Here is a 72089-nt window from a genome sequence, read left to right on the forward strand (position 1 = left end):
GCACAACATCGCGGTACAGTGGACTGGCGGCGGCCCCCCACCTCCTCCCCCAGAATTTACAACATGGGAGGAGCAAGTCTTGAACATCCTGCATCCTGAGGGCCTCGCAGGAGTCGGTGGAGGAATGGACTCTGGTAAGTCTCATCTTCATTACTTCATCCCCCACACCCCACCTGCATGCCAACTCATACCCCCACCCTCACCCTCACCCCCATCACAACTACCCCTTGCAAATGTCTCACCATCACAACCCACCCATCCCAAAACTTAGCCCTGCATGTGGCCCCAAAGCATGGACACCCATCACCAAAGCATGCCCAATGCACATACCCATCACCCCCCCCCAAAACACCGTCACAACAGCCCCCACAAAGGAATGCCAGCACTGGGGTACACGGGCACCAACCCATTGCACGCCATTGGCACACACAGAAGCAATAACCATACTTTTATACCTCTGCAGGACCCGAACGGCAGGTCACCGCGCAGGAGGGTCCACAAATGTCCACTCCACCCCAGGAAGAGGCCCACAGTGATGACAGCAGCTCTGTCTCCCTGGATCTAGGTGACCAGCCCGGTCCATCGGGGACCTCGGGACAGTCGGTTCCCCTCAGACAGTCACAGGCCATAGCAGACCTTCCCCCCTCTGGGAACACCAGCACAGCACCCACCCAGCGGGCCCATACCTCTGTCCCCAGGACACGTCAATCAGCGGTGTGTCCACCACTACAGGGAACCCAGGATAACCCACCACCCCAACAACAACAGGGACCTGGGGGCAGTGGTAGTGGGCACACAGTCCAGGGGACGGAGGCCCAGGGAAACAGGGGAACTGGGAGGGCTGCTGTGCGACAGGGGGGGGACAGGCCAAGGGAACCCACTCTCCACAAGGCCCTCTCCTCCATCATGGGAGCATACCACCGCTCCCAGGAGACGATGGTGACGGTCCTGGCCAGGTTTCAGGAAATCCAGCTTCTGCAGGAGCAACAGTATATGGGGTTCAGGGAGGAACTAAGAAACATCAGTTCCGCCATGGGTACCATCGTAGTGGCCCTGAATGAGTTAATCACCACATTGCGGAACACTGTGGCACCTCAAAGGGCCCCTGTCACTAGCATGGACCAAGAACTGGCTACCACCTCCGCCGGCGCTAGTGGACAGGAGGCCCCGACACAAGACCAACAAGCCACCAGAACCCCACCCCCTGCAGAAGGAGAACCACCCCGCAAGCGGGCCCTGAGATCCAGGAAGAAGACAGAGTAACATGTCAAGACCCCTGCCAGCAAAGGATACCGCCCTGATTGTCATCCCACTGTCCCACATTGTCACCCTGTCCAACCTTAAACTGCCCCTGCTCCACTTCCCACAGGCATTTGGACAATGCACCTGTGAAACTGATAGTCTGGACTCTGCCATGGACAATCCTCCACCATCACCCCTCATCGATTTGCAACCACCCATCCAAATTAGAGCACTTGAATAAACACACTTATTGCACATAAACAATCTGGAGTCTGTCTGTGATTTTAACAAATGTATTAGACATGACAGTGCCAAAATTGTTATTCACATTGTGATGCCAACAAACCGCTGTCACACAGCTGTAGTCCATGGGGAAACAAAGCAGATGTCACGCAGTGGGGCCCACATCTCTGAAAACGGAAGTGAAAGTCACAACACAGTTACCATACACTGGGGGAAAAAGTCAGACAGTAGAGAGGTAGGAGTCTTTAAGTAAATGTAATATGCCGGTGTGTACTCTTACCTGTGTGTCACTGAAAATATTGCTCTATTACTGTGTTCCTGTTGTCTATGTCGTCCTCTTCGGCTTCCTCTTCTTCACTCTCCACAGGCTCCACAGCTGCTACAACACCACCATCTGGACCATCCTCCTGCAGAAAAGGCACCTGGCGGCGCAAAGCCAGGTTGTGAAGCATACAGCAGGCCACGATGATCTGGCACACCTTCTTTGGTGAGTACATTAGGGATCCACCTGTCATATGGAGGCACCTGAACCTGGCCTTCTGGAGGCCAAAGGTGCGTTCGATCACCCTCCTAGTCCGCCCATGGGCCTCATTGTAGCGTTCCTCTGCCCTGGTCCTGGGATTCCTCACTGGGGTCAGTAGCCAGGGCAGGTTGGGGTAACCAGAGTCCCCTAATAGCCACACCTGGTGCCTCTGGAGTTGACCCATCACATAAGGGATGCTGCTATTCCACAGGATGTAGGCGTCATGCACTGAGCCAGGGAACTTGGCATTAACATGGGAGATGTACTGGTCTGCCAAACACACCATCTGTACATTCATCGAATGATAAGTTTTCCTGTTCCTGTACACCTGTTCACTCCTGCTGGGGGGTACCAAAGCCACATGTGTCCCATCAATGGCACCTATGATGTTGGTGATATGTCCAAGGGCATAGAAATCACCCTTCACTCTAGGCAAATCCCCCACCTCAGGGAAAACGATGTAGCTCCGCATGTGTTTCAGCAGGGCAGACAACACTCTGGACAACACCTTGGAAAACATAGGTTGAGACATCCCTGATGATATTGCCACTGTTGTTTGAAATGACCCACTTGATAAGAAATGGAGTACTGACAGCACCTGCACTAGAGGGGGGATCCCTGTGGGTTGGCGGATGGGTGACATCAGGTCTGCCTCCAGCTGGGCACACAGTTCATGTATAGTGGCTCGGTCAAGCCTGTATGTCAGAATGACATGTCGTTCCTCCATTGTCGACAGGTCCACCAGCGGTCTGTACACGGGAAGATTCCTCCATCTCCTCGCATTGCCCAGCGGACAGTGCCTAGGAAGGACAACAGCGAGCACAGAGTCAATCAACGCACAGGTACGTTCCCACAGCTTGCACACAACACGATTCACTATGCATTGAATGGTTTGTATGAGTGTTGAGGAAAGGCCTAGGTATGTGTGACGCAGTAGAAATTAATCCATGTGGGCCCTTGAAATGGCGGCTGCCTGACCTGTGAAGTGTGACAATGGGATGTGAGGTCAATGCGCTGGCGTGGCACACCGTGGCGGTAGGCGGTCGAAGACCGCGGCGCAAAGCCGCATTGGTTAACATAGAACCCTATGGGTTTCACGAGCCAATGACGATGTGCCCTGGCGGTCACGGTACGCACCGCCGCGGTACCTACCGCCGCGGGCGTGACCGCCATTTTCTATCTACTTAATCACTCGATACCTGATCTTCCACAGGAGAGGACCTACACTGCAAGTGCTGCTGTGACCTCGGTCTGGAAGAGACAATGGCTGCTGCGACTGGGGAAAGGGCCCCTGCCTTCACTTCTGAAGAATTGGAGAAACTCGTGGATGGGGTACTCCCCCAGTATGCGCTACTCTACGGTCCTCCAGACCAACAGGTAAGTACACTGGGACCATGCTTTGTGGGCAATGCCTGGGTTGAGTCGGGTGGATGAAAGATGGTGGGGAGGGGAGCGATTGAGGCATGCATCAGATGACAGATGAGAGCATTGGCCACATGGCAAGGGTGGGGATGGGGGGCCACTCACATCAAGCATGCAGAAGGTGATGTTTTTTTTCTCCCCCTGTACATGTCACATAGGTCAGCGCCCACCAGAAAGTCGCTATTTGGCGTGCCATCGCCAAGGACGTCCGGACCCTGGGGGTCCACAACAGACGGGGCACCCACTGCCAGAAGAGGTGGGAGGACATCCGACACGGGAGCAGGAAGGTAGCGTAGGCTCTGCTGGGGATGGCCTCCCAACGTGGGAGGGGTGCCAGTCATCAATTGACCCCCCTGATGTCCCGGATCCTGGCGGTGGCCTACCCCGATTTGGATGGGCGCGTGAGGACATCACAGCAGACACAAGGGGGTGAGTACACTCTCATTCTGGTGACTTTGCGCGCAGTGGAGGTATCTGGGTGGGGGAGGTGGGCTGGGGTATCCCTAGGCCAGGGCGATTTCTGTAGGTTAGGCCCCTCCGTAAGGCATGGCCTGTGCCCCCGCCCCCCACCTCTGTAGGGTGCCAAGTACAGCTATTCATGGCCCTGTGTCATCTATGTGTGCAGTTGTTGTCCATAGTCTTGTAGGCCATGTCCCACTGATTGAGTAGTGGACCCCAAGTGCGCAGCGTAGTGCAGGGGACTTCTGTGTCTGTCCTCTCTGCCAATGGTGTCGCCTATGCATGCACTCAACATGTCTTTCTTTCTCCCCCCCCCTTTTTTGTGGTCTTCCTGTTCATGTGTGCATTAGCATCATCAGGCGGAGGAGAAGTGGCATCGGAGCACGAGGGAGCTGCATCCCACATGGCCCTGGAGGGCCATGCAACGGACTCTGAGTACACCAGTGGGACGGAGGGCGAGGGGAGCTCCACAGCGGGGACTCGTGCTGATGTCAGTGGCAGCGACTCGTCCTCTGAAGGGAGCTCCCTTGCGGTGGTGGCAACATCCGTGCCCCCGTAAACAACAGGTACAGCCGCCACCCAGCGCACCACCACCGCCCTCCCAGCAGCCCCTCAGCGTTTGCCCCGTGCCCGCTCACCCAGGAAGGGGGCCATCTCCTTCGCCCCAGGCACCTCAGGCCCTGCCCCTGTCACCCCTGCTGCCCTCAGTGAGGAGGTCATTGACCTCCTGAGGACCATCATTGTTGGGCAGTCTACCCTTTTGAATGCCATCCAGGGTGTAGAAAGGGAGGTGCACCGGAGTAATGCATACCTGGAGGGCATTCATTCGGGTCAGGCTGCCCATCAGCGATCATTCAACGCTCTGGCCTCAGCACTGACGGCAGCAATTGTCCCTGTCTCTAACCTCCCCCCTCCAACTTCCTCCACCCAGACCCAATCCCCTGTACCTTTGCCTATCCCAGACACACCTACAGACCAGCCTGCACACACCTCAACACCCAAGGGAAGCTCATCCAGACATAAGCACCACAAATCACACAAGCATTCACACAAGCAACATCCACATGCAAACACACCAACACCCACTGCCTCCACTGTGTCCGCCTCCTCCTCGTCTTCCTCCTCCCTCCCTGTGACGTCTCCACTCCCACTTGCATGCACAACATCTTCAGCCACTACGTCCATCACCAGCACACCCACCAGAACACTCCGCATACGTGCAGTCACCACCCCCACTACCATTTACACGTCCCCTGTGTCCTCTCCCAGTGTGTCTGTCACCCCCTCTTCCAAACCACACAAACGCAGGCAGCCACCCACCCAACAGCCATCCACCTCACGACAGCCTCCAGCCCAAGCACCTGCACCCAAAGACACCAGACTTCACACTCCTACAACCACATCCTCTTCCTCCACTCCCATACCCACTACACCTAGCCGTCCCTCTCTTTCCAAATTGATTTTCCTTTCCAAACTTGACCTCTTTCCAACAACTCCCCCACCCCGTCCATCGAATAAGACTGCAATCAGCACCTCAGCCACCACCAAACCAGGACCTATCAAGACTGTTGTCCAAGGACTGTGGAGTCCCCCACCCTCAAGGGCAACTAGTTCTGCTAGGAGCCAAGGCACGGCCAGCCCACCCCCGGAAAAACACCCAAAAATTACCAGTGCCCTGCGCGAGAGGCCAAGGACACCAGGGACCAAGATCCCTACCCTGGCTCCGGCTGGAAGTGGGGTGCCACCTGGCACACCGCCAAAGGTGGGAAAGGGCCACACATGACCAGGGAAGGGTGGGAAGGGCAGCACGCCCGACAAGTCCGGCAGCAGGCCTGCTGCCCAGGAGGGCCCCACCAGCCCCATCCCAGGTGTGCAGGAGGACACCCAGAGGCCCGGAACGGCAGGCCAGGAGGGCCCCGCAAGCCAACAGACAGATGGGCAGGAAGGCCCCGCCAGCCACATGTCAGGTGGCGAGTGACATCCATGCCTGGGCCGGAACCGCTGCACTGGACACTCATCTCAAGCACCGCTGAACTGGGACCTTTCACTCAAACACCGCTCTGCTGGGCACCGCCGTCTCAAGCAGCGCTGAACAGGGCACCGCCGTCTCAAGCACCGCTCCGCTGGGCACCGCCGTCTCAAGCACCGCTGAACAGGGCCCTTCATCTCAATCACCGCTCCGCTGGACCCTTCATCTCAAGCACCGCTGCACTGGGCCCTTCATCTCAAGCACCGCTGAACTGGGCCCTTCATCTCAAGCACCGCTCCGCTGGGCCCTTCATCTCAAGCACCGCTGCACCTGGCCCTTCATCTCTAGCACAGCTGCACTGGGCCCTTCATCTCAAGCACCACTGCACTGGGCCCTTCATCTCAAGCACCGCTCCGCTGGGCACCGCCGTCTCAAGCACCGCTGAACAGGGCACCGCCGTCTCAAGCACCGCTCCGATGGGCACCTCCGTCTCAAGCACCGCTGAACAGGGCCCTTCATCTCAAGCACCGCTGCACTGGGCCCTTCATCTCAAGCACCGCTCCGCTGGGCACCGCTGTCTCAAGCACCGCTGAACAGGGCACCACCGTCTCAAGCACCGCTCCGCTGGGCACCGCCGTCTCAAGCACCGCTGAACAGGGCCCTTCATCTCAAGCACAGCTGAACAGGGCCCTTCATCTCAAGCACCGCTCCGTTGGGCACCGCCGTCTCAAGCACCGCTGCACTGGGCCCTTCATCTCAAGCACCGCTGCACTGGGCCCTTCATCTCAAGCACCGCTGCACTGGGCCCTTAATCTCAAGCACCGCTGGGCACCGCCGTCTCAAGCACCGCTGCACTGGGCCCTTCATCTCAAGCACCGATGCACTGGGCCCTTCATCTCAAGCACCGCTGCACTGGGCCCTTCATCTCAAGCACCGCTCCGCTGGGCCCTTCATCTCAAGCACCGCTGCACTGGGCCCTTCATCTCAAGCACCGCTCCGCTGGGCACCGCCGTCTCAAGCACCGCTGAACAGGGCACTGCCGTCTCAAGCACCGCTCCGCTGGGCACCGCCGTCTCAAGCACCGCTGAACAGGGCCCTTCATCTCAAGCACCGCTCCGCTGGGCACCGCCGTCTCAAGCACCGCTGCACTGGGCCCTTCATCTCAAGCACCGCTCCACTGGGCCCTTCATCTCAAGCACCGCTGCACTGGGCCCTTCATCTCAAGCACCGCTCCGCTGGGCACCGCCGTCTCAAGCACCGCTGAACTGGGCCCTTCATCTCGAGCACCGCTGGCCCATTGGCGGAAGGGGCAGTGCCGCATCTGTGTCGGGCAGGGCTGCACGAAGCACTCTGGGCACCAGTCCCCCTCCAGAACCAGTGGACACTGTCATCCACTTGAGAGACTGTGGCTTTGCACTCCCCAGGATGGTACAGTGGGCAAGCCACCCACTGTATGGACTTGAGAGACTGTGGCTTTGCACTCCCCAGGATGGGACAGTGGCCATGGAGGCCCCTCATGGATCTGGCGTCGCTGACTCATGTGGCTGAGGTGCCCCCCCTTCCCCCTGAGGTGCCTGTAGTTTTTCTATCTGATGCCCCTGCAGTGTTCTCTCCATTGGTGTCAGGTATCCTGTGTGGGCCTTGCCCATGTGATTTGGGCCCAGTGGTCCACGGACAATGACTGCTAAAAGTATCGGACTTTTAATATTTATGTATATATTAGTTTTAAATGTGTGATATTTTTATATGCCAATAATACAATTTATTCGACTGTTTATGATCATTTCATTTTGTCTTTGCATTCTTCCGGGGGATTTGGGGGTTGTAACAGTTATGTATTGCTATGCATTGATGTGTGTGTTGTAGTGGGTGAGGGTGGTGGTGGGTGTGGAGCGTATGTGTGCCCGTAATATTTTCTCCTCCCCCCTCCCCTGTGTCGTAGGTGCAGTAATCACCGTTGTCTTCTTCGCCGGCGTTCGTGCTCCTGGTAGAGGAGCAGGAATACAATAGCTGGTAGGATGTGTAGTTCGGGTTCCATGCTGTCCAGATTCCTCGTGGGGTGTATGGAGGTGAGCGTTTTCCGTTTGAAATGTCTGTTTCCGCCGTGTTTTTATCGACGGGGCTACCGCCCCCGAAAAGGTGGCGGATTGGTGGGTTGTGATAGGGTGGGTGGTACATTGACTCCCGCCTGTCTGTTGGCGGTGACCGCCGCGCTGTTTGTTTGTCCCGCCGTGGCGGGCGGAGTGTTAATGTGGCGGTCTCTGTTGGCGGTTTCCGCCAGGGTCAAAATTCCATTTTTTAAACCGCCAGCCTGTTGGCGGGTTAGCCGCCGCTTTAACTCCGACCGCCAGGGTTGGAATGACCCCCATTGTCTCCCGCCTGTCTGTTGGCGGTGACCACCGTGCTGTTTGTGTGTACCGCCGTGGCGGTCGGAGTGTTAAAGTGGCTGTCTTTGTTGGAGGTTTCCGCCACGGTCGTAATTCCATTTTTTTTCCCGCCGGCCTGTTGGCGGTCTTACTGCTGCTTTAACACCGACCGGCAGGATTGTAATGACCACCTATGTGTATTTTATGTTCTCTGTAGGGCTTTCAAAGATTTGGAGATGCCAGCGAAACAACTGAAGAAAAGAAAAATACATCAACAGGACTACAAACAAGTGTCATCGACTCCCGTCATAGTAACAAGACTGCTGCACTTTATGAAACAGCACCACCGAGTGTGGGGGACTGAGTCGGATCTCACATTGCTTGACAACTGCAGGCCTAACCCTTCTGGCTAGCTAGCAGTACCTCACTGAACTTGAAAGAAAAGTTGATTTGGGGAAGACTGAACATGACACTCAGTGACATTTGAGAGGAAGTCATGGTTGACAAGGCCTTCCCCTTTCTCTCATTAGCAAAAAGACTCATACACATACATGCAGGCAAAGACGGAGCTGCGGGATGGTTTTTAATACATTAATTGAAAATACTGCAATCTATAATAAAATATATGTGATGCAATCATTACAGCAATGAGGAATAACAATATTAAAATAGTGGTGCCCAGCGAGAAGAAAATAACAGTCCCAACATGTTGGAATAATATGCAGAAGTGAATCCTACCTAGCCCTTAACACCTAAGTGGGAGCATAGCAGAGATAGACCAATCTGTCCATGCTTAGTCCATGAGAGGAGCACCAAACCAATTACATGAAGGAAAGAGGTTGGCCTGAAGTCTCCTGGGTTGGCTGTAGAGACAATGCTGAGGAAAGCAATTAAATGGCATGTAGCATGGATGGTATCCTGGCTGGAATGACCTCCCTGTTTTCCCTTGGGCTACACATTGTTTTTATAAGACAACATATTTTCATTCCATGAGAAAAGGCCTGACGTGGATAGGCGCCTAAGTGTCGGACTGATTACAAACTCTTGTGGCGACAATTTGGCACAGTGCCACAATTGCATAGTCACAGTGACTCTCCCACACCTTATACTAGGTTCCATACTGTGAGATACATATGATAGGCCCTATCACATGTATCTCACAGTATGGAACCTAGGATAAGCTGTGGCAACCTGAAGGGCAGTGTGACTCATGATATGCCTTCCACACAACAGTTTAGCAAGACCAGATCTGTGTTTAAAGATCTATGGCATGATACACATTGCTCGAATGACTCTCACCTGACTCATACAGCATGCATACACAGCTCATGCTGTCATGCACATACATGTTGTCTGATATCTACAGCAATCCTGAGGAAAGAGATGTTAGTGGATGGCAATAATGTCTCATTAGTTAGTTGTGTGCATCCAACACAAGGATGATCTAGGACCTTCACAAGAGACTTCACAAAACACAATGTGACTGAACTTAACATATGGCACTGGCCACCAATAACGTATCATATGCCACTGGCCACCATTACCTGCACACTATCCATGTCATTGATGCCACACAGGCTGCAATAACAGGTGCATCAGTGGTCTAACTGGCACACATGGGCACATCCTAACTTGTGAGGAGAGAAAAGGTGGTGAAGTACGGAGACAATTGTGCACAGGAGGTCCTCACCTGCTCCTTTTGCGAGCCAAAGAGCTGTCCATCCAGGGGTAGGAGCTCATTCACTAGCCTCTCCAGATCCTCTGGTGAGAAGGCAAGGGCCCTATCATCTGCTGGACTTTGCATGATTGCTCCCGGAGTCAGCACACAGCAGCTCATGTCATGGAGGTTTTGCTAGCAACAGTGTCAGGAGTCAAGTGAGTGAATCTGCAGAACATGCCTGTCACGTCTGCCACTTACGCCGTCATCACTGCCAGTGAAAACACAGCCATTGGCCCATGACACCACTGGCAACAATGTTAGCCTATGGCTGTGTCCACTGTGGTTACAACCACCTACCACCTTGACGACTTCCGCAGGTGGTCGCAACAAGTTACTAATATCCAGTGGAGTAGGTCCAGCAGCCGCCATTGTGGTGGCCTGAAATGCTGTATTGGGCTATATAAACTGCATCACACCTGCAAAAAGTATTTTTTTTACGTAACGAACATGCTTACCCTGCGTTGTCATGTAGGTTCTACTTATCAAACACCATTGTAGTATGTTACAGGGCACATATAGCATTTAACAGTGGGTACGGGTTCATCACCACAGATGGTCATTTAATGGGTAGGGATATCCAGTCACATTTTGAGGGACAATTGTGTTGCACATCTTGAGTTTGGTCCATGTACATGCTGTGGCCATATGTGTGGAAAACCATGGTGGGCACATGTGACCATTGTGTCCTTTGCAGCTGTGCTGTGTACTGGTTCCCATGTCTATCCATTCAAAAATGCCTTGTCACATGATATAATTGACATGCATCATGTATATTGCTGCAGACAAACTGACTAATGTTAAAAAGCATGTCTTGTCATACATAGGTACCCAGGGAGAACGAGGATGGGACAACCTCCTGTCTACCGTCCACTCCAAGACTTTCTGACTACGGAAGAAGGACACATCATCCTGCTCTACCTTCAGAATATGCAAACAATAGTGAACTTACGTTGTCATTTGGAGCCTGATCTGATGCCACCTATTAGTTATCCAACCAGCATACCAACCATTGAACAAGTCATGTCAAAATTGCAATTGTTAGCCACAGGGTCCTTCCAACATACAGTGACCCTATCTGCTGGTATGTCTCAACCTATGTTCAGTCAGACTTTGAAAGGAAGTCCTCTCAGCAATGTTGAAACACCTGGACAGCTATATCCAGTACGCCCCGACCTGAGGATTTAGCCCATGTGAAGGCTGACTTTTTTGGATTTGCACATATCTCACATGTGGTGGAGGCAATTGATAGCACATATGTTGGCTTGGTGCCACCGCAGGCCAATGAACAAGTATACTGCAACAGAAAGAACTTCCATACCATCAATGTGTAAGTTGTCTGTTTGGCGGATATCTGCATTTCACATGTCTGTGCCTGTTATTCGGGTTCAGCCCATGATTTCTTCATAATGCAGAACAGCACCATACCCCAGCTGATTTCACAACTGTACTCAGAGAAAACCTGGCTGGTTGGTAAGTCACATCTGCCCTGTATGTGTGTGTGCAATATCTGGTGCCGCAATTATTCAGTGAGTGAATCATTGTTGAATATATGTCCTATTTCTTAGCAGGAGACCCCCCATATTCAAACCATCCTTGGTTGTTGATGCACTAAGAAATCCAACTATGCCAGGGGAAGTCTTTGCCTCTATATTCCACAATAAACAATGTGTTGAACTTGACCTATGACACTGCCTAAGTGGGTTTCTCACCATTTCATAGTACAGTATTTCTTCATGAGGAGGGCTAGGGCCCAGGCCCTTCGGTGACAAGTTCCCACAGCCTTATAAAACGGCATTCTCTACAGGAAGTTCCCCGCTTGGACCCTTGTACCTTTTATGTAACAAAACGATGAACAGCCCTCCACCTCTGCAGGCGCTAGTGCACAGGAGGCTCCGCCACAGGACCAACAGGCCACCAGCACCCCACCCCCTGCAGAAGGAGAACCACCCCGCAAATGGTCCCTGCGATCCAGGCAGAAGCCAGAGAACATTACCAAGATCCCTGCCAGGAAATAGGACTCTCCTGATTGTCACCCTTCTGTCCCACTCTGTCACCCTGTCCACCTTGAACTTCCATTGCTCCACTTCCTATGCCCCTATGGACAATGCACCTGTGATAGAAATAGAAAGGACACTACCCTGGACTTTCCTCCATCAGCAACCCAGCCATTGCAATACCCCCTCCACCTATTGGCACATAAATAAACACCCTTTGAACAAATTCAAGTATGGAGTCTGTTAATTCTATGACAAATTTATTAGTTTCACAAACTGATAACATTACAATTCAAATGTACTGTAATATTAACATAGGTATGACCTGTAGTGGGCAGCAGTAAACACACCAGGAGCCATAGTGGGGCACAGAGATCTGAAAATAGAGATGCCAAAGGGTACAGCAAGTGGCCATAGAAATGTCAAACACAATACTGCAATGGAAGGTGAAGTTACAGTGTCTTACCTGTGTGTCACTGGAAGTACTGTTGAATGAGTGTACTTCTGTTGTCCACATCTTCTTCCTCTGCCTCCTCTTCGTCAATGTCCCCAGGCTCCACTGCTGCCACACAACCATCTCCAGGCTCATCCTCCTGCAGAAAAGGCACCTGGCGTCTCAAGGCCAGGTTGTGCAACATGCAACATGCAACAATGATCTGGCACACCTTCTTGGGTGAGTAGTACAGGGATCCACCTATCAGATGGAGGCACCGGAATCTGGCTTTCAGGAGGCCAAAGGTTCTCTCAATGATCCTCCTTGTTCGCCTATGTGCCTCATTGTAACGTTCCTCTGCCCTTGCCCTGGCATTCCTCACTGGGGTCAGTAACTATGAGAGGTTGGGGTAACCAGAGTCACCTGCAAATATTCAAGGGATACCTTTTAGCCACATACTCACCCTTAGGGCCAAACCCACACCCATATACCTACATCAACTGGGTGGGTATCATGGGCTCACCTATTAGCCACACCCGGTGCCTCTGGAGTTGAAACATCAAATATGGAATGCTACTATTCCTCAAGATGAAGACATCATGCACAGAGCCAGAATACTTGGCATTGACATGGGATATGTACTAGTCTGCCAAACACACCATTAGCACATTCAATTCAGAGAGTGAAAGCTTTTTCTATTTTTGAAAACTTGTTCATTTCTCCGGGGGGGGGGACAAATGCAATATGTGTACCATCAATGGCACCAGTGATGTTGGGGATATGTTCCAGGGCATAAAAGTAAGCCTTCACTGTGGCCAATTCCTGCACCTGGGGGAATACGATGTAGCTGTGCATGTGTTTCAGCAGGGTAGACAACTCTCTGGTTAGCAAGTTTGAGAACATTGGCTGAGACATCCCTGAGGCTATGGCCACTGTAGCTTGGAAGGAACCACTTGCCAGGAAATGGAGCACTGACAGGACCTGCACTAGAGTGGTGATACCTGTGGGGTGGCGGATAGCTGAAATCAGTTCTGGATTGTGGCCCTATCAAGTCTGCATACGTTCCGTGTGAGAGGCATTTCCGGTCCCGATGAGAGGCATTTCCGGTTCCGGTTCTCGGGTCAGTGTGCCGAGCGCCGCACACAGCTCGCCCGCACTGGTGAGCCTCCCAGCCTCCGGATCACGGGCCACGGATCACGGGACCATCGGGAGCGCCCTACCCATAGCTTGACTCTCAATCGAGCCTGCCACGGGTGCCCCCAGCACCGTGACAGCGAGCAGAGGAGGTCAGCGTCCCCCATCCCCTCCCCCCTCCGCGGACCCCCGCGGAAGCGGCCCGATCGCGGGTGCGGCTTGCGGGGGGCATAGGGGCATAGGGGGTCCTTTGTCCTGTAAATCTTTGGGTGGCAAGAAGAAGAAAGGACCCCTCAAGGACTGCACACCAGGCATCAAGCATCAGCATCAGGCTCAGGACATTCGCTATCGGCCCTCTCCTCCAGGTGCTCCAGGTGCTCCAGGTGCTGCCCACGACCACCCAGCAAGAGGCAAGTGAGCAACAGAGGGCAAAGGGCGAGGGCGGAGGGCGAAGGGGAAAGGGGCAAGAGGGGCAAGGAGGGCAACAGGGCGGAGGGAAGCTGGTGCAGGCTCTGGTATTGGTCCCACTGCAAGGGCGCGCAGCACCCCCCACCCCGACCCATCCTGGTAGACCCACCAGGCAGTCCGTGGTCTTACCCCTCCCGCCCCCCTCTTTGCCCTGCTCCTCCACCCGCCCTTGCCCAGGGCAGCAAGCGCCAGGTGCAGGAGAGACCATCACAACACAACAAGGACTGGCACGGTCCAGTATCTCCGGACTCGGGCCCTCAAAAACTCCAAAATCCCCTGAGGGCGATCGCACACTCAGATATCAACATCCGTTAGAGCCTCTTTTTGGAGGACGGCACTCCTAACTGCCCCAAAACAACAAAAGGCCCAACAAGGCCCAACAAGGCCCTTCTCCCTCACTCCAACAGCCCACCCAAAATCATCCTGCTCCAAGGCAGCAAAACATACCGATCATGAGATCATGCAAAGCACGAGGCAGTATTACCAACCGTCCAGCAAAACAAGGAAAGAGAAAAAGGAAGGGAGAGCTGGCTCTGGATGAAGCAACCCGAAAAAGGAGAGCAAGCAGCGAACAGGATCTCCCCCCACCCCCTCCCAGGCAGGAGGCAAAACCTAACAAAGGGCACACGCGGGGGAGGCGACCAAATTTCAAGCATTGAAGAAACGATCTGGGGCGAGCCCGGCATTTGGAAACCGTCGACTCCGCCGGAGGGGGTTCCAGAGACCGTAGCCTCTCCCAAGCATCACAAGATAACCGACTATTTCCCTACTGCTGGTACCATTGCCACCAGAAAAAGGTTTGACTCCCTGGCTCCAACCCAAACAAATTTTGGGGAAATAACCCCACTCAGCCAACACCGGCAACAGCAAGGAAGCAGCGTAAAGAAACTCAGAATGAATTCTCCTCCTCCCCCCCCCCCCCCTATCGCCAACAGTAGTGATCAGGAAAAATCACCCCACGAAAGTAGACGCATCAAGCATAGTTCAGGACAATGCCATGCCAGCTACCCCTTCACCAGGATCCCTCTACAATCCTAGGCAAGACTTAACTCTATGTAATAAACTCCTAGATGCCACTAAATGCCAATGGACATCTAGTCCAGCGAAACTACCCATCCTGGACTCAGAACTGGTAGCAATCGCAGAACATTTAGAACAAGAATCTCAGGAAGGTGGCTGTTATGCTATGACACGGTAATTTAGTGTAAAGAGCTTTATTCAGAAACCACCAACAGCAGCGTAAGCTCCCCTTCCTTCAACCGCCGAGTATCTCTCACTCTCGACTCTCTCCAGACCACTCACTTAGAATCTCTATGACACAGATTCTAGACTGTGCCCAACATTCTTAAGCAGCCACAACACATCCCCCTTATTACACTAGAGAAGAAATAAATAAGGATAAAAAAAGAAAAGAGAAAATATATATACATATGTGTGTGGATAAAAACAAATAAGCAACAATATGACAATATAATGGCAGAAATAAACATGGTAATACAGAAATCTAAATTGCACAGAAGTATGCAGAAAGAGAAACGTCAGAATTCAAGAAACATAGGCCCGTATTTATACTTTTTGACGCTAAACTGCGCTAACGCAGTTTAGCGTCAAAAATTTTTGATCCGGCTAACGCCATTCTGAAGCGCCATGCGGGCGCCGTATTTATTGAATGGCGTTAGCCGGCGCAAGCAGACCGGCGCTTCCTGGTGTGCGTGGAAAAAAACCACGTACACCAGGCAGCGCCGGCGTTGGGAAAAATGGCGCTAGGGCGTCTTAAAAATGGTGCAAGTCAGGTTGACGCAAAAAATCGCCTCCACCCGATTTGCGCCATTTTTAACGACGCCCAGACGCCATTTACATGACTCCTGTCTTAGTAAAGACAGGAGTCATGCCCCCTTGCCCATTGGCCATGCCCAGGGGACTTATGTCCCCTGGGCATGGTCATTGGGCATTGACGCATGTAGGGGGGCACAAATCAGGCCCCCCTATGCCAAAAAAAAATATTAAAAAAAAATATATATATACTTACCTGAACTTACCTGAATGTCCCTGGGGTGGGTCCCTCCAGCCTTGGGTGTCCTCCTGGGGTGGGCAAGGGTGGCAGAGGGGGTCCCTGGGGGCATGGGAGGGCAGCTGTGGGCTCATTTTGAGCCCACAGGTCCCTTAACGCCTGCCCTGACCCAGGCGCTAAAATCCGCCGCAAATGCGGGGTTTTTTGGTCCACCCGCTCCCGGGCGTGAATTTTGCCCGGGAGTATAAATACGACGCATTTGCGGCGCAGTCAGTTTTTTGGACGGGAACGCCTACCATGCATCTCATTAACGCAAGGAAGGCGTTCACGCAAAAAAATGACGCTCTTTACTCATAGTTTGGCGCTAGACGCGTCTAACGCCAAAGTATAAATATGGCGTTAGTTTTGCGCCGAATTTGCGTCCAAAAATTTGGACGGCACTCCTAACTGCCCCAAAACAACAAAAGGCCCAACAAGGCCCAACAAGGCCCTTCTCCCTCACTCCAACAGCCCACCCAAAATCATCCTGCTCCAAGGCAGCAAAACATACCGATCATGAGATCAGGCAAAGCACGAGGCAGTATTACCAACCGTCCAGCAAAACAAGGAAAGAGAAAAAGGAAGGGAGAGCTGGCTCTGGATGAAGCAACCCCAAAAAGGAGAGCAAGCAGCGAACAGGATCTCCCCCCACCCCCTCCCAGGCAGGAGGCAAAACCTAACAAAGGGCACACGCGGGGGAGGTGACCAAATTTCAAGCATTGAAGAAACGATCTGGGGCGAGCCCGGCTTTTGGAAACCGGCGACTCCGCCGGAGGGGGTTCCAGAGACCGTAGCCTCTCCCAAGCATCACAAGATAACCGACTATTTCCCTACTGCTGGTACCATTGCCACCAGAAAAAGGTTTGACTCCCTGGCTCCAACCCAAACAAATTTTGGGGAAATAACCCCACTCAGCCAACACCGGCAACAGCAAGGAAGCAGCGAAAAGAAACTCAGAATGAATTCTCCTCCTCCCCCCCCCCCCTATCGCCAACAGTAGTGATCAGGAAAAATCACCCCATGAAAGTAGACGCATCAAGTATAGTTCAGGACAATGCGATGCCAGCTACCCCTTCACCAGGATCCCTCTACAATCCTAGGCAAGACTTAACTCTATGTAATAAACCCCTAGATGCCACTAAATGCCAATGGACATCTAGTCCAGCGAAACTACCCATCCTGGACTCAGAACTGGTAGCAATCGCAGAACATTTAGAACAAGAATCTCAGGAAGGTGGCTGTTATGCTATGACACGGTAATTTAGTGTAAAGAGCTTTATTCAGAAACCACCAACAGCAGCGTAAGCTCCCCTTCCTTCAACCGTCGAGTATCTCTCACTCTCGACTCTCTCCAGACCACTCACTTAGAATCTCTATGACACAGATTCTAGACTGTGCCCAACATTCTTAAGCAGCCACAACACATCCCCCTTATTACACTAGAGAAGAAATACATAAGGATAAAAAAAGAAAAGAGAAAATATATATACATATGTGTGTGGATAAAAACAAATAAGCAACAATATGACAATATAATGGCAGAAATAAACATGGTAATACAGAAATCTAAATTGCACAGAAGTATGCAGAAAGAGAAACGTCAGAATTCAAGAAACATAGGCCCGTATTTATACTTTTTGATGCTAAACTGCGCTAACGCAGTTTAGCGTCAAAAAATGTTGCGCCGGCTAACGCCATGCTGAAGCGCCATGCAGGCGCCGTATTTATTGAATGGCGTTAGCCGGCGCAAGCAGACCGGCGCTGCCTGGTGTGCGTGGAAAAAAACCACGTACACCAGGCAGCGCCGGCGTTGGGAAAAATGGCGCTAGGGCGTCTTAAAAATGGTGCAAGTCAGGTTGACGCAAAAAATCGCCTCCACCCGATTTGCGCCATTTTTAACGACGCCCAGACGCCATTTAAATGACTCCTGTCTTAGTAAAGACAGGAGTCATGCCCCCTTGCCCAATGGCCATGCCCAGGGGACTTATGTCCCCTGGGCATGGCCATTGGGCATTGAGGCATGTAGGGGGGCACAAATCAGGCCCCCCTATGCCAAAAAAAAATATTTAAAAAATATATATATATACTTACCTGAACTTACCTGAATGTCCCTGGGGTGGGTCCCTCCAGCCTTGGGTGTCCTCCTGGGGTGGGCAAGGGTGGCAGGGGGGGTCCCTGGGGGCATGGGAGGGCAGCTGTGGGCTCATTTTGAGCCCACAGGTCCCTTAACGCCTGCCCTGACCCAGGCGCTAAAATCCGGCGCAAATGCTGGGTTTTTTGGTCCACCCACTCCCGGGCGTGATTTTTGCCCGGGAGTATAAATACGACGCATTTGCGGCGCAGTCAGTTTTTTGGACGGGAACGCCTACCTTGCATCTCATTAACGCAAGGAAGGCGTTCACGCAAAAAAATTACGCTCTTTACTCATAGTTTGGCGCTAGACGCGTCTAACGCCAAAGTATAAATATGGCGTTAGTTTTGCGCCGAATTTGCATCGAAAAAAACGACGCAAATTTGGCGCAAACGGAGTATAAATATGCCCCATAGTCCTTCCACCACAATGGTTTAGAACGGAGTCTGAAAGGAGTTGTCTTGCATGGTGTTACCTTGGACTCATCCCTTGCGGTGTGGTTTGCTCCTCGGTTAGCCAGATTATCGCAATCAATCCTGGGACAGTTCCATTTTGCAATTCTGGACATACTCCACACAAGACCATTATCCAGCACAACCACATTTTTCCTCACCTCCTTAATACGGAAAGGACCTTTGAAACTTGACCTCCCTTTTGTTTTGTAATTAGGGTCTTTCAGCCATACCAAGTCATCAACCTTCCATGCAACATCGGACACACACGATTTGGAATCATACCGCAATTTGTACTTTTGTTGATGATTGCTCCTACGCATGGACGCTTTACCAAGTTTCTCATGGTCAAGTTTCTCAGGAACACATGATCCCAACTTATCTCTGAACCACGCTGGGAACATCTTGTTACAGCCCAACCTTCCCCTCATGTACTCAAAAGGGGCGATTCCAGTAACGCTATTGGGAGTACTACGATATGCCCACCATTGGTCTCTCAGGAGACTCCCAAGAGGAACCCGAGTCTCAACTGCTTCCTGGACACAGTACTTCACCATCCTGTTCATACGTTCTGCAAGACCATTGGCCTGGGGTAAGTACAAGGCAGTTCTCAAATGCACAATAGCTAAAGAGTCCAAGAAGGACTTCATCTCCACGGATGTCAACTGTACCCCGTTATCTGTAACCAAATGGCTGGGTACACCCTCTCGTGAGAATTCCTCCATTAGAAACTCAATCACCGTCCTGGTATCTATGGAGTTAACACACTTGGTCACTACCCATCTTGAAGTATAGTCCACCATGAGAATGACATACCGTTCACTAGCAGGGAGAAGATGGAAAGGGCCCATAAAATCTAGACCTAGCTTCACCCAGGGCCTTTCAGGCACAGCAACTGGGGAAAGTGGGGGTTTCGATACCACTTTACTCTTGTCATTTCGTGCACATGTTACACAATCTTTAACTGTCGCTTCGACCTCACGATCCAACCCTGGCCACCAATATATCGATCTCAACCTTGATTTGGTGAGATTTCTGCCCAAATGACCCTCGTGAGCCAAATTGATGATTTTACTTCTTAAACCAATGGGAGGTATGCATTTGGTACCCCTTAATACCTCGCGACCACTTAAAGACAGTTCATCCCTAATGTTCCAGTAACTCTTCAAAGGTTCAGGAATGTCCTTATAGTCCGGCCACCCTCTCACAATGAAACCAGCAAGTTCATGTCTAATGGAATCTTGATCCACAGCAGTCTTCCACTCATCTTCATTTATAGCCAACTCATTCACCCAGCTAATGACACTCTCATCCTCGCTTTCGTCATAACTATCAATCGAACTTCTAGACAAGAAATCTGCTACCGTATTCTTTGGCCCGGGCACATACTCAACAGAAAAATTATACTCCATTAACCCTTCAACCCACCTCTTTATTCTAGGTGTCAATCCCTCACTTTTCTTTGGAGAGAAAATTTGTACGAGGGGTCTGTGATCAGTTCTCACAACAAAGGGTAATCCCCACGGATAGAATCTGAAATGCTTGACTGCCCATGAGCACGCAAGAGCCTCCCTCTCAATAACGGAATACTGTTGTTCTGACCCCTTCAGAGAACGGGAAGCAAAGGCAATTACTTTCTCCTCTTGACTTACTCTTTGGATTAACACCGCCCCCAGTCCAGTTACACTGGCATCAGTGTACAAGAAGGTTTTAGCGTGTGTGTCGAAATGGCCTAAGGTGGGCATTTTCCCAATGCAGTCTTTCACAAAGGTGAAGGCAGCTGCACAGTCACCAGTCCATGCAAATTTGTTTCCCTTTTTCAATAGGGATCTCAAGGGTTGGGTCACGCTCGAAAAGTTGGCAACAAATTTAGAATAATACTCTGCCAGCCCTAAAAAGGATCTCACCCCCTCCTTGTTTTTGGGTTCAGGGGCGCTGACAATAGAATCAACCAACTCAAACTTGGGTTTAATCCCTTCACTGGAAATAGTATGACCAAGGTAGGTTACAGAAGAAACTCTAAACTTGCACTTTTCCTTCTTAACCGTGAGGCCAGAACCAGCCAGTCTACACAATACTTCTCTAAGGATTCCGTCATGTTCCTCTAACGTTTTGCTATGAACCAAAATGTCGTCTTGAAAGAATAAGACTCCCAAAACCCCCTCCAAAACTTTCCTCATAATGCGTTGGAAACAGGCAGCAGCGGAGGCCAGCCCAAAAGGCATTCTACGAAATTGATAAGCTCCTAGCGGTGTTACAAATGACGTGAGGTGTCTAGAGTCTGGGTGTAAAACGACCTGGTGATATGCTGACGACAAATCTAGTACACTAAATACTTTTGAACCACCCAGCCCAGACAATTCCTCAGAAATATTGGGCAGGGGTTGGCGATCAACCCAAATATGCTTATTAAGGTCTCTGAGGTCCACACACATGCAAATTCGTCTCCCATTGTCCTTCGGTGCTAGAACAATGGGAGCCAACCATTCAGAGGACTCTATCTCCTCAACCACACCAGCATCCAAAAGCTTGTTAAGCTCCACTTTGAGAGGTTCTAACATTAATTTCGGAACTCTCCTCACTTTATGCACAGAAGGAGTGGCATTCTTCTTAAGAATAATTCTGTGTTCAAAATTGGACAGACAACCTAGTTCTTCTCTGAACACAGTAGGGAAATCCTTCAGAATATTAAGATCCAAGTTGCTATCATTCACTACCATAACCTGACTCTTGGCATTGGGGTCCAATTTAATCCCCATATCACGTTGGTGACGCCATCCTAGTAGATTGTTCCCACGTTTTGCCACATAAACCTTTCCTACAGTGGCCTTACCTTGGAATTGAATACGCATGATCTTATAGCCAATCACTTCTATTTTAGACCCCCCATAACTGACAGGGTTGATATCAGGTGCTGTTAACGAATGGAAATCCTCCCCAAAAATTGCCCGGTAATTCTTGTCACCCACCATAGTATAAGGAGAACCCGAGTCAGCTAATACTGTCACCATTTTCCCATCAAGCTTAATAGCACACTCAGGCATGGTTACAGGTCCTACATCTACCATTCCAGAATCATTCACAATGTTGCCGGAATCCGAATCAATGCATAGGATCATCTTGTTAACATTCTCAGTGACAGCATCTATATTGTTCTTGTCACTATTGCAGACTCTAGCATAGTGCCCTTTCTTCCCACACTTCCTGCACTGAGAATTCCGTGCGAAACAATTAGGACTGTTCGCAGTGTGTCCTGTATTACCACAACGGAAACAACGTTGAAGTCTAGGCTCTCTCTTCCTCTCTTGGGTAAATCCTGGGGTTTTACTGTCACTGTCACCGCTAACCTTCAAGACTTCCTCCCGAAGATGCAGTGAACCATGCACAAGTCGTTCTCTCCATTCATCTCCTTAATCCAACTATTGGTGCTCTCCATCCCTTCAACAATTGCAATGGCCTCTCTTAAGTCTGGGTTTTTCATCAGTAGCTTCTCTTGAACTCTCTTGTTGTTAGTACATCGGACGAGTTGGTCACGAATCAAAGAATCCGTGATGTCACCAAAATCACAAGTGCGTGCTAACGTGCGCAAAACAGCAACGTAATTACCCACACTTTCAGACTTCCCTTGTGAGCGTGCAAAAAACTTGTGTCTCTCAAGAACAACATTGAGTTTGAATTCAAAGTGTGCTGCTAAAATGGCCACAGACATCTCATAGCAGTCTCTGGGTTCACCTTCTGCCCCTCCAAAGGACAAGGTCTCAAGACTATCATAGATATTCCTGCCTTCAATTCCTAAATTGTGCAACAAGACTGCTTGTTTCCTTGCAGGAGAGAACTTTTCCCCTCCTATCGCTATTAAATAGGAATCAAAAAGATTCTTCCAACGCTTCCACGGAAGAATCGGGTCGCCTTTATCCGTTAGAAAAGGAGGAGGCTGAGACATTGTAGGAGTAGCCATAATGTGTATACAATAAGGTAACTTGCAGTTGTAAGTCTTAAGTCCAATGTAGAAGAAAGTCTCTTTAAACAATGTAACACTGCACAACAAAATAATATATATGTATCTGGCTTGGACGATCAAAACGCAAGCGCGTTGCAAGGCAGCGTTGCTATGGCTGCGCACGCAATGCAGGCTTGCGTTATTAGGCCTACTGTATGCTTCCTGTTGCCAGGGCCGCGTTTCTAGGCTCCTGTAGCAACAAATGCGCGTGCACCCTCGAGCGCGCCAGGTCCGTTAGAGGCCCGCGCTGGTCTAAAAACTGTAACCGGCTCGAAAATGAGAAGGAAAAAAAAAAAAAGAACAAAAGGAGAACGGAAACAAATCCACTGTCCAGAACAGATAGGAAATGTTCCTGGACCGTGTGTTCACACCCACCAAGTGGAGACCGCGGACAACCCTTACACTGCCGCTGACACAGGGAAGACTCGATGGAGGCCGCCGAAGACGCTCACTCTGCCGTCAACACAGAGAAGACCCTCCTTACAACCAGGAAACAGGCACCTTCATCCGAGCAGGTAGGAGAAGCGCAGCAAACCCATGTGGGATGGCGTAACGACAGAAGAGCAGAGTAGGAAAATCCGTGGGTTCTGGGTTGGTGGTCAGCTCGTCGCCAGTGTTATGCTCTGACACGGTAATTTAGTGTAAAGAGCTTTATTCAGAAACCACCAACCCAACAGCAGCGTAAGCTCCCCTTCCTTCAACCGTCGAGTATCTCTCACTCTCGACTCTCTCCAGACCACTCACTTAGAATCTCTATGACACAGATTCTAGACTGTGCCCAACATTCTTAAGCAGCCACAACAGTGGCCTATTCTGTCAAAGTCCAAAACTTCACTCATTCCCAATGTATAACTGTGAAAAAGAAGAACAGGACCTCTGGGGTATAGAACAGGTCATCACAAACGGGCCAGTAAAAACAGAAACAGTGACAGCGGCACAGAAAGTCCCCCATAAAACAACAATAAACAAAGTTCTATCAAGTGGTAACCAAGCGCCCGACTTAAAGTCACAAGCCCCCGTGGCAGTCAGGTCAGAAGAAATGTGGGCTGCAATCCTAAATTCAATGCAAGCAACGGTCATGGCGCTGCAATTTCATTCAAACAAAATGGACATTCAAGTTGACTTGCTAAACACCCTGGCAGTATTTGTCTCCGCACTTATAACAAGGGCGCAAGTCACTCACTCTAATGACTATACAATTTGTTCCTGTAAAGAGGTAGTAGAAAAGATATCTCAACTGCTGCAAATCTTAGAGGGAATACTTCAAGAAATCCGCTCCACCCGGAAGGATGAACATACATGGCCTAAACCCCTCGCCACCATGCTAAAATCTACTCTGAGGGAGCAGAAACAAAAGAGCAGCAGCCCCTTTCCTCCCTTGCGCCTGTCTCATCGTTTTTAAGTGAGGAGAGAATATTGGCTGACAGCCGCCAACTAGCAAGTGTCCACTGGGAACCCATGGTGAATCATCCTCCGCTACAGAACAACAATAAGCCTGGGAACCCTGAGTTTCCCATAACTCGGACCCTCTCAAAAAGAGAACGAAAGCTGGCAAGGAAGGGAAGGAAGTCCGCACAACCCCATCAATTCAACTCATCAAAGGACCCATCTAAAGACCAGGCGACGTCCAATGGAGGGTATAATAGAAACAGTACTACCCACACAAGTAGAAGCTCTAACACAATAATAGATGTGACAACACTCCCAGCCACAGCAGACGTCACCCACTTAACAAGGTCCCCCCTGAGACCTCCCGAAGCGTTTGGCACTATAACGAACCGAAGACCAAGCCCCACAAGGGTCCAGCAGAGCACAAAACTTAAACCCATTACACCTGCGCTGCCTCCCCAACTAACACTGGTCAATTTGGGCAGCAAGTCTGCCATTAGTCAGAGGGAAGATGGCTATATGGAGCAAGACCCGCGCATAGAGCAAAATCAGTCACGTATAACAGACACGAATACCCTCCAGTTACTCTGGATTCCAGAATTCACCTCCAGGTCCCCCACAGATGTTCTTAATCGCTCTTCGATCTTAAGAATCATAAAAGCCTTACCGGATCTTCAGTTTGTAGCCTCGGAGGACCTGGCAGCTATAAAATTTATCCAAGCAAGAGGCAACCAACACACGGATCCAACACTCACCATCTTCTCGGCACCAGATATCCCAAAGCGGATCTTGAATAGAAAGGACCTATTGAAAGCCTGGGGCATTGAGGTAACCACCTACAAAGGAGACCGCTATCCAACTCCGTTACTAGCCTCACAACACCTGGGAACTCCCAAAGGCACATGGTCAGTTCTGAAAGGAGTACATCAGGCCAGCAGACCCATTGAAGAAAGATGTAGTGAGGAGAATCCACGTAACCACCCGCTGACAGTCCAAGTATGGAGAGAAGACGGGAGGGAAAGAGTGGTCTTGGGTCAACAAAAGTATCCAGATAGGGAACGGGTAGCGACGGTTTTACCCCCAAGACCGATGGGCAATAATTGAATTGGTAAGGATCAACCCGCACACGGCATTTTATCCATTTGCTCCTGGAACGTCGGTGGCCTACGGTCAAAACTGGAGGATCCTGCAGTAATACATTTTTTCAGCTCCTTTGACATCTTACTCATACAGGAATCCTGGGCAATGGAATCAATACCGATAATCGGATTCATGGAATACCTTAGCCCAGCAACGAAAACAAATAGGTGTGGAAGGCCAAAGGGAGGCCTCGCCATTTACGTTAGCACCAGCCTTTTGGTAAAAATCCCTGAGTATAAGGAGGAAGACCAACCTTTCCAATTGCTCCAGCTAGACGATTGGGGGGAAAACACACAGGAGCCATTGATTCTGTTCAACACATACATCAATCCTAAAAATAAAAAAATTGAAGCAAACAAACTTCTAACTCAACTATTAAGGATAAAAGGAACAATAAAATCAGCATTCTGGTTAATGTCGGGCAACTTCAATCTCGGCTTATTCCACAACCCCAGTGAGGATCACATCCAAACAGTTGCAAGAATGCCCGCCCAAACCCTCCCAAAAAAACTTAGGAAAGATAAAATAGGGGAGAGTTTCATACGCACCTGTGAATTAGTAGGCCTCTTCGCGCTAAACGGACGGAAGTGCCCGGATATTCCACCGGCAAGGACAAGATTCTCTGGGAAGTCGGTCTCCTATCTAGACTACACTTTGGTGCCCCCTGCTTTATATAAGTTAGTAAACACCTTTACCATCATGGACCGCACGGAAAGCGACCACAAACCACAGGTATTTGGGATTTGTGCATCACCGCAAAAACCGGAGAAAGTGGCAGCCCTAAACGGGACACTAGGCTCCGAAAATCTAAAGCGACTCAAGTGGTCCTCTGACACCATTGAAAGACAAGCAGAAGAGGCCCTACGGAACCTAGAATCAACTATCACAAGTGGGTCAAAGTTGACAACAGTCTGGGAGAACTTTGCCCACAACCTCATAAAAAAAGATTCCTTAAGTAACATGAGAAAGGGAGCACAATTGAATCACTGCCAAAGTTCACTTTTACCGCTGCAAGTGCGCAAAAGGAAAGCAGCAGTAGGTAAATTATTAAGGTCACTGCGTAACTGCCCAGATAATGGATCAATATTGACCGCCCTTAGAGAGCAAAGGAAATTGTATAAAAGGGTTCTATGGACCTTTAAAAAAGGCCAACAGGAGGCCCTGTGGGCCAAACTACATTTTGCGACCAAAACATCTGACTCCAAAAGATTTTGGAAAATCATCAATACAATAGACAATGGTGCAAAAGCAGGCAATAACGCAAACATAACAGAGGAAGTATGGGTATCCCATTTAAGGTCACATCTAAAAGAATCAACCATCGAAGAAGGCCCCCAAATGCAGTCATATATGATTGGTGGGGATCCCAACACCCCTGAACCTTTGAAATTTACGGCACCAGAACTATTAAAAATCATTGGAAAGTCACGAATGGACTGTGCCCCTAGCCCCAATGGCCTACCGCAAGCACTATTTAAACAAGACACGGAAAGATGGGCCAATTTCCTGGCAGCAATGTTTAATGAGGTGATCACAACAGGCATTGTCCCGGCATCCTGGAAAGGCTCAATAATCCACCCCATCTATAAGGGTGGGAGCGCGCTCTCCCCAAGCAACTACAGACTAATCGCTCTTTTAGACGTTGACCTCAAGTACTTTTCCTGCTGTGTGCTTAAACATCTAGAAGCCTGGATTACAGAGAACAATATTCTACCCTTTAATCAAACCGGGTTTACCAAGCACCAAGGAACATTAACAAATCTTATGGGGCTAGGTTTGATCATAAACAGAGCAAAAGCAAAGGGGACTCCAACTTATTTATGTTTTGTTGACTTTAAAGCTGCTTTTGACTGTGTCCCACGTGGCAAAATGTGGGACAAATTACTACAGTGGGGGCTGCCACACCCTATTTTAAATGCCATCAAAATGTTATACTCTGATACTTGGGTAAAGGTTAAATTGGGGGAAGGCTCTCACCTATCCAGGGCAGTCAAAACAACAGTGGGGGTGAAGCAAGGCTGTGTATTGGCTCCAACACTCTTCAACCTGTACATAGCAGATCTCCCCGCCAAGTTAAATGGTCACTCATCCCACTCTCCATCACTGGGCGGTCAACAAGTATCCAACCTATTATATGCAGATGACCTACTACTAATCAGTAATACCAGAATAGGCATGCAGAAATTGTTAAAGGCATTAGAAGAATACTCAGGTTCTAATGATTTAGAAATTAATCATAACAAATCTAAAATGATTACCTTAAACCGCAAGCCAACCACGCAAGGCAAATGGCATATGAATGGGAAAACCCTAGAGGAAGTAACATCATACAGATACCTAGGATTGGTGGTAGATGCTAGAGGTAATTACACGCCACAAAAAGAGGCTATAAAAAACAATATGCAGGCCCTTACTTACGCCTTTTGCAAGCTAGCAATCTCAATCTGTGGTCATGCTCTGAACCCATTAACAGCTGTAATGAGAGCGAAACTACTTCCATCTATTACCTATGGGACCGAAATAATGAGGGGGATGGAAGTAGGTCTTCTGGATAAACTTCTGATAAAAACATATAAGCGCGTTTTTCGGCTGCCCGGACGTGCATCGCCAGCCCAGGTCAGATTGGAATTTATGCTGGTCAAACAGTCGTTAGCCCGACTGGCAGCATACATTAAGGGCCATATTTATACTTTTTTACGCAAAACTGCGCTAACGCAGTTTTGCGCCCAAAAAATTAGCGCCGGCTAACGCCATTCTGAAGCACCATGCCGGCGCCGTATTTATTGAATGACGTTAGCCGGCGTTAGCCGCCGGAGCTGTCTGGTGTGCGTTAAAAAAAATGACGTACACCAGGCAGCGCCGGCGTAGGGGGAAAATGGCGTATGGGCATCCACAAATGGTGCAAGTCAGGCTGAGGCAAAAAAATCGCCACAACCCGATTTGCGCCATTTTTTTACGACGCCCATCCCCCATTGAAATGACTCCTGTCTTAGCAAAGACAGGAGTCATGCCCCCTTGCCCAATGGCCATGCCCAGGGGACTTCTGTCCCCTTGGCATGGTCATTGGGCATAGTGGCATGTATGGGGGCACAAATCTGGCCCCCCTATGCCACAAAAAAAAAAAAAAAAATACTTACCTGGACTTACCTTAATGTCCCTGGGGTGGGTCCCTCCATCCTTGGGTGTCCTCCTGGGGTGGGCAAGGGTGGCAGGGGGTGTCCCTGGGGGCAGGGGAGGGCACCTGTGGGCTCATTCTGAGCCCACAGGTCCCTTAACGCCTGCCCTGACCCAGGTGCTAAAATCCGGCGCTAATGCGGGTTTTTTAGACCCGCCCACTCCCGGGCGTCATTTTGGCCCGGGATTATAAATACGACGCATATGCATCGGAGTAATTTTTTAAGACGGGAACGCCTACCTTGCATATCATTAACGCAAGGAAGGTGTTCACGGAAAAAAATGACGCTAACTCCATGAACTTTGGCGCTAGACGCGTCTAACGCCAAAGTATAAATATGGAGTTAGTTTTGCGTCGAATTTGCGTCGAAAAAAACGACGCAAATTCGGCGCAAACGGAGTATAAATATGCCCCTAAATGCTGCTACAAACTGAGTCACGCTTCAAAAGGGTCTTTAGCCAATCTAGTCTGGCAGGAAATTATCCTAGAAAGAGGGAACCCCAACTACATAAGGTATCTAGAAAAAAGTAAGAATCTTTTGAACTTAGATGAAGTATGGAACCGGTCTCTACCCATCCCCATTTTCAATAAAGCAGTGAATAAAGCAAGTAAATTACAGAGCTTGATAGAAGATAAGATCTCATTGGCCAAAAGGGAGCATAGTTGCTTGATTCTTAACTCCTACAAAACATTTAAAGAATCACCACTTATGTCTGGCCCCTACTCAAGGAAAATCAAGCAATCCTTTCTCAGACTTAGGCTGGGTGAAGTCCCTACTTTAGACCTCACGCCAAAATGGAAGAAGGAGCGGCAAGTAGGCTCCCTGGAGTGCCGTCTCTGTCATCTAGCAGATGAAAACCTGATGCATGTGGTCTGCATTTGCCCAGCCCTGGCGGCTGAAAGGAGACTCTTACTAAAAAAAAGAATTTAACGGTTTAAAAATTAGATCTTGCAGACAAGCATTAATTGCAGCCTTTAACCCTCGAAATACAATATTGAACATTAGGCTGGTTCAATTTTTGGAAATTTTCACTCTAAAAACCACAGCCTCTCGAAATAACCAACTCAGAGGGAGGGCTGAAACGATAGCGAAATCCCTATAACCTGCATTGAACATCTTAAAGAAGGGAAGGCTCCAAGGTAGTCCATTGGGTTGTTTAGCTTATGTCATAATAAAGTCTGGTACCAAAAACCAGACTTAAGTAGGGGTAAATAAAATCGATAGAAGGTCTCTTCCCACTTTGCACTATTTTTACCAATACCTCATTGGGTTACTGTTTATATTTCTTTGTGGAAGGAAAACTTCATATATCATTTTATTTTAATCACAAGATTTTATTTTGCGCTGTATTTTTTCTCACCTTCAATAAGATTATTCTGTTGCCCTATTATCAATACCTTATAGCACTAGTATGTCTTTTCTAAAAAAAATTATGTGGAAGGAAATTTTACTTACCATTTCACCCTAAGCCAAAGAACTGTAATTGTCTTTTTGAACTAAAATTGTTCTGTTATTGTTTACGTTGAAGGAAAAGTTTTATGGTTTAAATTAACTAATAAACTTGTTATTATCGTCAAATCTGTAGGTCAGGATAATGTGCCTGTCCTCCATTGTCACAAGGTCCACCATGGGTCTGTACACGGGGGAATGTCTCCATCTCCTATTCATCCTCAGCGGTTGAACTCTAGGATGAAAAACGGTGAGCAGAGGGTCATATTCACACATATATGAAAATAAATATGCATTTCTTCATTTACAGAAACAGTATGGGAACTCAAGAGTCAGTTGATGTGCCAATGTCTGCTGTGATGCAGTTAGGTGCCATGGCCTGTGCCCCCTGAAATGGCGGCTGCCTCCCCTGTGAGGAGAGACAAGTGGAAATGAGGCAATTCCGCTGGCGTTGTGCACCATTGCGATCAGCGGTCGATGACCGCCGCGCAACATCACATTGGTTATCATTGGGCCCAATGGGCACCACCGCGGACGTGACCGCCATTTTCTATCTGTTCACTCACTTGCTACCTGACCTTCAACAGGAGAGGACCTACACTGCAAGTGCTGCTGTGACCTGTGTCTGGAAGCTACAATGGCTTGAGTGTCTGGGGAAAGGGCCCCCGCCTTCACTTCGGAGGAGTTGGAGAGACTGGTGGATAGGGTCCTACCCCAGTACACTTTACTCTATGGTCCTCCAGACAAACAGGTGAGTACACTGTGAGCATGATGCGTGGGCTATGAATGTATGGATTGCTGTGTTTGTAAGCCCCGTGTGGGGGGGCTGAGGGGTCCTGTGCAGAGTGCTGCATGTATAGTGGGAAATGTATGTGCGTAAGGGGATGGGAGGGATATGGTGGGCCATGAGTTTGACAGTCCGAACGGTATGTCCTTTCTGCCATATTTTTCCTGCATGTCAGCACCCATCAGAAAAAGAGTATTTGCCGTGCCATCGCTAAGGAGGTGCGGGCCCTGGGGGTCTTTGACAGGCAGAGCACCCACTGACGCAAACGGTGGGAGGACCTGTGCCGCTGGGCAAGGAAGACGGCGGAGGCCCAGCAGGGGCTGGCCTCCCAACGAGTAAGGGGTGCCCCGTCGTACCCTGACCCCCCTGATGTTCCGCATCCTGGCGGTGGCCTGCCCGGAGTTGGATGGGTGGATAAACGCAGCACAGCAGCCACAAGGGGGTGAGTACAGATTCTGAATCATGACTTTGCACGGATTAAGGTTTTACCTGGGTGGGGGATGTGGGCTATGGGTGCCCCTAGTCCAGGGGGAGCATGGCAGGGTATGTTCAATAATGGGCAAGATCAGATGCACTCCAACCCCAATAGTGTTAGTGGGCATATACTACTGGGCAGGGTCCTGTGGGTTTCAGGTGTGCAACTAATGGTGTTAGGCATTGTACCCCATGGGCTGGTGACTAGCATTGTAACTGGTAGTGCATGGCCTAGTGCATAAGGCTGTTCCCTGGGTGTTGTGTACGCCAAGGGTAGTGTTGCTGCTGGCATTGACCAAGTGTATCCTCTGTCTCCCCCCTTTTTGTTTTTTTCACCCTGTCCTTGTGTGCATTAGCATCATCTGGCGGAGGAGCAGAGCCACCGGTGACGGAGGGAGCTATATCCCACATGGGCCTGGAGGCCGAATCCACTGACGGTGAGGGCACCAGTGGGACAGAGGGCGAGGGGAGCACCACAACAGAGACAGGAGGGGACACTACCGACAGCGACTCCTCCTCTATGGAAGCTCCCTGGTGGTGGCGGACACCTCTGTGCCCACCCCAAAAACAGATACAGCCGCCACCCCCTGTACAGGCACCGCCCTCCCAGCAGCCCCTCAGCCTAGGAAGGACAACAGCGAGCACAGAGTCAATCAACGCACAGGTACGTTCCCACAGCTTGCACACAACACGATTCACTATGCATTGAATGGTTTGTATGAGTGTTGAGGAAAGGCCTAGGTATGTGTGACGCAGTAGAAATTAATCCATGTGGGCCCTTGAAATGGCGGCTGCCTGACCTGTGAAGTGTGACAATGGGATGTGAGGTCAATGCGCTGGCGTGGCACACCGTGGTGGTAGGCGGTCGAAGACCGCGGCTCAAAGCCGCATTGGTTAACATAGAACCCTATGGGTTTCACGAGCCAATGACGATGTGCGCTGGCGGTCGCGGTACGCACCACCGCGGTACGCGCCGCCGCGGGCGTGACCGACATTTTCTATCTACTTAATCACTCGATACCTGATCTTCCACAGGAGAGGACCTACACTGCAAGTGCTGCTGTGACCTCGGTCTGGAAGAGACAATGGCTGCTGCGACTGGGGAAAGGGCCCCTGCCTTCACTTCTGAAGAATTGGAGAAACTCGTGGATGGGGTCCTCCCCCAGTATGCGCTACTCTACGGTCCTCCAGACCAACAGGTAAGTACACTGGGACCATGCTTTGTGGGCAATGCCTGGGTTGAGTCGGGTGGATGAAAGATGGTGGGGAGGGGAGCGATTGAGGCATGCATCAGACGACAGATGAGAGCATTGGCCACATGGCAAGGGTGGGGATGGGGGGCCACTCACATCAAGCATGCAGAAGGTGATGTTTTTTTTCTCCCCCTGTACATGTCACATAGGTCAGCGCCCACCAGAAAGTCGCTATTTTGGCGTGCCATCGCCAAGGACGTCCGGACCCTGGGGGTCCACAACAGACGGGGCACCCACTGCCGGAAGAGGTGGGAGGACATCCGACGCGGGAGCAGGAAGGCGGCGGAGGCTCTGCTGGGGAAGGCCTCCCAACGTAGGAGGGGTGCCAGTCGTCAATTGACCCCCCGGATGTCCCGGATCCTGGCGGTGGCCTACCCCGATTTGGATGGGCGCGTGAGGACATCACAGCAGACACAAGGGGGTGAGTACACTCTCATTCTGGTGACTTTGCGCGCAGTGGAGGTGTCTGGGTGGGGGAGGTGGGCTGTGGGTATCCCTAGGCCAGGGCGATTTCTGTAGGCTAGGCCCCTCCGTAAGGCATGGCCCTGTGCCCCCGCCCCCCACCTCTGTAGGGTGCCAAGTACAGCTATTCATGGCCCTGTGTCATCTATGTGTGCAGTTGTCGTCCATAGTCTTGTAGGCCATGTCCCACTGATTGAGTAGTGGACCCCAAGTGCGCAGCGTAGTGCAGGGGGCTTCTGTGTCTGTCCTCTCTGAAAACGGTGTCGCCTATGCATGCACTCAACATGTCTTTCTTTCTCCCCCCCCCTTTTTTGTGGTCTTCTTGTTCATGTGTGCATTAGCATCATCAGGCGGAGGAGAAGTGGCATCGGAGCACGAGGGAGCTGCATCCCACATGGCCCTGGAGGGCCATGCAACGGACTCTGAGTACACCAGTGGGACGGAGGGCGAGGGGAGCTCCACAGCGGGGACTCGTGCGGATGTCAGTGGCAGCGACTCGTCCTCTGAAGGGAGCTCCCTTGTGGTGGTGGCAACATCCGTGCCCCCGTAAACAACAGGTACAGCCGCCACCCAGCGCACCAGCACCGCCCTCCCAGCAGCCCCTCAGCGTTTGCCCCGTGCCCGCTCACCCAGGAAGGGGGGCATCTCCTTCGCCCCAGGCACCTCAGGCCCTGCCCCTGTCACCCCTGCTGCCCTCAGTGAGGAGGTCATTGACCTCCTGAGGACCAACATTGTTGGGCAGTCTACCCTTTTGAATGCCATCCAGGGTGTAGAAAGGGAGGTGCACCGGAGTAATGCATAGCTGGAGGGCATTCATTCGGGTCAGGCTGCCCATCAGCGATCGTTCAACGCTCTGGCCTCAGCACTGACTGCAGCAATTGTCCCTGTCTCTAGCCTCCCCCCTCCAACTTCCTCCCCCCAGACCCAATCCCCTGTACCTCTGCCTATCCCAGACACACCTACAGACCAGCCTGCACACACCTCAACACCCAAGGGAAGCTCATCCAGACATAAGCACCACACATCACACAAGCATTCACACAAGCAACATCCACATGCAGACACACCAACACCCACTGCCTCCACTGTGTCTCCGTCTTCCTCTTCTCCCTCCTCCCTCCCTGTGACGTCTCCACTCACACTTGCATGCACAACATCTTCAGCCACTACGTCCATCACCAGCACACCCACCAGAACACTCCGCACACGTGCAGTCACCACCCCCACTACCATTTACACGTCCCCTGTGTCCTCTCCCAGTGTGTCTGTCACCCCCTCTTCCAAACCACACAAACGCAGGCAGCCACCCACCCAACAGCCATCCACCTCACGACAGCCTCCAGCCCAAGCACCTGCACCCAAAGACACCAGACTTCACACTCCTACAACCACATCCTCTTCCTCCACTCCCATACCCACTACACCTAGCCGTCCCTCTCTTTCCAAATTGATTTTCCTTTCCAAACTTGACCTCTTTCCAACAACTCCCCCACCCCGTCCATCGAATAAGACTGCAATCAGCACCTCAGCCACCACCAAACCAGGACCTATCAAGACTGTTGTCCAAGGACTGTGGAGTCCCCCACCCTCAAGGGCAACTAGTTCTGCTAGGAGCCAAGGCACGGCCAGCCCACCCCCGGAAAAACACCCAAAAATTACCAGTGCCCGGCGCGAGAGGCCAAGGACACCAGGGACCAAGATCCCTACCCTGGCTCCGGCTGGAAGTGGGGTTCCACCTGGTACACCGCCAAAGGTGGGAAAGGGCCTCGGACGACCAGGGAAGGGTGGGAAGGGCAGCACGCCCGACAAGTCCGGCAGCAGGCCTGCTGCCCAGGAGGGCCCCACCAGCCCCATCCCAGGTGTGCAGGAGGACACCCAGAGGCCCGGAACGGCAGGCCAGGAGGGCCCCGCAAGCCAACAGACAGATGGGCAGGAAGGCCCCGCCAGCCACATGTCAGGTGGCGAGTGACATCCATGCCTGGGCCGGAACCGCTGCACTGGACACTCATCTCAAGCACCGCTGAACTGGGCCCTTTCACTCAAACAGCGCTCTGCTGGGCACCGCCGTCTCAAGCACCGCTGAACAGGGCACCGCCGTCTCAAGCACCGCTCCGCTGGGCACCGCCGTCTCAAGCACCGCTGAACAGGGCCCTTCATCTCAAGCACCGCTCCGCTGGGCCCTTCATCTCAAGCACCGCTGCACTGGGCCCTTCATCTCAAGCACTGCTGAACTGGGCCCTTCATCTCAAGCACCGCTCCGCTGGGCCCTTCATCTCAAGCACCGCTGCACTGGGCCCTTCATCTCCAGCACCGCTGCACTGGGCCCTTCATCTCAAGCACCGCTGCACTGGGCCCTTCATCTCAAGCACCGCTCCGCTGGGCACCGCCGTCTCAAGCACCGCTGAACAGGGCACCGCCGTCTCAAGCACCGCTCCGCTGGGCACCGCCGTCTCAAGCACCGCTGAACAGGGCCCTTCATCTCAAGCACCGCTGCACTGGACCCTTCATCTCAAGCACCGCTCCGCTGGGCACCGCTGTCTCAAGCACCGCTGAACAGGGCACCACCGTCTCAAGCACCGCTCCGCTGGCCACCACCGTCTCAAGCACCGCTGAACAGGGCCCTTCATCTCAAGCACCGCTGAACAGGGCCCTTCATCTCAAGCACCGCTCCGCTGGGCACCGCCGTCTCAAGCACCGCTGCACTGGGCCCTTCATCTCAAGCACCGCTGCACTGGGCCCTTCATCTCAAGCACCGCTCCGCTGGGCACCGCCGTCTCAAGCACCGCTGCACTGGGCCCTTCATCTCAAGCACCGCTGCACTGGGCCCTTCATCTCAAGCACCGCTGCACTGGGCCCTTCATCTCAAGCACCGCTGCACTGGTCCCTTCATCTCAAGCACCGCTGCACTGGGCCCTTCATCTCAAGCACCGCTCCGCTGGGTACCGCCGTCTCAAGCACCGCTGAACAGGGCACCGTCGTCTCAAGCACCGCTCCGCTGGGCACCGCCGTCTCAAGCACCGCTGAACAGGGCCCTTCATCTCAAGCACCGCTGCACTGGGCCCTTCATCTCAAGCACCGCTCCGCTGGGCACCGCTGTCTCAAGCACCGCTGAACAGGGCACCACCGTCTCAAGCACCGCTCCGCTGGCCACAGCCGTCTCAAGCACAGCTGAACAGGGCCCTTCATCTCAAGCACCGCTGAACAGGGCCCTTCATCTCAAGCACCGCTCCGCTGGGCACCGCCGTCTCAAGCACCGCTGCACTGGGCCCTTCATCTCAAGCACCGCTGCACTGGGCCCTTCATCTCAAGCACCGCTCCGCTGGGCACCGCCGTCTCAAGCACCGCTGCACTGGGCCCTTCATCTCAAGCACCGCTGCACTGGGCCCTTCATCTCAAGCACCGCTGCACTGGGCCCTTCATCTCAAGCACCGCTGCATTGGTCCCTTCATCTCAAGCACCGCTGCACTGGGCCCTTCATCTCAAGCACCGCTCCGCTGGGCACCGCCGTCTCAAGCACCGCTGAACAGGGCACCGTCGTCTCAAGCACCGCTCCGCTGGGCACCGCCGTCTCAAGCACCGCTGAACAGGGCCCTTCATCTCAAGCACCGCTGCACTGGGCCCTTCATCTCAAGCACCGCTCCGCTGGGCACCGCCGTCTCAAGCACCGCTGAACAGGGCACCACCGTCTCAAGCACCGCTCCGCTGGGCACCGCCGTCTCAAGCACCGCTGAACAGGGCCCTTCATCTCAAGCACCGCTGAACAGGGCCCTTCATCTCAAGCACCGCTCCGCTGGGCACCGCCGTCTCAAGCACCGCTGCACTGGGCCCTTCATCTCAAGCACCGCTGCACTGGGCCCTTCATCTCAAGCACCGCTCCGCTGGGCACCGCCGTCTCAAGCACCGCTGCACTGGGCCCTTCATCTCAAGCACCGCTGCACTGGGCCCTTCATCTCAAGCACCGCTGCACTGGGCCCTTCATCTCAAGCACCGCTCCGCTGGGCCCTTCATCTCAAGCACCGCTGCACTGGGCCCTTCATCTCAAGCACCGCTCCGCTGTGCACCGCTGGGCACCGCCGTCTCAAGCACCGTTGAACAGGGCACCGCCGTCTCAAGCACCGCTCAGCTGGGCACCGCCGTCTCAAGCACTGCTGAACAGGGCCCTTCATCTCAAGCACCCCTCCGCTGGGCACCGCCGTCTCAAGCACCGCTGCACTGGGCCCTTCATCTCAAGCACCGCTGCACTGGGCCCTTCATCTCAAGCACCGCTCCGCTGGGCCCTTCATCTCAAGCACCGCTGCACTAGGCCCTTCATCTCAAGCACCGCTCCGCTGGGCACCGCCGTCTCAAGCACCGCTGCACTGGGCCCTTCATCTCAAGCACCGCTGCACTGGGCCCTTCATCTCAAGCACCGCTCCACTGGTCCCTTCATCTCAAGCACCGCTGCACTGGGACCTTCATCTCAAGCACCGCTCCGCTGGGCACCTCCATCTCAAGCACCGCTGAACAGGGCACCGCCGTCTCAAGCACCGCTGAACTGGGCCCTTCATCTCAAGCACCGCTGGCCCATTGGCGGAAGGGGCAGTGCCGCATCTCTGTCGGGCAGGGCTGCACGAAGCACTCTGGGCACCAGTCCCCCTCCAGAACCAGTGGACACTGTCATCCACTTGAGAGACTGTGGCTTTGCACTCCCCAGGATGGTACAGTGGGCAAGCCACCCACTGTATGGACTTGAGAGACTGTGGCTTTGCACTCCCCAGGATGGTACAGTGGGCAAGCCACCCACTGTATGAACTTGAGAGACTGTGGCTTTGCACTCCCCAGGATGGGACAGTGGCCATGGAGGCCCCTCATGGATCTGGCGTCGTGTACTCATGTGGCTGAGGTGCCCCCTCTTCCTTTCCCCCTGAGGTGCCTGTAGTTTTTCTATCTGATGCCCCTGCAGTGTTCTCTCCATTGGTGTCAGGTATCCTGTGTGGGCCTTGCCCATGTGATTTGGGCCCAGTGGTCCACGGACAATGACTGCTAAAAGTATCGGACTTTTAATATTTATGTATATATTAGTTTTAAATGTGTGATATTTTTATATGCCAATAATACAATTTATTCGACTGTTTATGATCATTTCATTTTGTCTTTGCATTCTTCCGGGGGGTTTGGGGGTTGTAGCAGTGATGTATTGCTATGCATTGATGTGTGTGTTGTAGTGGGTGAGGGTGGTGGTGGATGTGTAGCGTATGTGTGCCCGTAATATTTTCTCCTCCCCCCTCCCCTGTGTCGTAGGTGCAGTAATCACCGTAGTCTTCTTCGCCGGCGTTCGTGCTCCTGGTAGAGGAGCAGGAATACAATAGCTGGTAGGATGTGTAGTTCGGGTTCCATGCTGTCCAGATTCCTCGTGGGGTGTATGGAGGTGAGAGTTTTCCGTTTGAAATGTCTGTTTCCGCGTGTTTTTATCGACGGGGCTACCGCCCCGGAAAAGGTGGCGGACTGGTGGGTTGTGATAGGGTGGGCAGTACATTGACCGCCGCGCTGTTTGTTTGTCCCGCCGTGGCGGGCGGAGTGTTAATGTGGCGGTCTCTGTTGGAGGTTTCCGCCAGGGTCAGAATTCCATTTTTTAAAGCGCCAGCCTGTTGGCGGGTTAGCCGCCGCTTTAACACCGACCGCCAGGGTTGGAATGACCCCCATTGTCTCCCGCCTGTCTGTTGGCGGTGACCACCGTGCTGTTTGTGTGTACCGCCGTGGCGGTCGGAGTGTTAAAGTGGCTGTCTTTGTTGGAGGTTTCCGCCACGGTCATAATTCCTGTTGGCGGTCTTACTGCCGCTTTAACACCGACCGGCAGGATTGTAATGACCACCTATGTGTATTTTATGTTCTCTGTAGGGCTTTCAAAGATTTGGAGATGCCAGCGAAACAACTGAAGAAAAGAAAAATACATCAACAGGACTACAAACAAGTGTCATCGACTCCCGTCATAGTAACAAGACTGCTGCACTTTATGAAACAGCACCACCGAGTGTGGGGGACTGAGTCGGATCTCACATTGCTTGACAACTGCAGACCTAACCCTTCTGGCTAGCTAGCAGTACCTCACTGAACTTGAAACAAAAGTTGATTTGGGGAAGACTGAACATGACACTCAGTGACATTTGAGAGGAAGTCATGGTTGACAAGGCCTTCCCCTTTCTCTCATTAGCAAAAAGACTCATACACACACATGCAGGCAAAGACAGAGCTGCAGGATGGTTTTTAATACATTAATTGAAAATACTGCAATCTATAATAAAATATATGTGATGCAATCATTACAGCAATGAGGAATAACAATATTAAAATAGTGGTGCCCAGCGAGAAGAAAATAACAGTCCCAACATGTTGGAATAATATGCAGAAGTGAATCCTACCTAGCCCTTAACACCTAAGTGGGAGCATAGCAGAGATAGACCAATCTGTCCATGCTTAGTCCATGAGAGGAGCACCAAACCAATTACCTGAAGGAAAGAGGTTGGCCTGAAGTCTCCTGGGTTGGCTGTAGAGACAATGCTGAGGAAAGCAATTAAATGGCATGTAGCATGGATGGTATCCTGGCTGGAATGACCTCCCTGTTTTCCCTTGGGCTACACATTGTTTTTATAAGACAACATATTTTCATTCCATGAGAAAAGGCCTGACGTGGATAGGCGCCTAAGTGTCGGACTGATTACAAACTCTTGTGGCGACAATTTGGCACAGTGCCACAATTGCATAGTCACAGTGACTCTCCCACACCTTATACTAGGTTCCATACTGTGAGATACATGTGATAGGCCCTATCACATGTATCTCACAGTATGGAACCTAGGATAAGCTGTGGCAACCTGAAGGGCAGTGTGACTCATGATATGCCTTCCACACAACAGTTTAGCAAGACCAGATCTGTGTTTAAAGATCTATGGCATGATACACATTGCTCGCATGACTCTCACCTGACTCATACAGCATGCATACACAGCTCATGCTGTCATGCACATACATGTTGTCTGATATCTACAGCAATCCTGAGGAAAGAGATGTTAGTGGATGGCAATAATGTCTCATTAGCTAGTTGTGTGCATCCAACACAAGGATGATCTAGGACCTTCACAAGAGACTTCACAAAACACAATGTGACTGAACGTAACATATGGCACTGGCCACCAATAACCTATCATATGGCACTGGCCACCATTACCTGCACACTATCCATGTCATTGATGCCACACAGGCTGCAATAACAGGTGCATCAGTGGTCTAACTGGCACACATGGGCACATCCTAACTTGTGTGGAGGGAAAAGGTGGTGAAGTACGGAGACAATTGTGCACAGGAGGTCCTCACCTGCTCCTTTTGCGAGCCAAAGAGCTGTCCATCCAGGGGTAGGAGCTCATTCACTAGCCTCTCCAGATCCTCTGGTGAGAAGGCAAGGGCCCTATCATCTGCTGGACTTTGCATGATTGCTCCCGGAGTCAGCACACAGCAGCTCATGTCATGGAGGTTTTGCTAGCAACAGTGTCAGGAGTCAAGTGAGTGAATCTGCAGAACATGCCTGTCACGTCTGCCACTTACGCCGTCATCACTGCCAGTGAAAACACAGCCATTGGCCCATGACACCACTGGCAACAATGTTAGCCTATGGCTGTGTCCACTGTGGTTACAACCACCTACCACCTTGACGACTTCCGCAGGTGGTCGCAACAAGTTCCTAATATCCAGTGGAGTAGGTCCAGCAGCCGCCATTGTGGTGGCATGAAATGCTGTATTGGGCTATATAAACTGCATCACACCTGCAAAAAAATTTTTTTTTACGTAACGAACATGCTTACCCTGCGTTGTCATGTAGGTTCTACTTATCAAACACCATTGTAGTATGTTGCAGGGCACATATAGCATTTAACAGTGGGTACGGGTTCACCACCACAGATGGTCATTTAAAGGGTAGGGATATCCAGTCACATTTTGAGGGACAATTGTGTTGCACATCTTGAGTTTGGTCCATGTACATGCTGTGGCCACATGTGTGGAAAACCATGGTGGGCACATGTGACCATTGTGTCCTTTGCAGCTGTGCTGTGTACTGGTTCCCATGTCTATCCATTCAAAAATGCCTTGTCACATGATATAATTGACATGCATCATGTATATTGCTGCAGACAAACTGAATAATGTTAAAAAGCATGTCTTGTCATACATAGGTACCCAGGGAGAACGAGGATGGGACAACCTTCTGTCTACCGTCCACTCCAAGACTTTCTGACTACGGAAGAAGGACACATCATCCTGCTCTACCTTCAGAATATGCAAACAATAGTGAACTTACGTTGTCATTTGGAGCCTGATCTGATGCCACCTATTAGTTATCCAACCAGCATACCAACCATTGAACAAGTCATGTCAAAATTGCAATTGTTAGCCACATGGTCCTTCCAACATACAGTGACCCTATCTGCTGGTATGTCTCAACCTATGTTCAGTCAGACTTTGAAAGGAAGTCCTCTCAGCAATGTTGAAACACCTGGACAGCTATATCCAGTACGCCCCGACCTGAGGATTTAGCCCATGTGAAGGCTGACTTTTTTGGATTTGCACATATCTCACATGTGGTGGGGGCAATTGATAGTACATATGTTGGCTTGGTGCCACCGCAGGCCAATGAACAAGTATACTGCAACAGAAAGAACTTCCATACCATCAATGTGTAAGTTGTCTGTTTGGCAGATATCTGCATTTCACATGTCTGTGCCTGTTATTCAGGTTCAGCCCATGATTTCTTCATAATGCAGAACAGCACCATACCCCAGCTGATTTCACAACTGTACTCAGAGAGAACCTGGCTGGTTGGTAAGTCACATCTGCCCTGTATGTGTGTGTGCAATATCTGGTGCCGCAATTATTCAGTGAGTGAATCATTGTTGAATATATGTCCTATTTCTTAGCAGGAGACCCCCCATATTCAAACCATCCTTGGTTGTTGATGCACTAAGAAATCCAACTATGCCAGGGGAAGTCTTTGCCTCTATATTCCACAATAAACAATGTGTTGAACTTGACCTATGACACTGCCTAAGTGGGTTTCTCACCATTTCATAGTACAGTATTTCTTCATGAGGAGGGCTAGGGCCCAGGCCCTTCGGTGACAAGTTCCCACAGCCTTATAAAACGGCATTCTCTACAGGAAGTTCCCCGCTTGGACCCTTGTACCTTTTATGTAACAAAACGATGAACAGCCCTCCACCTCTGCAGGCGCTAGTGCACAGGAGGCTCCGCCACAGGACCAACAGGCCACCAGCACCCCACCCCCTGCAGAAGGAGAACCACCCCGCAAATGGTCCCTGCGATCCAGGCAGAAGCCAGAGATCATTACCAAGACCCCTGCCAGGAAATAGGACTCTCCTGATTGTCACCCTTCTGTCCCACTCTGTCACCCTGTCCACCTTGAACTGCCATTGCTCCACTTCCTATGCCCCTATGGACAATGCACCTGTGATAGAAATAGAAAGGACACTAACCTGGACTTTCCTCCATCAGCAACCCAGCCATTGCAATACCCCCTCCACCTATTGGCACATAAATAAACACCCTTTGAACAAATTCAAGTATGGAGTCTGTTAATTCTATGACAAATGTATTAGTTTCACAAACTGATAACATTACAATTCAAATGTACTGTAATATTAACATAGGTATGACCTGTAGTGGGCAGCAGTAAACACACCAGGAGCCATATTGGGGCATAGAGATCAGAAAATAGAGATGCCAAAGGGTACAGCAAGTGGCCATAGAAATAGGGAAATCGGGCTGCCATGTTCAATGTCAAACACAATACTGCAATGGAAGGTGAAGTTACAGTGTCTTACCTGTGTGTCACTGGAAGTACTGTTGAATGAGTGTACTTCTGTTGTCCACATCTTCTTCCTCTGCCTCCTCTTCGTCAATGTCCCCAGGCTCCACTGCTGCCACACGACCATCTCCAGGCTCATCCTCCTGCAGAAAAGGCACCTGGCGTCTCAAGGCCAGGTTGTGCAACATGCAACATGCAACGATGATCTGGCACACCTTCTTGGGTGAGTAGTACAGGGATCCACCTATCAGATGGAGGCACCGGAATCTGGCTTTCAGGAGGCCAAAGGTTCTCTCAATGATCCTCCTTGTTCGCCTATGTGCCTCATTGTAACGTTCCTCTGCCCTTGCCCTGGCATTCCTCACTGGGGTCAGTAACTATGAGAGGTTGGGGTAACCAGAGTCACCTGCAAATATTCAAGGGATACCTTTTAGCCACATACTCACCCGTAGGGCCAAACCCACACCCATATACCTACATCAACTGGGTGGGTATCATGGGCTCACCTATTAGCCACACCCGGTGCCTCTGGAGTTGAAACATCAAATATGGAATGCTACTATTCCTCAAGATGAAGACATCATGCACAGAGCCAGAATACTTGTCATTGACATGGGATATGTACTGGTCCGCCAAACACACCATTAGCACATTAAATTCAGAGAGTGAAAGCTTTTTCTATTTTTGAAAACTTGTTCATTTCTCCGGGGGGGGGGGGAGACAAATGCAATATGTGTACCATCAATGGCACCAATGATGTTGGGGATATGTTCCAGAGCATAAAAGTAAGCCTTCACTGTGGCCAATTCCTGCACCTGGGGGAATACGATGTAGCTGTGTGTTTCAGCAGGGTAGACAACTCTCTGGTTAGCAAGTTTGAGAACATTGGCTAAGACATCCCTGATGCTATGGCCACTGTCGCTTGGAAGGAACCACTTGCCAGGAAATGGAGCACTGACAGGACCTGCACTAGAGGGGTGATACCTGTGGGGTGGCGGATAGCTGAAATCAGGTCTGGATTGTGGCCCTATCAAGTCTGCATACGTTCCGTGTGAGAGGCATTTCCGGTCCCGACGAGAGGCATTTCCGGTTCCGGTTCTCGGGTCAGTGTGCCGAGCTCCGCACACAGCTCGCCCGCACTGGTGAGCCTCCCAGCCTCCCAGCCTCCGGATCACGGGCCACGGATCACAGGACCATCGGGAGCGCCCTACCCATAGCTTGACTCTCAACCGAGCCTGCCACGAGTGCCCCCAGCACCGTGACAGCGAGCAGAGGAGGTCAGCGTCCCCCATCCCCTCCCCCCTCCGCGGACCCCCGCGGAAGCAGCCCGATCGTGGGTGCGGCTTGCGGGGGGTCATAGGGGCATAGGGGGTCCTTTGTCCTGTAAATCTTTGGGTGGCAAGAAGAAGAAAGGACCCCTCAAGGACTGCACACCAGGCATCAAGCATCAGCATCAGGCTCAGGACATTCGCTATCGGCCCTTTCCTCCAGGTGCTCCAGGTGCTCCAGGTGCTGCCCGCGACCACCCAGCAAGAGGCAAGTGAGCAACAAAGGGCGAAGGGCGAGGGCGGAGGGCGAAGGGGAAAGGGGCAAGGGGGGCAAGGAGGGCAACAGGGCGGAGGGAAGCTGGTCCAGGCTCTGGTATTGGTCCCACTGCAAGGGCGCGCAGCACCCCCCACCCCGACCCACCCTGGTAGACCCACCAGGCAGTCTGTGGTCTCACCCATCCTGCCCCCCTCTTTGCCCTGCTCCTCCACCCGCCCTTGCCCAGGGCAGCAAGTGCCAGGTGCAGGAGAGACCGTCACAACACAACAAGGACTGGCACGGTCCAGTATCTCCGGACTCGGGCCCTCAAAAACTCCAAAATCCCCTGAGGGCGATCGCACACTCAGATATCAACATCCGTTAGAGCCTCTTTTTGGAGGACGGCACTCCTAACTGCCCCAAAACAACAAAAGGCCCAACAAGGCCCAACAAGGCCCTTCTCCCTCACTCCAACAGCCCGCCCAAAATCATCCTGCTCCAAGGCAGCAAAACATACCGATCATGAGATCAGGCAAAGCACGAGGCAGTATTACCAACCATCCAGCAAAACAAGGAAAGAGAAAAAGGAAGGGAGAGCTGGCTCTGGATGAAGCAACCCCAAAAAGGAGAGCAAGCAGCGAACAGGATCTCCCCCCACCCCCTCCCAGGCAGGAGGCAAAACCTAACAAAGGGCACACGCGGGGGAGGCGACCAAATTTCAAGCATTGAAGAAACGATCTGGGGCGCCGGAGGGGGTTCCAGAGACCGTAGCCTCTCCAAGCATCACAAGATAACCGACTATATCCCTACTGCTGGTACCATTGCCACCAGAAAAAGGTTCGATTCCCTGGCTCCAACCCAAACAAGTTTGGGGGAAATAACCCCACTCAGCCAACACCGGCAACAGCAAGGAAGCAGCGAAAAGAAACTCAGAATGAATTCTCCTCCTCCCCCCCCCCCTATCACCAACAGTAGTGATCAGGAAAAATCACCCCACGAAAGTAGACGCATCAAGTATAGTTCAGGACAATGCGATGCCAGCTACCCCTTCACCAGGATCCCTCTACAATCCTAGGCAAGACTTAACTCTATGTAATAAACCCCTAGATGTCACTAAATGCCAATGGACATCTAGTCCAGCGAAACTACCCATCCTGGACTCAGAACTGGTAGCAATCGCAGAACATTTAGAACAAGAATCTCAGGAAGGTGGCCTATTCTGTCAAAGTCCAAAACTTCACTCATTCCCAATGTATAACTGTGAAAAAGAAGAACAGGACCTCTGGGGTATAGAACAGGTCATCACAAACGGGCCAGTAAAAACAGAAACAGTGACAGCGGCACAGAAAGTCCCCCATAAAACAACAATAAACAAAGTTCTATCAAGTGGTAACCAAGCGCCCGACTTAAAGTCACAAGCCCCCGTGGCAGTCAGGTCAGAAGAAAAGTGGGCTGCAATCATAAATTCAATGCAAGCAACGGTCATGGCGCTGCAATTTCATTCAAACAAAATGGACATTCAAGTTGACTTGCTAAACACCCTGGCAGTATTTGTCTCCGGGATTGACAGTAAGCTGGAAAAATTAAACGCACTTATAACAAGGGCGCAAGCCACTCACTCTAATGACTATACAATTTGTTCCTGTAAAGAGGTAGTAGAAAAGATATCTCAACTGCCGCAAATCTTAGAGGGAATACTTCAAGAAATCCGCTTCACCCGGAAGGATGAACATACATGGCCTAAACCACTCGCCACCATGCTAAAATCTACTCTGAGGGAGCAGAAACAAAAGAGCAGCAGCCCCTTTCCTCCCTTGCGCCTGTCTTATAGTTTTTAAGTGAGGAGAGAATATTGGCTGACAGCCGCCAACTAGCAAGTGTCCACTGGGAACCCATGGTGAATCATCCTCCGCTACAGCCCAAAAATAAGCCTGGGAACCCTGAGTTTCCCATAACTCGGACCCTCTCAAAAAGAGAACGAAAGCGGGCAAGGAAAAGAAGGAAGTCCGCCCAACCCCATCAATTCAACTCATCAAAGGACCCATCTAAAGACCAGGCAACGTCAAATGGAGGGTATAATAGAAACAGTACTACCCACACAAGTACAAGCTCTAACACAATAATAGATGTGACAACACTCCCAGCCACAGCAGACGTCACCCACTTATCAAGGTCCCCCCTGAGACCTCCCGAAGCGTTTGGCACTATAATGAACCGAAGACCAAGCCCCACAAGGGTCCAGCAGAGCACAAAACCTAAACCCATTACACCTGCGCTGCCTCCCCAACTAACACTGGTCAATTTGGGCAGCAAGTCTGCCATTAGTCAGAGGGAAGATGGCTATATGGAGCAAGTACAAAAACAAGGTATACACAGTTCCACAACGTAAGTATAATCAGGAAAACCACATTGGGTCCTGATCTAAGGAAAAGATCGTAAAAAAGAGAGAAGAAAGAAGAAAGAAAGCCAGGTCCCTGGAAAATTAATTATTTTGGAACAAGAGCCCTCACTCACCAAAGGTGACATGCTTCATCCTCGGGCTTTGCTCCACGTCAGGCCGGCGCTGCAATGCCTGACGGGCCCCTCAAGGGGGGGCTCTTTGCCGGAGATCTTTTGAGATATATGCCCGGTTTAGAAAGAATAGGGTATAGGATTGGAAAAATTCTATTTAAAAATAACTATAGGTTAGGCAAATTTTATTAAATAATCCAACCACTGTCATGATTAAAACCAAAGAGCGGGGAGAGAAAAGAACAAGGTCTACGCTCCCCAAAATATTATTCACTTCCTCACTCAATTTGAGGTTAGGAATTGTACGCACAGGATCCCCTGTACGATTCACCAGAAGGTCAACATGTTTCTCGCTATTGATGTCCTATGGATCTAACGCGATTCTTCAGGACCTAAACTACCTAATCCTATGTTTAAATATAACCTATAATAAGGAATATTAGTACAATGCAGGGACCTGAAATGAGAAGAATAACAAACAAAAAGAACAACACATTATTCACATGTACAATATCAACAGCAATGTGCTCTGTGCAAATCCACACATAGGTGAAGTATGACCACTGTGGATCAACGTGTAAATCAATGTGAAAATAATGATGAAATAAATGCTTACCCTCCTCATACTAGTGGATGGGCCGCATCAAGTAACGGAGGTCCTACTGAGCTAAATGCGTGAGTTCAATTATCAGATTGTATTTAGGGAGAAAGACAAAAACAGTAATACCGGGAAGTTGAGGGATATAGCGTTTGCCAAACATTCACGTGTCCCATAATCAAATGTAGCAGGATGGTACACATATTCTGACTGACCAGGTTATTAAAGTTCACTTTGCTGAGAAAACATCAAATAAACGTAAAATACGTGGTGTGCTGATTGCAGATGTTGACAGCATATATAAGGAATGTCATAGACACATATATGTATAAGTATATATAACGTGCTCAAAAACGCTGTAGCCAAGTATGCAGCGGCGGTGTCTACACACGAGTGTTCGTGGTGGGAAATGCGTGTAAACAACAAAGGACCAAATCAAAGGGTATATAACTGCCTTTTCCCAAAGTAACGTGAAATGATCCTAAGGATTCCCATCTAAACACCCAACAATATTACCATCCACTTACTTGGGACCTGTCCGAAGTTTGCGGCATCACCTGCCCCGTCTCGGTGTTCCTGGAATAGGAAAGAGCACCCGGTAGGCTGGGCTATATATCTTCAAGCCTCAGCATAGAAAGAGGACAGAAATGGCGGCCATCTTGTGTTAGGTCCAGCAGTGGGATAGAAATTAAAGAGGGACTCCATCATGTAAGCCCCAAAAAAAAGGAAGAAAGGGGTCGGCCATCTTAGTGTTACAGAAAACCAATTTAAAAGACACAGAACTAAGGCTCAAATATATGTGTCGGAAAAAGAATGGGATTAAGAGGCAAATTGCTCAGACTTAAATAAGCATAAAATCTATGGAAAGAGATGGAATAGCCACAACCAGTAGTGAGTGTACTTAAACCTGGTCAAGAGATTCCTTAATCATGATCGATGCACAAAGTCTGTCCATGGTATGTCATCATTAAGTCCTATAATATGTGTCTTAAGTCGATAGACCCAACGTTGCTCTTTTTCAAAAAGGCGGTTTGTGGATTCTCTTTGGTCTCTGATGGTCTCAAGTATAACCCACCTGAGATCATTAGGGGTGTGATGTAAATCAATGTAATGTTTCGTCAATTTTGTGGAGGACCTCAGACATCTAATAGTACTGCGATGTTCATTTATCCGAATCTTGATCATCCTAGTGGTCATCCCTATGTATCGTAGTTTACACGGGCAAGTGATCATGTAGATACAATTCTTAGTACGGCAATTGGTATGTATCCTTAACTGCCAGGTATAGGGTTCTCCCAAATCTAATTCTTGGGTGGTAGTGGTAAGTGAGCAAACATTACACCCACCACAAGGATGATGTCCCCTGACCCCCAGCCAACGTGTCTTTATCAATTCTCTAGGTTTTGGCACAACAGGTCTGGTATGGACTAGTAAATCTCTAATGTTTTGAGTTCTTTTGAAAGCAAAAAGAGGACGTTCTAGGGATTCTCCCGAACTGTTCAGGATACTCCAATGTCTTAAAATGACCTTCTTGACACGGTTACTCAGAGGAGTAAAGGTAGTGACACATGTCAGTCTGGTTAGTGGTTCTCGGACATTGGTGGCTAGCAATGTATCCCTTGGGATATTCTTAGTTCTCTTCTTAGCCTGTTTTATAACAGAGTTGGGATAGTTCCGCTCTTTAAGTTTTTGACTCAAAATATCTGCCTGTGTATGAAAATCAGCCAAATCAGAACAGTTACGTCTTGTCCTTAAGAATTGGCCGAATGGAAGATTGTTCCTTAAGGATTTAGGGTGGTGACTGTCGTAGAGCAGGAGACTATTCCTGTCAGTGGGTTTGTGAAAGATGGATGAATGTAGTACTCCATCTGTAAGTATGATCCGTAGATCTACAAAGGAAACTTCTTTGTCAGAATATTCAGCACTGAAGCGAAGACCCGCGCATAGAGCAAAATCAGTCACGTATAACAGACACGAATACCCTCCAGTTACTCTGGATTCCAGAATTCACCTCCAGGTCCCCCACAGATGTTCTTAATCGCTCTTCAATCTTAAGAATCATAAAAGCCTTACCGGATCTTCAGTTTGTAGCCTCGGAGGACCTGGCAGCTATAAAATTTATCCAAGCAAGAGGCAACCAACACACGGATCCAACACTCACCATCTTCTCGGCACCAGATATCCCAAAGCGGATCTTGAATAGAAAGGACCTATTGAAAGCCTGGGGCATTGAGGTAACCACCTACAAAGGAGACCGCTATCCAACTCCGTTACTAGCCTCACAACACCTGGGAACTCCCAAAGGCACATAGTCAGTTCTGAAAGGAGTACATCAGGCCAGCAGACCCATTGAAGAAAGATGTAGTGAGGAGAATCCACCTAACCACCCGCTGACAGTCCAAGTATGGAGAGAAGACCGGAGGGAAAGAGTGGTCTTGGGTCAACAAAAGTATCCAGATAGGGAACGGGTAGCGACGGTTTTACCCCCAAGACCGATGGGCAATAATTGAATTGGTAAGGATCAACCCGCACACGGCATTTTATCCATTTGCTCCTCGAATGTCGGTGGCCTACGGTCAAAACTGGAGGATCCTGCAGTAATAAATTTTTTCGGCTCCCTCGACATCTTACTCATAAAGGAATCCTGGGCAATGGAATCAATACCGATAATCGGATTCATGGAATACCTTAGCCCAGCAACGAAAACAAATAGGTGTGGAAGGCCAAAGGGAGGCCTCGCCATTTACGTTAGCACCAGCCTTTTGGTAAAAATCTCTGAGTATAAGGAGGAAGACCAACCTTTCCAATTGCTCCAGCTAGACGATTGGGGGGAAAACACACAGGAGCCATTGATTCTGGTCAACACATACATCAATCCTAAAAATAAAAAAATTGAAGCAAACAAACTTCTAACTCAACTATTAAGGATAAAAGGAACAATAAAATCAGCATTCTGGTTAATGTCGGGCGACTTAAATCTCGGCTTATTCCACAACCCCAGTGAGGATCACATCCAAACAGTTGCAAGAATGCCCGCCCAAACCCCCCCAAAAAAACTTCGGAAAGATAAAATAGGGGAGAGTTTCATACGCACCTGTGAATTAGTAGGCCTCTTCGCGCTAAACGGACGGAAGTGCCCGGATATTCCACCGGCATGGACAAGATTCTCTGGGAAGTCGGTCTCCTATCTAGACTACACTTTGGTGTCCCCTGCTTTATATAAGTTAGTAAACACCTTTACCATGATGGACCGCACGGAAAGCAACCACAAACCACAGGTATTTGGGATTTGTGCATCACCGCAAAAAACGGAGAAAGTGGCAGCCCTAAACGGGACACTAGGCTCCGAAAATCTAAAGCGACTCAAATGGTCCTCTGACACCATTGAAAGACAAGCAGAAGAGGCCCTAGGGAACCTAGAATCAACTATCACAAGTGGGGCAAAGTTGACAACAGTCTGGGAGAACTTTGCCCACAACCTCATAAAAAAAGATTCCTTAAGTAACATGAGAAAGGGAGCACAATTGAATCACCGCCAAAGTTCACTTTTACCGCTGCCAGTGCGCAAAAGGAAAGCAGCAGTAGGTAAATTATTAAGGTCACTGCGTAAATGCCCAGATAATGGATCAATATTGACCGCCCTTAGAGAGCAAAGGAAATTGTATAAAAGGGTTCTATGGACCTTTAAAAAAGGCCAACAGGAGGCCCTGTGGGCCAAACTACATTTTGCGACCAAAACATCTGACTCCAAAAGATTTAGGAAAATCATCAATACAATAGACAATGGTGCAAAAGCAGGCAATAACGCAAACATAACAGAGGAAGTATGGGTATCCCATTTAAGGTCACATCTAAAAGAATCAACCATCGAAGAAGGCCCCCAAATGCAGTCATATATGATTGGTGGGGATCCCAACACCCCTGAACCTTTGAAATTTACGGCACCAGAACAATAAAAAATCATTGGAAAGTCACGAATGGACTGTGCCCCTGGCTCCAATGGCCTACTGCAAGCACTATTTAAACAAGACACGGAAAGATGGGCCAATTTCCTGGCAGCAATGTTTAATGAGGTGATCACAACAGGCATTGTCCCGGCATCCTGGAGAGGCTCAATAATCCACCCCATCTATAAGGGTGGGAGCGCGCTCTCCCCAAGCAACTACAGACTAATCGCTCTTTTAGACGTTGACCTCAAGTACTTTTCCTGCTGTGTGCTTAAACATCTAGAAGCCTGGATTACAGAGAACAATATTCTACCCTTTAATCAAACCGGGTTTACCAAGCACCAAGGAACATTAACAAATCGTATGGGGCTAGGTTTGATCATAAACAGAGCAAAAGCAAAGGGGACTCCAACTTATTTATAATTTGTTGACTTTAAAGCTGCTTTTGACTGTGTCCCCCGTGGCAAAATGTGGGCCAAATTACTACAGTGGGGGCTGCCACACCCTATTTTAAATGCCATCAAAATGTTATACTCTGATACTTGGGTAAAGGTTAAATTGGGGGAAGGCTCTCACCTATCCAGGGCAGTCAAAACAACAGTGGGGGTGAAGCAAGGCTGTGTATTGGCTCCAACACTCTTCAACCTGTACATAGCAGATCTCCCCGCCAAGTTAAATGGTCACTCATCCCACTCTCCATCACTGGGCGGTCAACAAGTATCCAACCTATTATATGCAGATGACCTACTACTAATCAGTAATACCAGAATAGGCATGCAGAAATTGTTAAAGGAATTAGAAGAATACTCAGGGTCTAATGATTTAGAAATTAATCATAAAAAATCTAAAATGATTACCTTAAACCGCAGGCCAACCACGCAACGCAAATGGCATATGAATGGGAAAACCCAAGAGGAAGTAACATCATACAGATACCTAGGATTGGTGGTAGATGCTAGAGGTAATTACACGCCACAAAAAGAGGCTATAAAAAACAAGACGCAGGCCCTTACTTACGCCTTTTGCAATCTAGCAATCTCAATCTGTGGTCATGCTCTGAACCCATTAACAGCTGTAATGAGAGCAAAACTACTTCCATCTATTACCTATGGGACCGAAATAATGAGGGGGATGGAAGTAGGTCTTCTGGATAAACTTCTGATAAAAACCTATAAGCGCGTTTTTTTCGGCTGCCCGGACGTGCATCGCCAGCCCAGGTCAGATTGGAATTTATGCTGGTCAAACAGTCGTTAGCCCGACCGGCAGCATACATTAAATGCTGCTACAAACTGAGTCGCGCTTCAAAAGGGTCTTTAGCCAATCTAGTCTGGCAGGAAATTATCCTAGAAAGAGGGAACCCCAACTACATAAGGTATCTAGAAAAAAGTAAGAATCTTTTGAACTTAGATGAAGTATGGAACCGGTCTCTACCCATCCCCATTTTCAATAAAGCAGTGAATAAAGCAAGTAAATTACAGAGCTTGATAGAAGATAAGATCTCATTGGCCAAAAGGGAGCATAGTTGCTTGATTCTTAACTCCTACAAAACATTTAAAGAATCACCACTTATGTCTGGCCCCTACTCAAGGAAAATCAAGCAATCCTTTCTCAGACTTAGGCTGGGTGAAGTCCCTACTTTAGACCTCACGCCAAAATGGAAGAAGGAGCGGCAAGTAGGCTCCCTGGAGTGCCGTCTCTGTCATCTAGCAGATGAAAACCTGATGCATGTGGTCTGCATTTGCCCAGCCCTGGCGGCTGAAAGGAGACTCTTACTAAAAAAAAGAATTTAACGGTTTAAAAATTAGATCTTGCAGACAAGCATTAATTGCAGCCTTTAACCCTCGAAATACAATATTGAACATTAGGCTGGTTCAATTTTTGGAAATTTTCACTCTAAAAACCACAGCCTCTCGAAATAACCAACTCAGAGGGAGGGCTGAAACGATAGCGAAATCCCTATAACCTGCATTGAACATCTTAAAGAAGGGAAGGCTCCAAGGTAGTCCATTGGGTTGTTTAGCTTATGTCATAATAAAGTCTGGTACCAAAAACCAGACTTAAGTAGGGGTAAATAAAATCGATAGAAGGTCTCTTCCCACTTTGCACTATTTTTACCAATACCTCATTGGGTTACTGTTTATATTTCTTTGTGGAAGGAAAACTTCATATATCATTTTATTTTAATCACAAGATTTTATTTTGCGCTGTATTTTTTCTCACCTTCAATAAGATTATTCTGTTGCCCTATTATCAATACCTTATAGCACTAGTATGTCTTTTCTAAAAAAAATTATGTGGAAGGAAATTTTACTTACCATTTCACCCTAAGCCAAAGAACTGTAATTGTCTTTTTGAACTAAAATTGTTCTGTTATTGTTTACGTTGAAGGAAAAGTTTTATGGTTTAAATTAACTAATAAACTTGTTATTATCGTCAAATCTGTAGGTCAGGATAATGTGCCTGTCCTCCATTGTCACAAGGTCCACCATGGGTCTGTACACGGGGGAATGTCTCCATCTCCTATTCATCCTCAGCGGTTGAACTCTAGGATGAAAAACGGTGAGCAGAGGGTCATATTCACACATATATGAAAATAAATATGCATTTCTTCATTTACAGAAACAGTATGGGAACTCAAGAGTCAGTTGATGTGCCAATGTCTGCTGTGATGCAGTTAGGTGCCATGGCCTGTGCCCCCTGAAATGGCGGCTGCCTCCCCTGTGAGGAGAGACAAGTGGAAATGAGGCAATTCCGCTGGCGTTGTGCACCATTGCGATCAGCGGTCGATGACCGCCGCGCAACATCACATTGGTTATCATTGGGCCCAATGGGCACCACCGCGGACGTGACCGCCATTTTCTATCTGTTCACTCACTTGCTACCTGACCTTCAACAGGAGAGGACCTACACTGCAAGTGCTGCTGTGACCTGTGTCTGGAAGCTACAATGGCTTGAGTGTCTGGGGAAAGGGCCCCCGCCTTCACTTCGGAGGAGTTGGAGAGACTGGTGGATAGGGTCCTACCCCAGTACACTTTACTCTATGGTCCTCCAGACAAACAGGTGAGTACACTGTGAGCATGATGCGTGGGCTATGAATGTATGGATTGCTGTGTTTGTAAGCCCCGTGTGGGGGGGCTGAGGGGTCCTGTGCAGAGTGCTGCATGTATAGTGGGAAATGTATGTGCGTAAGGGGATGGGAGGGATATGGTGGGCCATGAGTTTGACAGTCCGAACGGTATGTCCTTTCTGCCATATTTTTCCTGCATGTCAGCGCCCATCAGAAAAAGAGTATTTGCCGTGCCATTGCTAAGGAGGTGCGGGCCCTGGGGGTCTTTGACAGGCAGAGCACCCACTGACGCAAACGGTGGGAGGACCTGTGCCGCTGGGCAAGGAAGACGGCGGAGACCCAGCAGGGGCTGGCCTCCCAACGAGTAAGGGGTGCCCCGTCGTACCCTGACCCCCCTGATGTTCCGCATCCTGGCGGTGGCCTGCCCGGAGTTGGATGGGTGGATAAACGCAGCACAGCAGCCACAAGGGGGTGAGTACAGATTCTGAATCATGACTTTGCACGCATTAAGGTTTTACCTGGGTGGGTGATGTGGGCTATGGGTGCCCCTTGTCCAGGGGGAGCATGGCAGGGTATGTTCAATAATGGGCAAGATCAGATGCACTCCAACCCCAATAGTGTTAGTGGGCATATACTACTGGGCAGGGTCCTGTGGGTTTCAGGTGTGCAACTAATGGTGTTAGGCATTGTACCCCATGGGCTGGTGACTAGCATTGTAACTGGTAGTGCATGGCCTAGTGCATAAGGCTGTTCCCTGGGTGTTGTGTACGCCAAGGGTAGTGTTGCTGCTGGCATTGACCAAGTGTATCCTCTGTCTCCCCCCTTTTTGTTTTTTTCACCCTGTCCTTGTGTGCATTAGCATCATCTGGCGGAGGAGCAGAGCCACCGGTGACGGAGAGAGCTATATCCCACATGGGCCTGGAGGCCGAATCCACTGACGGTGAGGGCACCAGTGGGAAAGAGGGCGAGGGGAGCACCACAACAGAGACAGGAGGGGACACTACCGACAGCGACTCCTCCTATATGGAAGCTCCCTGGTGGTGGCGGACACCTCTGTGCCCACCCCAAAAACAGATACAGCCGCCACCACCTGTACAGGCACCGCCCTCCCAGCAGCCCCTCAGCATGTTTCCCATGCCCGCTCACCCAGGAGGGTGTGCATCTCCTTCGCCCCATGCACATCGGGCCCTACCCCAGTCAGCCCTGCTGCCCTCAGTGAAGAGGCTATTGACCTCCTGAGATCCCTCTCTGTTGGGCAGTCAACCATATTGGTGTAGCAGGGCATTTGCAGCAAACAAATGCATACCTGGAGGGCATTCACTCTGGTGTGGAGGCCCAACAGAGAGTATTCCAGGCTCTGGCCTCCGCATTGATGGCAGCCATTGTCCCTGTCTCCAGCCTCCCCCCTCTAACTTCCCCTACCCAGTCCCAATCCCCTCAACCCCAGCATATCCCAAGCACACCTTCAGACCAGCAATCACCCAAATCAACACACAGAAGTGGTTCAGGGAAACACAAGCACCAGACTTCATCTCACAGGCACCATCCCAAAGCACACACCCCAACATCCACAGCCTCCACTGTGTCCCCCTCCTCCTCCTCGTCCACCCCCTCCCAGTAGCATCTCCACTCACACCTGCATGCACTACCTCCTCATCCACTACCTCCATCACCGGCATTCTTATCACTACATACCCCTCACTGGCAGTCACCATCCCCCACATCCATGCACACGTCCCCTGTGTCCTCACCCACTGTGTCTGTGACCCCTCCTCCCAAAGTACAGAAACGCAAGCACACACCCAACAGCCATCCACCTCTCAACAGCATCCAGCCCATGTACCTGCACCCAAACACAGCAGACTGACACCTCCTACAACCACTCCCTCTTCCTCCACTCCCAAACCTTCACCCTCTTCCCACCCCAGTGTCCCTAAAAAACGTTGACTTATTCCCTCCCCCTGCCCCCTGTCCTTCACCTCGGGCCAGGGTGGCCAGAACCCAGCCCAGCACCTCAGCCACCCAGTCTATGGCCACTGTGGTTTCTGAAGCTGTAAGAGGCTCCAGGGAGGCACCTGTCAGCCCAGCCAATGTGCCAGCAACACCTGCCAAGGCCAAGAAGGGTCCGCCACCTGGCAAGAAGGGGACAGCAGCCAGCAACAGGAAGGAGGCAGAACCAGTCAGCAAGGGGAAGTCTAAGACTCCATCTGGCAGAAGCAAGGAGGCACCACCTTCTGCCAAGGGCAGGAAGGGGCACAGAACACCAGCCATGGCACTTCAGCCATCGGAGGCTGTAGGTGAAGGCCTTGAGGCTACCACCACCACTGCCTGCACCTGCACTGCGGCCAGCACTGCCACCTGCACTGCCACCTGCCCCGCCACCAGCAGCACTACTGCCAGCAGCAGCAGCCCCAGTGCAGCTGTTTGAGCATGCAGGTGAAGGCCTGGAGGCTACCACCACCACTGCCTGCACCGCCACTTGCAGCGCAACTGGCATCCACTGAGCAGCCGTCACCGCCGGAGAGCAGTATGTAGTGGTGACTACATGGGCTGCAGTGCGTCCTGGCCCCTGCAACACCTGTCGGTGTGACACCCAGGTGAGAGACTGTGACCTTGCCCCATCCAGGATGAAGCACACTGGGCTCAAAGCCCCCTCCAGAACCAGTGGAAGAAGGCAACCACACAGCCCCTCCTTGCCAGGATGAAGCTCACTGGGTACAAGGCCCCCTCCTGAACCAGTGGAAGAAGGCATCCACTTGAGAGACTGTGGCTTTGCACTCCCTAGGACCAAGCAGTGGGCAACCCACCCACTTGAGAGACTATGGCTTTGCACTGCCCAGGACAAGCAGTGGGCAAACCACCCACTTTAGAGACTGTGGCTTTGCACTCCCTAGGACCAAGCTGCGGGCAACCCATCCACTTGAGAGACTGTGGCTTTGCACTCCCCAGGACCAAGCAGTGGGCAACCCACCCACTTGAGAGACTGTGGCTTTGCACTCCCCAGGACCAAGCAGTGGGCATGGAGCCCCCTCCAGGCCAGTGGCGTTGTACCACGTTCCGGCTGAGGTGCCCCCCATTCCCTATCCCCCTGAGGTGCCTGTGTGTTTTCAACCTGATGCCCCTGCAGTGTTCTCTCCGTATTGGGACAGAAGTCAAGTGTGGCCTTGTCCTATGTGTTTTGGCCCAGTGGGTCACGGACACTTTGGAGTAGGCATTGCCCCTTGTTTTGTATACATTGTATATATTGTACATACTGTTTATTTATTTATGAACGTATTTCTAAAAATTACTAATATGACACTCATTTTACTCCATTCCTTTTGTCCTTTCGTTATTCCAGAGGGTAAGGGGTGCATATGTAATGTTGTTGCATGTGTTTGTGTGTATAGTGTTGGGGGTGAGAGTGGGGGTGTTGCGTATTGCATGTGTGTGTCACTCTCATTTTCCTCCCCCCCTCCCCTGTGTGCTAGGTGCAGTGCTCACTGTGGTCGTCTTCGCCGGTGTTCATGTTCCTGGTGTATGTGAAGGTACACCAGCATGGGGAAGATCTACAGTTCGGGCTCCATGGCGTCCTGGTTCTTCCTTGAGTGTCGAGACGTGAGTCGTTTCCCTTCATAGTAGTGTTAAAGTGGCTGTCTGTGTTGGCGGTTTCCGCCATGGTCATGATTCTAATTTTTTTACCCCCGGCCTGTTTCCGGTATTACATCCACTTTATCACCGACTGCCAGGATTGTAATGAGGGCTTTAGAGTGCTTGTAACCTGTGCCAAGGCTGCTTGAACAGTGTTGGGTGGAGGTCAGAAGTGCACATTGGACTTGTTTTGTGTGCTGTGGTGGGCCTATTGCATCATGTGTGTCATCATGTGAGCATGACATATGTAGTCATAAATTGTGAGCAAGACATTCCCCTTCACATTGGCTCAACACTCTTATTGTATGACCTTTAAGTAGGTATAGCTGTGTTTCATCACTTCAGGCCGCAGTGCTTGTACCCCAACACTGACATAATCCTGCGTCATACCACCAGATGCATGGCCATTGAATAATGATGGGTATGTGATCAGGGACTGTGGTACTGCCATCTGTCTGTATCTTGGATTATGAGATGTTGGATTACTTTGGTGTTGTATGCGATAAGACTCAAGCTGGTGGCATCTTCTACTTTGATGTGTGCCTATTCCACAGGACAATGTTTGACAAATACCACCTTCCGTGGTCCGGGGGGGCTGTACTCTGGAATATGTACTTTGACTCAGTATGAGTCACACATTCTTATGTCACTAAGCTCCAGACATATTGACAGCCTATGCACTGTACACTGGAATAAAATCTTTGCTGTGACCAGACACTTGTACTGATTTGTTTGTGTTTAATGGTTGTAATCCTGAGCAGGACATTGTGTACCTGTGACAATGTACATCCTTGCACAAGTAAGTCATGTCTTCATCATGTGGGTCACATGGTCTTACATCTCTACATAGCAAAATGCTGAAATTAGGCAAGTAGACAATGAGTTTGTGATGGGTAAATGTATTACTCTGCTGATGTAGTAAATTCAATTTTGACAGTAAAAAAGAAAAATAATAAAATGAAGGGTTCAATCATGGTGAATGAAATCATTGGAGTAGATGTCACAACATTGGGAGTCCAAAGTACTCCTCCCATTGGAACTGGTGGGTAGTTCAGGATTAGTCACCAGAGTGAATGTGTGGCATACAAATGAGTTCCTTTAGGAGGTCACTTTCTGGCAGTGGTGGATGTCTTGCCATTCACACCTCCTGGATTATTCACCAGACTTCCCCACTTGTGTGGTGGGGTGAGATCTGCTGCTGCAGAGGGATGGGTGTCTGGTTTTTGCTTCTCAGGCAGAGCCTCCCTTCCAGGGGCTGGCTCCAATGAAGAAGGGCCTAATGCTGATGTGCCAAAGGAAGGGGTTGAGTGGCATTGTGGAACTCTGTTCAGGGTAGTGTTAATATCCCTCATCACCCCTGTTAGGAAGGCCATGTTAATATTGTGAGCCTCCCTCTGTTCATGCATATTCCTATGGATGTCCCTCTGTAACTGCTTTATTTCACAGAGTTCAGTTAGGACCTGGCCCATCACACCTTGGGATTCCTGATAGACCCCTAAGACGTGGCTGATGGTGTCCTGGCCAGGTGAAGTCCCAATGGCCTCACCCTGCTGGCCCACAGCACCCATCCTATGCAAACTACCCTCACAGCCCTATGCCCTTGCCAAAAGGGTGCCCTCTCCCATGTGTTCCTAGACCTTCACTGATGTAAGTGTTGCATTGCAACTCAGGATCCAGGACTGGGGGGCAGGAGATAGTAGACAGTGTGCTTAGAACACACGTGGGAATGAATGGTTGCTTTTGTTGTAGAGGCAACCGAGCTAGAAGTTGTTGATGTGGCAGCAGTGAGCGACACTGCTGGCGTCTGACCAGGTTGCAGAGGTGGGCTAGAACCATCCTCCATGTCCAGATGTCCAGGAGTGTCTTCTTCACTGAGGTCTTCATCTATAGGGGTAGTGGCTGTCTCTTCTGTGTCCTCTGTGTGCCCAGTGGTGGCTTAACCTGTTGGTGTGAAAGATACAATGCTACTGTTTGTATTGTGACATCTACCTCCAACAATTTAGTGTTACATTTAGCATAGACGTTAACAAAGTTATTTTGCAGGTAATCTTATTGTTGCAAGTAGACATGATATTGGTTTCATTGACATGACATTTGTGGAGCATGCCAGATTTTTTTGACTGAAGCAGCTGCTGAGATGTGCCGATCACAAGAATGTCATCTTGCCAGCAATGGAGGGAAAACAATGGCTAGGCAAGAAATGTCTTTGGCCATTTTGAGGCCTAGTTAACCCAGGACATTGTTGTATATGTGACTGGAGTTGTCATGTGGTCTGTGGAATGTGTCTGCTGCCAATACAATTCTATTGCTGCATCTTGAAGCCTTCGGGATCATTGTTTTACATACTGGGTAACCTTTCCTTCCTGTCCTCAATAGTTTCATCTTGGGTTAGCTGGCCAAGATGCAGCTAGATGGCTAGACACATCTCGGAGTTGAGCACGATCCGTATCTTTGTCCCTCCTAGGTGAGTAAACTTCAATTGAAAGTTAACAGGCAATGGTATTTGGACACATGATCACTGTTTTGTGGAGTTACAGAAACAGTGCCTCTAGAGAGTTGCAGTCAGGTCACTCTCCATACTACACACACTTGACAAATGGTATCTTCCCAGGTCAGTGAACCTCAATTGACAGTTCATAAATAGATAGATTTGGGCAAGTGAACATTGTGTGTTTGGAGTTAGGAACACAGGACCTATTGTGTTTTACATTCCCACCATCCTCCCAGATGAGTAAACTTCATTTTAGAGTTAAGACACAGGGGTATCTGGGCATGAGAACACTGGGTTTGTGTTTGGAGTTGGAGAGACAGAACCTCCTGGCCTTAGCAGTCATGTCACTCCTTCTACTTTAAGCACTTAAGAAATGTCACCCCCCCAGGTGAGTTCACATCATTTGTGAGTTCACAAGCATGAGTCTCTGGAGAATAGGACACTGGACTGGTAGTTGGAGTGACAGTAAAGAGCCTACTCAGAGTTGCAGTCATGTAACTCCCTGTACTACCCACACCATACATATATTATCCCCCCAGGTAAGTACACTTAATTTGTGAGTTCCCAAGCATGAGTCTTTGGAGGGGAGGGCACTGGACAGGTGGTTAGAGTATCAGTAAGAAAGCCTCCTGGGAGTTCTAGTCACGTAACTCCCTGTAATACACACACTATACAAATGGTATCCTCCCACGTGAGTACATTTCAATTAAGAGTTGACAACAGGGGTCCTTGGACAAAAGAACACTGTGCTGGTGTTTTGACTTATAGATACCGGGCCTGCTGTGAGTTGCAGTCATGTAACTTCCTGTACTACACACACTATACAAATGTTATCCTCTCAGGTGAGTCCATGTCATTTGAGATTCCCAAACAATGGTATTTGGACAAGAGAACCCAGGGCTGATGGTTGGTTTTACAGACACAGGGCCTTCCTGGTTTTAGTAGTCATATCAATATCTCTATTTCCCACATTTGACATATTGTATCCTCCTAGCTGAGTAAACTTAAATTCTGGGTTGCCAGACAGTGGTATTTGGACAAGTGAACACTGTTCTAGTGTTTGTAGTTACTGAAACAGTGCCTCCTGTGAGTTCCAGTCAGGTCACTGTCTCTACTACACACACTTGACAAACGTTCTCCCCTCAGGTAAGTGTATTTCATTTAAGAGTTGACTAAGATGTATTGTAGCACATGACCACTGTGCTAGTGTTTGTAGTTCCTGGAATAGTGCTTCCTGGGAGTTGCATTGTTCTACTGAGAGGAGTATGCTGGACTTGTGCTCCAAACAATTGTGTCTCTACTCTTATGATTTCATCCACCATGACTCTTAACTCACCCTCCGAAAAATAGGGATTTTTGGAATGTGACATCGTAAAACAAAATGTGGCTTACTAAAGAAGGGAAGTGCAAAAGGGTGTGACTGGACACAAGTGTGTGCTCGGTGTGAAATGAGATGGTGAGAACAAGGGGTGCCTAATTTTCTGTGCACAACTGTCATTCTGGCTTCAGTGTTTTGCATTGGAAATGCAAAGGATTATGGTGTGTGAAGGGGTTTGATTCATAGAGTCCTTTGCAGGTGTGTCCAGTGTGTCAGCTGTGTTGTTTTCTAATTCATGCAAAGTATAGTTATGTATTACTTTGGTGACTGCGGACCACCATGGTTTGGACCACCATTGGGTGTCCCCCATAGCAACTGTGTGCTTGCAATAAGGACAGTGGTTGGTCATAGTGCTGTCGGCGCTGGAGGTTAGACCACCTATTTCCAGCCCCCTGCACTACTCCCGTCTGCCTTTTTTTTGGCACTCGGTGGACCTGCCTGTATGACACATAATAGGAAGGTCTGGTGATTCGTCCACCAAACTCGTAATGAGGCCCTACATTTCTATACAAGAGCAGGTAACAGTGGTAGCCCTAATCCTCCTTTCTGGTCTCGGGAAGGAAGCCCAACCCCCATACCTGTGCAGAGGTAAAGAAGATGTCTGTGATTCTGCTGTGGGTCCTCCCATGTAGACAAAGAGGGACCAAAAGGTTTCAGCAGAAACTGTGGCGAAGTGCAGCTTGAGATGGGCAACTGGTGGGTATTACCCCTCTGAGATGATGTGGGCAGTGTGATGCTTTATAATTACATGTATGCTATTCTAAGAACTGCCCTGACGTGACAACACGTCAACTACATTGACTACCCTACAACTACGTGTAGGGTAGTCAATGTTCCCTTTGGAACGTCCATACATGGTAAACATAGTGTAAACCTTGGTTTGAGCACAGGATGAAACTCTTGTGCAAAGAAATGAATAACAGATTATAGATGGATAACAGGAAGGACAACTGATAAAAGAAATAAAATAACATCTCCAGTAAAATGAAGCTTGGCTAAAATAATAAAAGTAATCAATGCGAAATGTAACTAGACAAAAGGGCACATGCCTCAGGTCCAGAGCTAAATAATGTGCCCATGTAAAATGCTATAAATAACCTCAAGACACTATTGTTAGTTATAAGTTGTGATATTTTTTCTGATATTTTTGTTTTCGATATAGGTTAGTTTAGATATATTAGTTGTCAATATTTTTGAGTACGAAATTTGTGCCTTTTTATTTAAGTATAGTGTTTCCGCTATTTTTGTTAACAATATTAATGTCTCGATAATTTTGTAGGTCGATGTTTATTGTGTTGATATTATGTCACTGAACCCACAATTCTCTCTAATAACTCAAGGCTGCTTACAAACGTTAGCATCTACTACATAGAAACTGTTTCCACAGAACTAAAAAGTTGTGTGGAATATAATGAATACAAGTCAATTGTTTCTTGCACACAGGGTTACTCTTGAATGCAAACATTTATAACATGCTCAACACCTCTACACAGCAATGGTGAATTAGGAGCACATGCATTTTGTAAACACTTGCAGGCACTAGCTGAGTCCATAATGTACACAATTAGGTAGAAAAGAATATGACAGCTACCTACCACTATGTAAATTATAAAACAAACAAGCACATTTACTGGATAATACTATTAGTGATCTCATCGGTCATTTCATTAATGATGTATTTTGAGATGTCATTGGTGATGTCATAAATGATGTCATAGAACATGTCATGAGTGATTTCACATTTGAGGTTATAAGCAGCACAAGTTATAGTTAGTGCTACTAACTATAACTGCTGAAAGTCTTTGTTTTTTAGTTCACAACTTCAACGTTGTCACCGAGAAATTCACCTAACTATAACATTACTTCAAACTTTATACATATACATTCATAGAAAAGAAAGGTTAAAGTGATATTGCAGTTAGGAATGGTACTAATATCTTATAAGGGTGCAAGTTATGGTTGCTTGAAATAACGTTAACTGTTGAATTTCCATTTTTTATAGTTAAAACAATGCTACTTTAGCCTTTCTATTGTTTCTGTGAATTTCTGAAATATATTTTAATAAAAAACAATATATTAATGCCTTACTAAACTATAACATAATTTTAACCTTTGTTATTTAGTGAATTTCCAGGGTTTTTCTTATGTAAAGTACTATTTTATTACCATATGTCAGGCTACCCCTGCAGCCAGTCCTTGAGTCAAACCCCATGCTGCCAGTAAACCCTCTGTTGTGCATGGCCTGGGATGTTTAAAGCAACACACCACAGACACTCAGGTTGTCATTAGGAGTCTGGCAGTCACTGGACCGCCAGACTCATGGTGGCGTTCTTACCGCCACCAGGACGGCGGTGAAGACCACCATATTACGACCCTGGCGGTTTGGCCAAACTACAGAAATGCCGCCCCGTACCACCAGTGCGGTTGGGCGGCTGCGCAGGAGGTGAGCACCTCTGGCCAGGCAGTAGCCACAATACCGCCATTGTTATTACCATTCTGTAGACCGCCAGCATTTTGGTGGTGATTCACTGCCACGAAAATGCTGGTGGTCATGCACCCGGCAACAGTAATCTCTATTCCTGTCATCGGCAGACACACCCCCACACGACAACACACCTACATACATGTACCCCCACTCACCCATGCATTCACTAAGAAACACCCCCACACACTTGCACCCAGCTCTCACTCAGATATACCCATTCACTTGCATGCACGCACTCCGACATACACATTCACTCACATGCACGCACTCAGGCATACACATTCACTTGCATGCACGCACTCAGACATACACATTTACTCGCATGCACGCACTCAGACATACACATTCACTTGCATGCCCGCACTTAGACATACACATTCACTTGCATGCATGCACTCAAACAGACACCCCCGTTTTCACACAAACATACACGCACTAACACACACACACACTCAGACACCCCCTTCGCCCTCCGTATTCATACATACATGCAGACACCACTCACATTCACACAACACCCCCCACCTTCCCACCCACCCCCTTTTCGGACAATCAACTTACCTATTTTGGTGAGGTGTCCATCTAGGAGGAGATGGGTCTCTGCACTTTCCACCTCTGGCACCACACTGTTGTGCAGGAAACCTCCCGCTATATTATCGATTGTAATAGGGTGGGCAGAGTCCTGTTGGTGTGGCAGTGCCGGCAGTGGAATCCACCTCTATTACAACATCAGGCAGGCCAAGGGTGTCGGATTTCTGCACGAAAATGGGCTGAAATCAGCATGATGTCGTAATATGGTGTTCTTCAGATCACCAGCACTGACGGTCTTTTGGGGCCTGCAGCTTTGGCAGTCTTTTCGTGACGGTCTCTGTCTAAACCCCCTGTTTAAATTTCTTTTTAATCCTTTCTTGTGAGACTTTAGTGGGAGGCGGCGTAACCTCTAAACGTCGGTGTGAGTCCTGTGTGAGTCCAGCAGAGACAGGCCATGGCGAAACATGTGGGATTGCCAAATCCCCCAACATTTCTTTTTAAAAATGTGGCCCTGGGTCTTCCCACAAGGACCAGGGGGTCATGTACCCTTAACCTTCCCCTTTATACCTTATTTTGGTAAAGGTTTCAGAACATGGACCGAGTGGATGGGGTCCCTAGAACACTGGTACTTAGGTGGCTATAGGGGATGGGGTCCCTGTGGCCATAACATGGCTCAGGAAGGGGTGTTTCATCTGCCCTTTCCTTAATTGTTTGCACAGACTCAGAGATGGGGTCCTTGGGATTCAAGGAATTATGCAAATGCCATGATTCCATCACAAATGTATTATGGAAAATCCATTTATTTAGCTGCCCTTTTGATTATGCTGTCTCACCAACAATTAGTATGAATGCAGCAGTAAGGTTGACAACTAATTAATCCTGAAAATAACATATCAGTCCCATTCTAAATCCATTTCAGTGGCTTCCAGTGAAAAACAGACACTTCTTCAAAGCAATAACCATCATGCATATGTCAGTGTATCAACAGTCCCTAGAATCTTTTTCTAAAAGGTTTGCTGTCTATGACCCACTAGAATACTTCCCTCTGCTAAATTTTTCTCAACTGTGGAATACTAAAACGTGGACATGTAAGGATAGAGATAGGGCCATTTGTATGGCAACAGCCTAAGACTAATTTCTTTCCCTCTCAACAGTGCAAGGAAAATTCAGAAAAGATTTAAAAATTACTTGTTGTAAATAGCTGCGAGTAGAGATCAATAAGTATCAATTTGTTACTTAATGTCATTGTCCTTGGGTGTCATCCATAGATCATCATGTTATTTTTATCACTAAGGGCCTGATTTAGGTTTTGGTGGAGGGAACACTCCATCACAAATGTGACAGATTTCCTGTAGACTGTATTATGATCCCATTATTGCCTTTGGGGATTGTAATACTTCGGACGGATAGACGGATATTTCGCCCGCCGTATTACGATCCCATAATAGCCTATTGGGTTTGAAATATGGCGGACAGGATATCTGTCATGTTTGTGATGGAGTATTCCCTCTTCCAGGATCTAAATCAGGCCTTAAGTTCAACTCTGGAAATGTCATCTTTATTTAAATGTTATACTGAATAGTGTTAACCTTTTCACCCTTGAACTAAGCCTTACTTCTAGTCCAAGCTACATAAAAAAGTCATATTTCCATCTCTTACAAAGTACATGTGGCCTTACTATTGATAACTAAACAGACACTACAAAGGTGCAGATCTGTACATTCTCACAAATTAATGGTGAGTAATAAAACCAATTTATGTTACACTACATACCATTCCATTTTGAAAGATTAACTTTCAAGACTTCAGATAGGACAGAATACTGCAGTCTTTCTCTTCCTGGATCTGAAATATTTATATCACATTATACAACAACTGCTGAGCATCCTTTAGCTAGTTCTACAGAGGTGAGTTTTTGTGAACTTAAGGGTTTTGTGAGTAGAGAATGTCCATCTTGGCTGAGCTGCCTGCTAGTCTACTAGTCACGGTTTACACTGACAAGGGAAAATGCCTTGCTGCTTCTATTTCTGTCTTTTTGCACCATCTCTCATGATCTTACAAGCCTCATTTAGGGAGCTTTAGTAAAGGTTTATGCACCCCTAGCTCTGGAATCTCTGCTTCATCAGTCTTTGGGAATACGGATTTCCTTCAGAGAGGTTTTCATAACCTGAAAAAGGGAAATATGAAAGGCTGGCTGCAACAAATAAGATTGTAATATCAGGTGTTTTTCTGATTGCTTAGGCAAGGAATCTTAAGAAAGCTGTTTAAAGAGCAGCTGTTTTTATTTCCAAATTATTATAACTGTCACTCTAGTAAGAAAGCTGGCCATGTGGTGTTCACAAGCATAGCTACAAAGAGTACAGATACGCTTAGCAGAGGTAAAGGATATACTTGACCCACCTGCTTGTAAAATATAATATGTTTTTAAAGGGCTGTTTTCCTAGCAGGCTGTGTAGCAAGGAATACTAACTGCTTCATATTAAACAGCATTACATTTTAATGTAATGTGATCTTGAGAAAACCACATTTTCACCATTCTGATAGCATGGAACTTTGATGAATTTAGATTGCAGTAACCCCATACCATAGCATTACTTAGGAGGCGTGAAATATATTCTGCCTGGAATTAGAGGTAGTGCTTTAAAACATGCATCCATATTTCTGTCTGGAATTGCTCTAACTTCACACGTTGTGATGTTCATGGTCTCCATCTGCACCTTCAACCAACAGGGCAGGCAAGGTCCAAGATATGATGAAGGAGTCCCCTGACCTAGCCTCTATAAAATCTGTGGCACCTTTTCCCATTCAAAGGGGAGGTCAGGAGACATGATGGAGCCATGATCTGCAAGAGGCCTTGGACAAGCGTTGAGAGGAGATGCATAATATCCTTGCCTGGCAGGGCAGCAAGTCAGGAAAATTATTTCCACAACTTAGCCAAGAAGTCAACAATTTGGGTTCATGATAGTAAACCTGGTTTGTTCACTTCAAAGGGTGTATCACTGACTTGCCAACCATCATAGGTGATGACTTGTTTTACCTGAAGACAATTAAATAAAATGAAAATTAAATAACATTTATAAAAACACACAAATAACCCAAAGGCATCTAAGCTCTTAGACCTTGATACAGATGTTCTAGGAGCAGAAAGCAAAGCTGTGTAAAAGGCTTTCAAGGCCATGCTCATTGAGAAAAGAGCCAGGTTTTGAGGATCTTTATGAAAAATATATAGTTATTCAGTTATGAGAAATGCAAAGAAGAGAGTTCCAGAGTTCAGGAGTCACAAGGACAAAATGTCTTCCTCCCCATCTAGCTTTGCAAGGTCTGGGGTATGATAAACTGTTTACTCTGAGCAGAGCATAGTGGTCTGGTCAGACAGTACCACTGAAATGTAGATCAAAAGAAGTAAGGTAAAGCATGATGTACAATGCAAAAGGCTATAAAATAGATTATTTGCATACCAAGGAATCTATGTAAGTTTGTAAGCTCCTTGGATACTTATTTGAATTTAGGAATATCCAGAATAGGGGGTCTAGCAGCATTTTCTACCGTTTATAATTTGGTTAGGGAGCTCTGCTTAATATTGAAGAAAAAAGCATGTCAGTAATCCAACCTCGAGGAGATTAAGGCATATATAACAGTTTACTATGCAGACTCCAGAATAAAAGGGATCATTTTCCTAAGGGAGAAAATGATGTTAAAACAGGAAGAAACTGTGCAGTTGACATGAATATTAAAAGCAAGATGCAAATCAAACATGCCTACAACTATGAGACCAGACCAAGGAATGACAACCAAAATGAAACATCTCAGTTTTTTCAGCATCAAGTTTTAATGAATTGTCCATTATCTGCTTACTGATCGCTGACCTCAGCCCTGTTGTGACTGACCATGACTCGGACCATCGCCACCCTATCAGGAACCATGTTCCTTGCAGTTGCAGTATTCCCCTGGCAGTCTGACCATAATCTGGAGCTTAACTGCTACCACAAGCCTGACAGTCTCAAGTCCTCCAGACTCATAATTACGCCCTAAGATATTACGTCTTCAGTCCAGTGGCATATTGAGTGAACCTGTCCCTATTGCTAGAGTCCTTAAACTAGACCGAGGGTCTGCCTTATGAAAATTCACTTTTGCTAAAATTATTTTGCCAGTTCTAAAAACAGATTTTACCCTCAACTGGGCACAGAGTCAAGACATCTGGGAGGGAAACCAGTTAAATGGCCTCTGTCACAAAAATCTCTGTTTAGAGGAACCATTAGAGAATGATTAGGCTTATCTTTGTTCTTTGTGATACCAACTTTGTTCCTGTCCACTTCCAGTTCTTGTACTCCAGCATATGTGATTCTGTGCCATCCTTTCCACAGTTTTGGCTGTACTATATCTCATCAGTGAGGTATTTTGAAACTCATCAAGCTGCTAATTACTGTCTTTGGATGGAAGAAAAACCAGCAGATCTGGTTGACTTCTTCAGGGTTCCCGGCATAATGTGTTATGTTTCTATACATTTATCTTCATATTACATTTACAAAAACTCACTCTTATCAGAGAAGTTGTTTTGGTAAATAGTGAAAATAAACTATGAATGGGCTTTATAGTATTTTCCTAGCCCAATTTATAGATATATGACTTTAGATCAAAATGATGCCAAGGTGTCTATTTAGTGAAAATAACATTTTGTATGTTGTCACTGTTTGGGGCATGCTAGTCATAACACTTAAAAATGAGCCACTCGCCCACATTAAGCACCTAGACTTATGGGCTACACAACTCATTCAGGGGTCATTTAGTTAATCTTTGAAGTAGGTTTCCCTACATGTCAAAATCTTTTTTTTCACATGTGCTTCTGTAGTGCTTTAGTCTGCAGACATCCCGGCTACGATGAAAGCCCTGAACAGAACCTTTAAGAATTATAGATGTGAGTGGTATAAATGTACACCACAGCCCACTTGTGACACCTGCACAGGCCATAGTACACATTTTAGGATAGTGAATGACTGTCTCAAAGTTCTCAGAATCAAAAAGCTACTGCACTCAGTCTGAACAACGGTGAACGTCTGGCTAATGGTTAAGCAGTTTCTAATACATTGTGCAGATACATACTAAAACATTCAATTTTTGCCTGTTTAGATCAGGGTGATTACAGTGTGTGAAGTATCAAAGTAAAGAAAAATACATAAAGTAGAGATGGGGCAGATGTACTAAAAGTATTTTTGTGATTCCCTATTTGCGAATAAAAGCACTTTGCAAATAGGGAATTGGAAAAATATGATATGGGTATCTTAGAAATCGTTAGTGATTTGTTATGTCCAAACTCTAGTCTCCAATTTTCAAACTGGTGTTAGTCGCAGCTTCCAAATCTCAATTAAGAAATCAAACCTGATGAAGTGGTTCATGCTTGTGTCATTGTAAAAAGGAAGAAAGCCAAGTGTAAACCTGTACAGGAAAGAGGAGGTGTTTAGATTAACTGTGACTTCATGGCCACTCAGAATTGAGAAAGACCTGAAAATGGAAAAAAAGGGAAAATAACATAAGTGATGCAGAGCTGGAGATATTTGTAGATCAGTGTGTGGCTAATAGTGTCAACACCAGGACAGTGCGCGCTCTACGGGCATCTAGAATGCAAAAAACCAACACTCGCAAGATAATGTAATTTATGCATTGTGATGATATGTTATTGTTTAACCTTTTGCATTGCAGAATTCCATCCAAAAGATTCATTTTTAAGGTGCTTATAAATATTGTACATTTGCAATGTATTTCTGCAGACATTCAGAGTGTGTTAGGGTGTGGTCCCTTTCCAGGGCCTTCTAGAGACTTTCCCTGCAACATGCCTGGGCGTGGTTCTAGGCTGGGCCAAGACTCTAAAAAAGAGAGTCAGCCCAACTTCCAGTGCTCACTATTCAGAGGTCCCGGTGCAGAGCAGGTCTGTGGATCGGGGCCAGTGGCGGTCATTAAGGTGTTTGTGTTAATGAAAGCGGAGTGAGAATTTGAGAGTGAGTCTGGCTGCTGTGTTCTGTATGACTTGGAGTCTCTTTGTGAGTTGAGATGTGATGACGACAAAAAGGGTGTTGCTGTAGTCCAGTCTGCTGGTGATCATGGCTTGTTTGATGGATGTTCAGGTGTCCAAAACAAGATGTCTTTTTCATGTCTCCTCTTGTCTGCATGAGCCTTCATTTTCTTCATGTTAACCAATTCCCTTGTATAGATCTTGTTTTCACTTTTGTCTCTCTTAATAGTCCATTGAGGTAACTTGGTTATCATTGCTCTCCCAAACATCAGCGGCACAGGACTTTCACCTGTGGTCAAGTGGTGTGTTGAATGATTAGTTTGTAGGGTAGAATTCAATACTGTTTTCAAACTGAGCTTCTCAAGAGCTGCACTCTGTGCTGCTTTCATTAGTTTACTCATAAAGCGCTCAATCAGTGGATTAGCCTGTCACCATGAAGGTGTAATTTTTGATGCTTTATGTTCAGATGCCCCAGAAATCTTTAAATTCTTTACTGTTGAAAGGAGGGACATTGTCAGACTTTACAGTGGCTGGTGTGCCCCATGTCTCAAAGATACCATTGAGTTTTTTAATGACTCATTTGTGAGTCGTAGATGAGAGATTTTCAGCTAATGGGAAAAATGAGCATTCATTCACAATTACAATTAGACGATGTCCATTTCCAAGTGGACCAAAAAAATCAATGTTTATTCTTCCTATGCATGTTTAAGGAGTTCGGACAAAGTATGTTGAGTAACATTGGGAGAAAGGCAGTTGCACATATGACAGGCCTTGAGTTCCTTTACAACTCTTTTGTCTAAAAATGGAAACCAAATCCAGTCTTGTAGAGCTCTTTTTGTGGCAACAATACCATAATGTCCTTTGTGAGCAACTTGAATCACACTCTAGTGCAGACTCTCTGGAATCAAGATTCTTGGCCCTCGTAGTATAACTCCTTATGGACAATTCATCATTGACATTTTTATATTTTTGTTATTCACCATCATAATTCAGAGGAATGTGTTTATTCCACAAACGATGTGTAATTATGTCTTCTAACTTCAGCAGGTCACTATCATGTCTCATGGCAGTGATAATCTCAACAAGCCAGCCTCAACAAGCTGGAGGTACTCTCTGCAAAAAAAGATACCAACAACCTCCACAACCCCATCAACTGCTTGCTCCTGAACATCCGCTCCCTCCACAAACACGCCACTAAACTCTGGGATTTGACCGACACCGCCCGACTGGACATCGCCTTCCTTACCGAGACCTGGACCAATCCATCCTCAGGATCAGACATCGAAATCGCCATTCCCAAGGGATACAGCATCCTAAGGAGGGACCAGCCCTCC

The sequence above is a fragment of the Pleurodeles waltl genome, chromosome 1_1 (assembly GCF_031143425.1).
Source record: "Pleurodeles waltl isolate 20211129_DDA chromosome 1_1, aPleWal1.hap1.20221129, whole genome shotgun sequence".
In the NCBI taxonomy this organism is placed as follows: Eukaryota; Metazoa; Chordata; class Amphibia; order Caudata; family Salamandridae; genus Pleurodeles; species Pleurodeles waltl.